A 71254-nucleotide genomic window follows, 5' to 3' on the forward strand; every position below is an offset into this window, starting at 1 on the left:
TATAGGTAACAACACGAACAGAGGAAGCAGCAGATGGTGGTGGCAACCACAGCAACAAAGAGGATGACAGCAGAGGCGATGCCTGCTATGGTCTTGGGACTTTAGACAAAAAACAGGTCCTCTTACCTTCCAACACTCATAGAGGGACTCCTCATTGTGCTGGCTCCAACTCTTGGCCAGCAGGGAGCCACAGCATGCTAAGACGTGGGGTTCCCTGTGGGATTAATTCTGCCCACCCTGTTTAGTAGCTCTAAGAGACCTCTACTTCCCAGAAGGCTATGCTGTCTGGGTAGCTAGCATGAGGCATGCTGGGATTTGTAGTGTGCCCACCTACCCCTGCTTTAATATCTACCATTTAATTGGCTAGGTTTAAAGTATGTTGGCCTCAAAGGAGCCTTTGAAATAATGTAGGGCCATTATCATCAAATGTCACAAGAACTTGCAATTCCCTTATATCAGTTTTATATGTTTGCAGCTCCCTTTAAAAACTTTGAAACTGCTGGGCATTGGTGGCGCACGTCTTTAATCCCAGCACTTGGGAGGCAGAGGCAGGTGGATTTCTGAGTTCGATGCCAGCCTGGTCTACAGAGTGAGTTTCAGAACAGCCAGGGCTACACAGAGAAACCCTGTCTCGAAAAACAAAAAAAAAACAAAAAACAAAACAAAGTCTCACTTTGTAGCCCAGACTGGTATGGAACTCCTTAGTGATGATCCTCCTGCCTCAGCCTTCTGAATGCTGGGATTACAGGTGTGAGCCACCAGGCCTGGCTAGCAACTTCCATATTATTTAAAAAGGTAACATCGAGAGCAAGTGTCTTAGCTAGATCACAGTGCTAGTAAGAAGTCAGCCTGGAAACAAAACCCACGTCTTCCTGCCCTCTCACCAGAGCGACCACCAAGACACTCTGCAGTTTGAGTGTTAACTCAGCACACTCCCGCCCAGGACCTGTCAGGATCCAGAAAGCCCCTGGAAACAGCCCAGGCAAGCCCATGGTAACTAACACCAACCACCCAGCTTTGTCACCATTTGGAGTCCTGGTGACTCCTTCAGTTAAGAATGTGGAGGTGGGCATTGGAGCCAGCAGGAGGCCTCTTGAGAGGGGGTGGAGTGGGAGTCCGCAGCCCACCTGAAGGCCAGGCAGTGTTTCTGCTGTCTCTCGGTGATGAGTAAAGTCAGGTCCCTGCAGCAGTACCGCTGGTAGCAGGTCCCGCAGCAGAAGGTGAAGAACTCGCAGTCAAATCCCGGATGCCAGGAGCCATTCCGGTCCAGATACCACAAGCAGTCTTCACTCGCCAGCGCTGCGGGCAGGGGTGGGGGTGCCCAGTGGACACCAGTCCAATTCAGTTCTGGCCACCCTCAACCCCACTGCCTTGGGAAGCTGAAAGCTCACTTTTGTTTCCATCCTAAGCTAGAAGTCCTAGAAGCCCCTCTCTCCCTGAAGCTGAACTCCGCGCCTGGGGGTCAGGTTCCCACTGCCTGACCTCTCAGCGCCCTTTCTTCTTGCTCCAGGAACAACGGCAAGCATCTGGGGCGCATGGACAGCCGGAGGATAGCCTCTGAGGACACGGCTGGTCCCTTTAACCTCTCCCTGATCCCGCCCCACCCCACCCATCTCGTGTCGCTCTCCATCCCTTACCCAGAGGAGCCCCAAGCACCAGCAGGACGACGGCAGCGAGTGGCGCGGTCCCGCTGGGCCCCGCGGGCGGCATGGCGAGAGGGGGCTGGGCGCGGCCAGGACGGCCTGGAAAAGGGGCCGCAGGACAAAGCTGGACGAAGCCGGCCGGCGGGAGCTGCAGCACCGCCCAGCCCGCGGCCAGGCTCTGGCTCCTCTCCCGCCTTCTTGGGGCGGGACTAACGCCCCGCCTGCAGTAACCCTGCCTGGGCCCCGCCCAGGGGTCTGCCCACCAGCGACGCCCACCCAGCCTCAGCATCGGCCTGGTACCCCTCACCCCAAGGCACAGCCCTGCTCTCCCTGTCCACAACAGTGCGGTGACTCCTTCAGTCTGAGTCCTTAAGGGCACAGCCAACAACTGGGCACTGCGGTCAGGAAGGTCTGGCAGTACCCTGTGCCCGCCCCTCTCCTGAGACCAGTGATTATCCCAGACCCCAGAAACACTGATCCTGGTGCCACCTCCTAATGACCAGCTCATGGGCCAATTCTGGAGGGCCAGGGCCGCACCTTCCCTTGTGGGGGACCTCCTCTGCTCTGGTGTCCAGTCTTGGACGTCCTGCAGGGGGAGGATGGGGCAGTGTCACCCTGCCCCCATTCCTAGAAACAGGCATCCATTGAGAGGAAGTTCAGAGAAGCTTTGTCCCCATCGGTGCCCACAGGCCTGGGCCCTGGCAGCTGCACTGGCTCCCTGAGATGGCCCCTTCTCCCTCTGAATAGACAGTTCCCACTATAGCCTGACTCCTCACCGGTAGGGGTGGCCCCGGCCACTTGAGACACAGCCAGCTAAACACTTTACAGTGGAAACTCTTTTTCCTCATGGAACAAGCTTGCAAAAATACCACATAAGCTAGCAGAATCAGCAGTTAGTTACAGGTGGAAAGTCTCGAGGTAGAAAGTCAACGTACCTTTACAAACTCATGTGGAGTTGATACAGGACTTGGAGTCAGAGTCTGGGCTCCAATAAGCCAGGTTTAGCCATTCCTCCTCAATAAGACAATTAAAATACCAAATTAATCGTAAAAAACCAAACAAGGAAATGTATTCAATATGGCCACATTGGAAAGAGGGGCAAGGAGATGCAGTGATTCCTTTGCGTGCCCTAGTCCAGTGTGTCTCAGCCTTCCTACTGTGGCAAGCCTTTAACACAGTTCCTCAAGCTGTGGTGATCCCCAACTGTAACATTATTTTCTTTGCTACTTCATAATTGCAGTTTTGGCACTGTTATGAATGTTATGTAAATGTTTTCCGATGGTCTTATGTGACCCTTGTGTGAAAGGGTGATTTTAACTCCAACAGGGGAGTTGGCACACAGGTCCTAGTCCATCTCAAGTAAGGGTAAGATTTAAATAGAGGGTAAGATATTTGCCTAACTAAGCAGTCCAGGCAAAATGTGATTCCCCTGCCTGTCACCGCCTTAGCTCCTAGTCTTTCCTGCAAGGTTACTAACAAACTGTAAATCTCTTACCAGGAAACAAGTTCCTCTTCTGCATGCCCTCGGGCCTTCACCAATTCCTTCCTCGCCCAGTTGAAAGTTCCTAGGGAAATTCTAATTTCTTGGGGTCCATTCTTTCAATAATCTGGCAACTAGAGAGGAAGCAAAAGTAAAGTATCTAAGCGTATGTTCACTGCTGCCAGACAGGTAAGTACAGAATACAGTGGTCATGCTCCACCCTGCATGCAATACCCTGACCGGGACTCCCAATCCACTGAGGCAGAGTAATGGCTACCTGCCATGGACACTTAAAAACAATTATTTTTTTATGTGTAAGAGTATTTGCCTTGGGCTGGAGAGATGGCTCAGTGGTGAAGAGCACTGACTGCTCTTCCAGAGGTCCTGAGTTCAATTCCCAGCAACCACATGGTGGCTCACAACCATCTGTAATGGGATCCAATGCCTTCTTCTGGTATGTCAGACACACCAGCAACAGTGTACTCATATAAAATAAATAATTTGAAAAAAAAAAAAAGAGTATTTGCCTGCATGTGCGTCTGTGTGCTGCATGCCTGCCTGGTGCCCTCGAGAGCGGCGGATACAATGGAGCTGGGCTTATGGAGAGTTGTGAGCCACCACATGGGCTCTGGGGACCAAACCTGGGGCTTCAGCAAGAGCCCCAAGTGCTCTGAACTGCTGAGTCATCTTTGAAGCCCATTCCACAAGGCATCTGCTTCCTCAGAATCTTTGCATAACTCCCCTAGCTAAGCCAGGTTGGTAAATATTTTTAATTATGATTTTACCATCACAGACTATATAACTCAAGTATTAAAGGTTTAAGGTAAAATAGTACATGGTTAAAAAAACAGGCGGGCTCCTGATTTCTAGCTAGATGGATCTTTACTTTCAGCTAAAGGTTGTGCTGATGGCAGTGCTTCTGGTGTTCAGAGTGAGGGAGGTCATGGGTGACAAAACAGAATGGCAGTGAGTTAGGGAAAGGAACTCACCGAAGGGTAGCCCTACTCTGGGTCTTGTAGGTGGTGGCACATCCTTCTAGAGAGAGAGAACAAGTGAAGCATGCTCCTGCCACTGGAAGCTGCCAGCTACAGATAGGCTGGCAGGAGTGTGTACTTCAACTGGACAGTCGTGAATACCACTGCCGAGGACTTGTCTTGACTCAATGCCTGCCCATTGCTGTCCTCCTTCCTCTATCATGAACTCCATGAAAGCAAGGCTACTGTCACCAAGCTCGGGCAATAGGTGCTCAGCAGAGGGCTGTCCTTCCTGTTCAGAGTTGTCTCTGCTCTGCTCTCTTCTATGTGTGTGCGTTAGATCTACCTCACCTCTCTCTTCGTTATTCGGTATCTTCAGTTTTTTAAAAACAAAAACTGGATGTGAGGGCGATCTGGCTGCGACATCTGTCACTCCATTGATCGCCAGGGTTGATTCGGCTGATCTGGCTGGCTAGGCGGGTGTCCTCTTCCTCCCTCACCGCTCCATGTGCGCTCGGTCGAAGAGGACCGAATAGAGGAGGACTGGTCTTCGGTCAACGGTATACGAGTAGCTGCGCTCCCCTGCTAGAACCTCCAAACAAGCTCTCACAGTCCATTAAAAACAAAAACTTCCTTACTTTTATTTGTGTGACATGAGGTAAGAGGACACATTGGTTCTCTCCTCCCATCATGTAGGTTCCAGGGATTTAACTCGGGTCTTCAGACTTGGCAATAATTGTATTTTTCAGTTGTTCCATCTCACTGACCCAATTCCCCACCCCATCCCCTTTTTTAAAAAACAGATTCTCATGTGTAGCCTTGGCTGGCCTGGAGCTTGAAGGCTGGCCTCTAACTCATAGAGATCCAGCTGCCTCTGCCTCCCGAGCGCTGGGATTAAAGGCGTGAACTACCATGCCCAGCTACATCAGTGGTTTTCTGTTTGGAAAAGGATAGAGATTAGGATTCAGTGCTAGGGTGCCCATGCAGGTTGGGATACTCATGTAGGAATGTGCATGCAGACATGGACAAAGGGTGGCCTTGCCTCAAAACTCCTAATCCTCATGCCTCAGGCTTCTGAGTGCTGGAAGAAGCACATGACCCACTACTTCCCAACTGGCACTTCTTGGCAGAGGATGCGGAAGCACAGAAATGAATAGTTAGCATGAGCTATACTTCCACGGTGGCCCCACATCCTGAGAAGGCCATGGAGCAAAGATTGACGAATGGGTGTGAAGACTTGTAAAAGATAGTGTTCTTTATATTTGTTATAGTAGGCACCTTTGAGGGGAGGTCAAAGGTATTGGCTAGTGTAGGGTAGAGGAAGGGGTACTCTTCCTCAAGAGGCTTTATGATGTCTTCTAGGACTAGCTCTCAGAATGCCAGGCTCTTATTTGTCTGCAGTGTTCTCAGAAATCTGAGCAAAGCTTCTGCAGCATGGACTCCAGGAAGAAGCATATGGATGAACTGGTGTGAGTGGAAGGAGCGGCCCACTGTCTCAGGCAGCCTCGGTCTGGCCTTAAGAGCCGGCCCAGGCAGTGGGGCGTTTGGAGAGTGCCAGGTTATCTTTAAATGGCACTTTACTCAGCCTGCAGCTCTGCCAGCTGGGCAGGGTGGGGGCAGACATGTTATTTTGAGATCTCAGAGTGAGTGGCGAAGGCTGTTTACAGCTCTCCTGTCTGTCCCCTCTCCTGGGAAGAGCTTGAGGCCAGAGCCTTGTCTCAAAACTCAGCGCTCCAGCTGGGGTTTGTTTGCAGCCATTCTAGCACAGATGGGAACTGTTGAATTCGGATGCACAGGAACTTTCTTAACACATTTAGGTGATGACAATTCCACTAGATTCGAGATCATACTAACAAGCTAAATCTAATACTGTCAGCCTCCCTTCAGAGTGCTTTGTATTGTATCAACTTTATTTAATTCTTACAGTCACCTGTGGTACAGATACCAACATACCTATTCTGTGGATTTGAAAATGTAGATAGAAAATTTTAAGTACAGCTTGCCCAAAATTAACAAGGCTGGCATGTGGACCTGCAAAGACTCAAAACCCAGCCTGGCTCCAGAGCCCACGCTGTGAACCAAACTATGTATGTGTCCTGCTCTGCCACTTCCAGACCGCCAGCTCAAAGCCACCTGAGCCCTCTGGTCTTGCTTCTCTCTTGTGGAAACTCAACCCTGTCTTTCTCTGATTTGGAGAGGGCTTAAGGTAACGCAAAGGTGTACGGTCACTGGCTTCTCTGCAGTTGCTAGCCAACCATCCAGTCAGGCACGAGGAGAGAAGCTGTCTAGGGAAATGAGAATTAAGAATCTGCAACTACACCGGGCGGTGGTGGCGCACGCCTTTAATCCCAGCACTTGGGAGGCAGAGGCAGGCGGATTTCTGAGTTTGAGGCCAGCCTGGTCTACAGAGTGAGTTCCAGGACAGCCAGGGCTACACAGAGAAACCCTGTCTCGAAAAAAACAAAACAAAAAAAACCTGCAACTACAAAGTCAGATGTAAAAAATGATTTTTTTTGTTTTTGTTTTTTTGAGACAGGGTTTCTCTGTGTAGCCCTGGCTGTCCTGGAACTCACTCTGTAGACCAGGCTGGCCTCAAACTCAGAAATCCGCCTGCCTCTGCCTCCCAAGTGCTGGGATTAAAGGCGTGCGCCACCACTGCCCAGCTTCTTTTTTCTTTTTGGGAATGAGTTTTCTTTGTACCCTTAGCTGTCCTGGAACTCACTATATAGCCTTGAAGTCAGAGGTCAGCCTACCTGCCTCTGACTCCTAAGTGCTGGGATTAAAGGTATGTACACCACCACTTGGTTGAAAAATTTTTTTTAAAAAAATTGAAATGGACACAGAGAAACCCTGTCTCGAAAAACCAAAAACCAAAACCAAAACCAAAACAAAAAATTGAAATGGATCAGACTGAGTCTATCTTACCACCTAGTGGGGGAATTTAGTGCCAAACGTTGGGGTAAGCACTCCAGGTCTGTTTGCTCTGGTTTTATCACATGCTCTATGATATGCAATAAGTTCCAGCCTGTGTACATACCCTAGGTACAGAGCTCTTCTGGTATCCCATGCAGCCTTCTCCCAAAGTCTCTCACCAGGTCCTGACTCAGGCTCCAGGACTTCCTACTGCGGGAGTCTACCTCCGCCTCCCTCCAGGCTCTGGGCTTGATTTCACTGAGCTTTCCCACCTTTGGATCTAAAAGCATAGCTGTCCTCATGCAGTGGTTTTCTACTTTTCAAAACTCACTAAGGTGATGAATTACAAAGAATTTAATTATGTTGTGAGAATGAGAGGTGGGGGGAAAAAGCGAAAGCAAACCAATACACCGATAATTTGTCAGAGATAACCACAGGGAAATTGCATAGTGGGTGGTAGGTGGGAGCTGGGGCAGGTCTACAGAGCTGTCCTCCCAAAGGCTTACTGAGCCTTGATTTAGCAGCAGCATTGACATCTGTGAGGCTCAACTGAGTCACAGTCAAATCCAACCAGGCAAGTCGAGCCAGATACAGCTATAGCTCTCGCTCTGTGGCGGGGGCTAGGATGGGACTCTTCTCAAATTCCTGTGAGCTGGGCATCAGTCCCTCATTTTACAGTCAGGGAAACCAAGGTTCACAGGATAGCATTCTGTCCCAGCCCCTTTTCCAACTATATTGCTATGCCAAGACTTGAAGGGCTTTCCTGGGCCTTCTAGTTAGGCCAGTGGCTCACTGTTTTCCTTCTCATTGCACGCTTGCCATACAGGCATGAGAGACCTTTTGTAATCATCTAAAAACAAAACGAAACCAAAAAAAATGAGATCATTAGCTGGCTGGTGCCAACTTGCATTATCCTCACAGAAAGGCAAATGGGTCACTGATTTCGTAATTTTATTAACATGTACTTTTGACTGCTTGCGACTGGAATCTTCATAAAGCACTGAGATCTAGTGTCAATCTGTGTGAGTGGGGCTTTGGTCATATGACCACCAATAGAATGTTTGACTCCTCTGATGCAGAGGACCTGCTAACACTGAGAAAATAGTGTCCTTTTGGGGAACCTCTCCCCCAGGGGTCATCAAGCCCTCATGAGGTTTCACTGATTGAACTCTTCTACCCCGGTTCTGGTCTCAGCACACGCCGCAGCAGCTCTTCCACCCAGATCTGCTGCCAGATGGCATTCCTACCTTCCATCGCCTCCCACTCAGCTCAGGCTCCAAACCACTTTTAGTTTCTCTTAGGTGGAAAGCCTTTCTCTAGAGGAAGCAGGCCTTGTTGGAGCCTTCACTATTTGGCTCAATGTATCGTTACAGCTTTATTTCTGGCCTAGACTCCAGGAACTACAATACCTTAATGTTTTTTTTTTTCTAGCCGGGTGCTGATGTGGGGAGTAGAACCCTGGGCCTTGTGGGTGCTCTACCAGTATGCTATACTTCAAGCTCCATTTTTGTTGTGGTTGTTTTTTTAAAAGACGGGCTCACTATGTAGCCCTGCTTGGCCTGAAATTTAAAGTTTTGCCCACTTCACCCTCTACTAGTATTACAGGTGTGCTGTACCACGCCAAGCTCATTCTAACATTTTTACAGTGCTTATAAAAAAAAGCTCTTCAAATGCAATTACTTCATGACAATCTTAAATAGTCACCATCCACCTCTCTAGAATATCCTACCCTACCTTTGTCTGACAAACATACAGGAGAGCTGAGAGTAACTATGCTAAGTACAGGCTTCTTGGACAGTAATCTCATACTAGCAGGCAACATTCAGTATCTGCTCTCCTCTGTAAAAGGGTTAAGGGAAAGGATCCTTTTGCAAGGTTAGCAGGTGTGAGGTCATCCACATAAACACGCTCAACAGCTTAGCATTTCAGCACTCACATTTTAGCAAGACACTTTATTGAAGGGTCACTTTTTTATGGCAGTGACTCAGCCTCAATCCCATTACTGCTAGTCCAGTCTTTGTGGGTGGAGGTGACAGTACACAGTACCCATTTTTCCTATAGCACTTGCCTCATTTGTTATTGATTTCTGATCTCATAATCAGCTTCCCCTGCCCCACCCGCAGACAACTTGTATCCTGTAGGCCAGGATAACCTTGGACTCAAGAGATTTGCCTGTCTCTTAAGTGCTGGGGTTTAAGGTGGGCACCACCAAGGAGCCCTAGACTAGCTTCTTGAGAAAAGCCTACGGCATTGGCCTTCGGTACCTGACAGAACCTTAACATTCACTGAAACTGACAGGAGCCAGAAATGCATTTTTTATTATGTACTCAGGCACAGCTGGTCTGCCTGGTGGGCTGGAGCAGGGCGGCACTGGTCAATGAACCAACCCACCACGTGCTTAAGTGCTGTCCTGAGCCCGGCCTTCCCAGCCATGTCACCGCTTCCCCTGAACAGTTCAGGCCTCAGCTGTCCTTTTACAGAGTATTGTCATCACTCAGGATCACTGAGAGGGACAGAGGTGGAGGAAAATCTGCAGTACCCTACACCATAACCTGGGCCCACGCTGGAGTTTTCCTGGACTCTTAACACTCAGTACTTTTAATGAGGTACACAGTACTCCAATCTTCCTGATAAATACTGTTGCCAATCTCCTTTCCATATGACTTGATCTACTTGGATCCTAGATGTCACCCTTCTTAGAGGTTTCCTGTCATCTAATATTTGATGGGCATTCTTTCCTTAGGTCAGTTTCTTTTGCAAATGGCTTCAAACTTCTTGGCATTAATAAACCTACTTATCGCCATAGCAAAGACCCACCCCAATTCTCCCACAAAGGGCCAGCTTGTAGCCAGGCTAGCCAGTGCTCACTTTACTTCCCGGGGGTATAACGGGTAACAGGAGCGGAAGCTTGTTTCCATTAGTTAACCGCTTTAGCTCACCATGGCCACCTCAGCCCCGGCCATTCCTTTCCCTGCTGATATCCATCTGCTTTTGAACCATTTGCTGTAGCTTCACGCTTCTTAGTGACTTGTGAAACAACTCCCTTTCTTGGCATCTTATCCATTCTTTAGCTTTCCAGTGTTTCACCCACTGGAAACCCTTCACCACGGGGAGCCCACGCCTCTCTCATGAGCTCACTGGTCTTTTCTTAGTTTTCCACAGTCCGACTCGCCCCTTTCCCAAGTGGAGTTGGTTTTCGTAGGAGACAAACTATGAGCCGGAGTTCAACTTTGTTACACCAAGTCACCAACAGAGCTTTCTCCTTGCTCCTAGGACAGTCTCTCAGCAGGATGGGGATTTCACTGTGTTGCAGACATTAAATGCTCTGAAAAAACAAGCATCTGTCCATCAAGGTGCATAAGCCCCTCCACTTCCAATCAGTTATGTATGTTGGCCAGGGTGGCTTCCTAGGAACCTGTTTCTCAAGTTTTCCTAAGGCAGGAGTTTAGCCCTCCCACCAAAAGTGAAACATGAGAACAGGACAGGCTCTCTGGACTAATTTTGGCACTACACATTGGGAACTGTTGTAAAGTACAGGCTTAGAATGGATCCACATTACTGTCGGCATATGAACTGGGGCCTCCAAGCTTCCTCAAATTCAGCAGGCCAATGCTGCTAACCTGGTACTATTCTAACGTGTCAAAACCACTGGAGGACTTCATCATGTGGAATGGTCTACTGTTTTTAGCACCAAATCCGGTTGGCTTTGAGGTCAACTATGGAACAAGGTTCCAAAGCTCCTACTGTGGTGTTCTGGTTACCACTGGGCAGTTATGTTATCATTTCTCTTTATCGGGAACTTCAACTTCAGGAAGAAAAGCAGCAAGGGCAGAGGCAATACTGGTCTCCACACTGCCAGCTAGAAGACAACTATACACACTTTCTTAGGATCTTACAAAGAAAGTGGGCACTTTAGTGCTCTGAATAAAGGTTGAACACTAAGGACATCTGGTGGTGTAGTCAATAACAAGCTGCCAAGTCCTCAGGTTCCAGGAAAGGCCTTATTCCTGCTATACAGTTACGCTTCTGCTTAAGAATGGAGCCCAATCTGTCTCGAAAAACCAAAAAAAAAAAAAAAAAGGAGCCCAAGGTACTGCTACATTCCCTTTCCTTTTTGTTAGAGCATCGCTCCAAAGAAATAGCTCTGGCTATTAAAAAGGAGCACCAGACCCGGGCACTATCGAAGGGAATTGGGCAACTACTCTGCCCTCAATCTTCATCCACTCTCAACTCGTAACACAAGGGAAACCCACTGCAGGATGCCCCTTATTTTTGTAGTACTGGGGACTGAACCTAGGGCCATCCACATGCTGTAGCACTGACTTCTTAAACATACCGGGATGAAAAATATCAGTTCTCTAAGATTTCTGAGCTGCTTGCCAAATCACAGTGGGATGCCAAAATATGCTATGCTTTCTTCTGTTTTTACTTTGCTTCTAGAGGGAAGAAACAGAAGGTAGAGGTGTTGAGACACCTTAGAGTATGCAGACTAAATTCATTTGTAAAGATTGCTTTACTGTCCTAGAAAAATACATGTTGCAAATTTGAGGGCTACAACTCACTTTAGAGGATTCCTGAGGGATAGGGACACCTTTGAATATCAGACTCTGTGGTTATGTGCAGAAGAGGCATATTAAATATAGGTAGGTCAGGCAGATTTAGAAATAAAAATCTTTTTCCTGATATTTTTTTCTAAAAAAAAAAAAAAAAAAAAAAAAAGACAAGTTGCCATCTGCCTGGCTTGCTTTGTGTGCATGTATATATAGGAACAGCCTGGGGGAGGGGCTGTGTCATGCAATGAAGCAAAGATGGGAAGATGGAGCCTTTGACAGAGGACCCTTAGTGTTGCATGAGGAAAGTATGAAGGTGAGGTTACTGGAAATGGCTTAATATGTGGCTGCTCCAGCTTGTTCTTACTGAAAACCTAGAGCGTCACTGGCTGAGGGCAGGAAGCATAATGATCTTTTAAGTGGTTCCTATCTGAACACATCAGATGTCCTATGACAGCAAACAGGTATATTTCTGAATATTAATGGTAGTGACTTCCTGTGCTCCTGAGGTGGGGCAAAATAATCAGGAACCCACATCCTAGGTATCAATGTTTCTGGTCTGCCCAACAGAGGATGCTAGGAATGAAGGGGGGCAGAGCTGGGGAGAAAGACAGTTCCAGGTTTGGGGTATCTTCACAGGACTTTGATAAATGTTCTTTGCTTTAGCTTTTAAAATGCCAGCCCTGGTAAGCAAGGGCTGAGTGTCAGTGTCACTGTTGAGGCCGAGGGCCAGAAGCCACTCCAGGTTGAGAAAAAGTGCATCTCAAGGCCGGAGAGGGCTGTAGAACTGTCTGTGGCTGGGCCAGGAGAGGGAGAACAAGCTGAAGATTTTCTTTTTTAGATGCCAATAGTCTGTAGGACCCGCCTCTCGTTGTCGTTAAGGTGGCATGAAAACATTATATAACAGGGCTGCTGAGCAAACTGGCAAAGAAAGTCTGTGAGATACGCCTGCAGGAAGAAGGAGAGAGGCATCAGCAAACATCCCCAAGACTAGCAGTATGCAGCAGGATAAGGACCACCAGCAAGTGGTACAGGAATGCTGGTTTTCAGACAAATGCCAGCTTAAGGGGTAGGTTTTCACATCTGTGGATCTGATGTACATACAACTCAGTGACAATGCCACAGGGAGCCATCTCCTATTCCACCCAGAGAATGTTCACAAAGTAGACTCACTTTTGAGTGATTATTGCTGGTACAGATGACGGGATAAAAATCCCAGCATCCTTCTCTGCCCCAGGGCCCTGAACACCCAAATAGACAGCCACCCACTCCCACTTTCTTGCAGTTCTAATGATGAACCATGAATGGACTTGAACCCATAATATTGCTTCCATGCTTTGAAAGAGTTTGTGACTTGTAAGACATCTTCTCACCTGCAGATCAATCTGATAGAGAGGATCCTTCAGGGCATCAGGGTCGTCTTCCTCATCGTCTTCATAGTAATCCTCCTCTGTTAGACACAGCCAACACAGGCGAGTCAGGACGGAGGCCTACCATCAGGCCTGAGGTGGCATTTACTGCATGGCTGAGGCAGAAGGGACAAAAGCCCCAGGAGCATCCCACATAAGCCCACATCTCCTTTTACTTAGATACTCCATTCTTGGCCCAAGTGTGCAAAGAAACGGTATTTACCGTGTTCTGTCTTTTCTCAAATGGCTTACCATATTTACTTGTAGCAAGAATGTCAGATAAAAGCTGGCCAGCTAAACCATCTTCCTCCTCCTCTTCCTCTTCCTCCTGGTCCTCCCACATATCATTGGAATCATCTATTTGAAGATGAAAAGCAGCTGAAACAGTCATGCATCTTCCCTCCCCAGATCTTACTAGGTCAGAACAGATGGGCCCTGAGGTCTTCTGCAATGTGGTCCCCAGTCCCCAGTGTGACAGCACCAAAACCCTCCCAGGTATTTGAATGGAAAAACCAAAGCTTTTATGAAGGAATAAGGCAGCTGGCTTCCAGCTGCCCTCTCCTTCAACCTTGAGATTTGAGTAGACCTGATAGTGTCAGCCAGGGCACAGCTTTTCAGCAACACTCCACACCACACACTTTAAATCTGTGCCCGAATAAACCTACTGACATCTGACAATATGGAACTTGATTCTCCAAGTTAAAAGTCTCCTGGGAGTAAGGATCTGGGGCACCTTGGTTCCACTCAGCAGGAGTAGCCTGGCGAGCAGCGTTGGCCTCCATGACGTTGGAAAGCTCATTGATAATCAGCTTTAGGATCTTGACCAACAAAGGAATGTTTGTCCAGCGCTCTGGGTCTAGGAAGGAAGCAAAAGGCCTCAAGTTAGACTGTCAGTGAGCTCCATGCGGCAGCACTCCACCCTTCTGAACAGCTCTATAGCAGAGTTCACATCCCTAAAGTGCTTTCCGCCACCCTGACTATATCCAGCAAAGACTGATTTAAATTTAACTCTGCTGGGTACAGAAATAAGGAGAAGTAAGAGAGTTCTGGGACTAGAGATCAGCTCCTACTAGAACAAAGCTGTGAAGCCAGCACAGGATGCCAGAACTTAACTTCTGATACAGCAATCGTGGGCAGCAATCCCACAGACAGTCCATGGAGCCACAGGCCAAAGGTCATTGAGAACCAAGACATGCCGAGCGTCTGTCAGGGCCCCAGAATGAATCTGGAAGCTGGGGAGTATTGTCCCAAGATTATTTTTGTCGATTTTCAACAAGAAGGAGCCACACATTCTGATTTATTGTTTGCTTAGTTTTCTGATTCTTCTTTATGAAGCCCGCAATAAAACCACAGAGCATAGCGTCGCCCTTCCCCCATCCCAGGTATCTGCAGCCCCTAGAGACTGGAAGCATGACTCACTTTTGGCTGACTTAGAGCGGGTGCGGATGCCCTCGTCCATGCTGTAGATCTCTTCTCCCTTCACACGAATATCTTGTAGCCGCTTGTCATCTGCATTGATGCCATGCTGAAGCAGTTTACATAGTGCCACAGAGCTGGCAAGAGCCAGAAAATGCCAGTCAGCTCCCATCTAGAGCTTTTGGCAAGTAGATTAACTCACCCTCAGAAATGAAGACCCTCTCTTTGATGGAGTAACTTCTTTTTCTACTAACTAGAAGAGGTAGCAGAGTCCAGCTAAGAAAGGGACTTAGTATACATGAGGTGGTTACTGATATCTGCTCATCTTGAACAAAGTTAGGGTGAGCAAGCTGCATGATGATTATCCACACTGGTCAGTGTATTTGGGTGATGAGACCTAGTAGAATAAGCCTAGGCTAGAGAAGTTGGGGATTTAGCCCAGGGGTAGAAGGCTTGCCTACCAAACTCAAGGCCCTGGGTTTGGTTCCTAGCACCAGAAGAATAAAAGACAGAAGTCTAGGCTATGGAGATGCAAAGCAAAGGTTATCTATCTATCTATCTATCTATCTATCTATCTATCTACTATCCATCCATCCATCTATCATCCATCTGTTTTTCAAGAAGGGTTTCTTTGTGTAGCCCTGGCTGCTTTGGAACAAGCTCTGTAGACCAGATTGGCCCTGAACTCACGGAGATCCACCTGCCTCTGCCTCCTGAGTGCTGAGATTAAAGGTGAACGCTACCAATACCAGGCTTAAGCTTGGGTTTATAAAGAAGGGTAAGACACTATCTGTACTTAACCAGGCAAAGTCTGTTCAAGAGGAGGTTCTTAGCAGAAATCAGAAATACACCTTGTACTCTACTGATTGTCTTATTGGGAATTTCAACATGGAGATATTAAATCATATGGTTATCAAGAAAGAACAGAGACTACGGGGACAGCTAGGTATGTTAAACAAAAATCAGTGGTGTAAATCAGGGATGAAAGATTTAAATGTGAGTAGAAGTAGAAAGCTCTGAGAAAATATATGGGGCCTCACCTAACTTTGCCTTCATACTGTCCATAGAACAGGTGCTGCCGACTTGTCCACTCAGCCATCACAAACTCTAGGGCAGGCTTCCCAGTTGGTCCTGGGAGGCTACATAGGAACTCCAACAGAGGTTCCAGCTGAGTGTGCACCAGATGAGCAAACACCATGATGAGTGACTAGAAGAGAACAAAAGGTACCCTTTTCAGGAAAAGATCTCTTCTCTTCTTTCTCCTCTCCTCTCCTCTCCTCTCCTCTCCCCTCCCCTCCCCTCCCCTTCCCTCCCCCCCCTCTCTCCACGCAGACACCCCATCTTTCTCTCTTAAAAATTTATTTTATATACATGAGTACACTATTGCTGTCTTCAGACACTCCAGAAGAGGGCATCAGATTCCATTACAGATGCTTGTGAGTCACCATGTGGTTGCTGGGAAATGAACTCAGGACTTCTGGAAGAGCTGTCAGTGCTCTTAACCTCTGAGCCATCTCTCCAGCCCCAAAACAGATTTCATAGACATAGAAGAGGGAATGGGCCAGTCAGTCAAGAAACAGACTCTGAGGCTGGGCATGGTGGCACATACCTTTAATCTCAATACTTAGGAAGTAGAGGCAGGCAGATCACTGAGTTTGAGGCTAGCCTGGTCTATATAGAGAATTCCAGGCTAGCCAGAGCTATACACTGAGACTTCCTCAAATAAAACCAAAACCAAAACCAAACTAGAAACAGAGTCTGGGCTGGAGAAATAGCTCAGTGGTTAAGGGTACTGTTGTTCTTGCTGAGGAGCTGGGCAAAGTTCCTCGTATCCACATCAGTGGCTCCCAACCATTTCTAACTATAGCTCTAAGAGACTAGACTCCATGTATGTGGTGCATATATATGCATGCAAGCAAAACATTCATACATGTAAAATAAATCTGTCTATATACAGCAGAGTCCACTCATAGGTTAGAATATGGAGCTTTCCATGTTCATGTCTCTTGCACCAAAACATTCATACATGTAAAATAAATCTGTCTATATACAGCAGAGTCCACTCATAGGTTAGAATATGGAGCTTTCCATGTTCATGTCTCTTGCACCAGAACAGACCCAATTTTACTTAGTTGTTCTACAAGGATAGTGAGAGAATAAAACAACTCAGGACCCACACACTCATTTGATTCCCATGCAGCAAAATCCTAGTACTCCACTGTCCTTACCTGCATGACACTAAGTGTCTCTGCCTGCTGCATCTTACTGAGGATGGCACGAAGAATCTGATCCAGATTCTCCCCGAGCTCCCGCCCTGCCTTGGAGATGAGGGTGGAGACCAGGCGGCCCACAAAGGCTGCAGTGAACTCTGAGGTTCGTGGGTCAAGGAGCTGGCTCACTACTTGCATCACGTACCATAGTCCATTGTGGCCTTGCTCGTCATGCCACTGGGCTACCTGTTCCAGTGTCACTGACACATAGGCCCGCAAGCATTCACCACCATTCTACAGGGTCAGAAATGACAAGCAAGATTAGCCATTGGAGAACAGATGCAAGGAGATCCTCCAAGTGTTACCGACAGAAGTCTATACCTCATGGGAGCAACAAGACTATAGGGTTCATGTGGCTCCTAACACCAGACAGGAATTTATTGTTTATAGATAAAGACAGGCACTAACATATCCCTCTTTTACCCAATTATCTATCTCAAAACTGCCTACTTCTCATTATAATGACCAATGACCAAGAACACTGAGGTCTACCAGTAAAGATTTACCTTTGGTATTGAAAAACCCTCTTAGATGCAGCCATAATTAGGAATATTAAAGGTCTTCATGGGATGGAGATGGACCTCACACAAATCACTGTCTGCCTAGGGATCTCTACTGTGACCAGGATCTACTATCATTTTCCTACAGCCTTTACAAACAGCCCCAGTAATAAAGACCTGAGACTACCCAACACCCTTCACTTCTCCAGGTCTGTTGACTCTATCAACAAAATATTTAGAAGGTCTCAAATCTAGACCTTTACAGAGGCCATCTATAGGCTCCTCTAGAGCATCAATAAGAAATACAGATAGTCAGATGTCTAGTATTCACACTTTCTAAGATGGTTAACAGACTTTAAAGCACAACCCCACTGGGTCTCTCTGGGTAAATTTGGAGTTGACAGACTTATCACGTCAGATTCCCTATCCTACTATATGGCTATGGTGGGGAAACTCTTTCCAGTCTTCAAGTCTCAGATACCTGCATGGTGGCATTATCATCTGTGTGAAGGGTGCACTGTGCCACAGCAGGGAAAGCTTGACAGATGAGGAGCTGGGAAAGGGGAGGCTTTGTATTTCGAACTACTGTAGTCAAGATATCAATGGCTGTCTGAAAAAAGAAAGAAAAGTCAGAATTACTTCTGGGGAGGGAGGTATCCAAACAAGATGCTTGTCAGGTACATGGAGCTCTCAGCTCCACTAGAGTGCTATAATTTCATTAGCCGTGGGGGTGGGTGTGTTTATAATTGACAGGCAGGATGGTATGTGCGTTTATAATCCTGGTGCTGAGGAGGCAGAGAAAGGAAGTTTCCTGGGGCTTACTGGCTGGTCAGCATACCTTACTTGGCAAGACTCAAATCAATGAGAGGTCTTGTTTTAAAGGAGATAGACTGTGTTGCTGAGGATGACACCAGAGGTTGTCCTCCTGTTCCCAACATGTATACATAGACACAGATTGGTAGTAGTGGGGGAAAATGCCAGCAGGCATGGTGGCACATGCCTATAATTCCAGCGTTGGGGAGACAGAGGCAGACAGGTTTCTGTGAGTCCAAGGTCAGCCTATATAGCTAGTCTATATAGTAAGACTATACCTCACAACACATACACATTCACTCTTACTACCCAGGCCAAAACTTCCCGCTTCTTTCCAATGGTTTCTCTGTGTAGTCCTGGCTGTCATGGAACTCACTCTATAGACCAGGCTAGCCTCAAACTTAGAGAGCTACCTGCTTCTGCCTCCCAAGTGCTAGGATTAAAGGGGTATGCTGCCAATCCCCCCCACCCCTTAAAAAAAAATGTTAGGCAGTCAATCACTGTCCTCATGGACAGAGTAGCTCAGTATACTAATCTCCAAGCTCTGACTGTTGTCCTGTCCACAGGTGGGATCTGTGGGCAGTACCTGTTCTTTCCTTCTCTCACTCACTCATAGCCCTTAACTTACCGCACAGAGCCCTGCAGGGATCTTGTCCGCCGGGGCCTGCATTATGCTGACCAGAGTGGGAATCAGCCTCATCTGCATTGGACCTTGACAGGCTTCAATCTGGGACAGTTCCTTGAAGATGTCCTGAGCCAGCGAGGCGACAACAGGATCTGAGGTGGATAAGGCAACATGGAGCCCTGTCTTCTTCTGGTCTAATGATGCTTGTTTCTTGCTCTAAATCTAACAGGAGTCAAACACTTCTGCATAGATTAAATCTCACACAGCTGGGAAATGGGAAGTAGAACAGCCAGCCACAAGAATCCCCCGAAGAGCAAGGGGATGCTAAGTCTTCAAAACATACAATAGATGTTTTCTTTGGGTCATGGACTTTTTAAAAGCCATTTTTTAAAAGCTACTCCTAAAGTTAAAGTAGGCTTTTCTTCTGGGGCAAATTTTAAGGTCTTTGTTTTCTTGAAACCTGGAATGATAATAAAACCAATGATAAAAGCCTCCAAACCAAAAAGCAAACAAACCCTCCTGATACTTTAAGAACATAAGAAAGGGCTGGAGAGATGGCTCAGCAGTTAAGAACACTGACTGCTCTTCTAGAAGTCCTGAGTTCAATTCCCAGCAACCACATGGTGGCTCACAACCGTCTGTAGTGGTATCTGATGCCCTCTTCTGCTGTGTCTGAAGATAGCGACAGTGTACTCATACATACATAAATAAATCTTTAAAAAGAAAAAAGAATGTATAATTGAAGAAGGAGAAGGAGGAAGAAGAGGAGGAGGAAGAGGAAGAGGAGGAAGAGAAAGAGGAGGAGGAAGAGAAAGAAGAGAAGGAAGAAGAGGAAGAGGAGGAGGAAGAAGAGGAGGAAGAGAAGGAGAAGGAGAAGGAGAAGGAGAAGGAGAAGGAGAAGGAGAAGGAGAAGGAGAAGGAGAAGGAGAAGGAGAAGGAGAAGGAGAAGAAGAAGAAGAAGAAGAAGAAGAAAAGCTGGGGTGTGACTCATGCCTTTAATTCTAGCACTTGTGAGGCAGAGGCAGAGGATCTATATGAGTTTGAAGCCATCCTGGTCTACAGAGTGAATTTTAGGACAGCCAGGGCTACATAAAGAGACCCTGTTTCAAAACAAACAAAAAGAATAAAAAGATATAAAATTTAAAACACTGTTGTCCTGGGCTGGAGAGATGGCTCAGTGGTTAAGAGCACTGGCTGCTCTTCCAGAGGTCCTGAGTTCAATTCCCAGCAACCACATGGTGGTTCACAACCATCTGTAATGGAATCTGATGCCCTCTTCTGGTATGTTTGAAGACACCTACTGTACTCATATAAATAAAATAAATCTTAAAAAACAAAACAAAAAACAAACAAGCAAAAACACCATTCACCATTGTCCCCAGACTCATATATTGAAAAAAAAATAGATTTATTTATTTTTATTTTGTATGTGGGTAATCTACCTGCATACATGTCTGTGTACCCACGTGTGTAGTGCCCAAGGAGACCAGAGTGGGGTGTCCTTTAGAACTGGAGTTTCAGAAGAGTGTGGGCTACCATGTAGGTAACTGGGTCCTCTGGAAGAGCAGCCAATGCTCGCCCTTCTCCTGCCCTTCTCACACCTTTTCAAGGAGAAGTCACACATAGTTCTTAGGGAGTAGTCATGTCGGACTGGAGAGACTCCCAGGGCCCTACCTGTAGCAAAAGGCCCAGCCCTCAGAAAGCAGAGCTTTATAAAGAGATGGAGCTTCTTTCTGGTGTCTGTTTTAAGAAAAGGTCTCACTACATAGCCTTGAATCTGTAATCCTCCAGCCTTAGCTCCAAGGGCTAGGATCATAGGTATGTATACCTAGCTGAGGCTGAGAGATGGAACTTCATGTTAATCTCCCTTACCCACTTAATAAAAGTACTTTTGCCATGTAGTATGAAAAGATACACGCAGTGCACACTAAGGTATATGCTATAAGTAATTATAGCACTGTTTGTAATATAAAAAAAAAAGAACACTTTAGCTCTACATTAACGGAATGGGTAAATAAAACTATAAACAGCCATTTCCATTTCGGATAATTAATGAAGCCTGAGAAGAATGAGGGAGCAGCAGGCACGCTCTTCAGAACATGTTTGTCAAAAAATAAACCCCCAAAAAACCAAACCCCAAACAAATGAAATAACATGTTTAGTATGATATCATATTAGTAACTACCATTCCTCTATGTCTTTTAGCTTCAATTTTTTTTTTTTTTTTTGGTTTTTTTGAGACAGGGTTTCTCTGTGTAGCCCTGGCTGTCCTGGAACTCACTCTGTAGACCGGGCTGGCCTTGAACTCAGAAATCCACCTGCCTCTGCCTCCCAAGTGCTGGGATTAAAGGCGTGCGCCACCACTGCCCGGCTGTTAGCTTCAATTTTTAAAACAAATATCCTTAACATTTTTTTCTGGTATTCAGCATAAATATGTTTACTATAAAAACTTAAAATGCTTAAAAGTATTAAAGGAAAGAAAAGTCTGTAATTGTTCCACCTAGAGATAATACCTTTGATATTTTCAATCATTTTCTTCTGGCATTTTTTCTTCCCAGTATACATAGCTACATGCATATCCTCTTTTAAAACTAAAACTAAAACTTTGTACATTTTTTATGTACATTCTGGGAAAATCTGTCTTTTTGCTTACTTTTAATATTATAAAGAATCTGTGCTGGGTTTGAAAGCCCGTGACTACAACCCAGCACTTGGAAGGATCGGGAGGAGCAGGGATGGCAGGGTCAAGGACAGGCTGGGCTACACAAAGGCTCTAAACTCAAGGGCTGGGGATGCCGCTCGGCAGCAAAGCACTTGCCTCATGTGAACAAGGTTCTTGGCATGCTTCTGTCTTCAGTATTTTCTTCCCCAGTATTGGGGATCAAACCCAGGGCCTCATACACGCTAGGCAAGGGCTCTATCACTGAGCCATACCCCGAGTCTCAGCATCTCCTTTTCCAATCTGTTCTTAGGAAGTTACTTACTTTCCTACTCCATCGGAAGAGCTTTAAATGAGGTCGTTTTTGCATTAGTCTTTTATGTACTATCTTTCCTAGTCCTTAAATGAATAAAATCACAGGAACTGGCATTCAACTTTGTAATGCTGCCAAGTCTATAGGAGAACCGTTTCCTTTGTTAACTAGGGTAGTTCCTAACCCACCAGTTACCACTTCTTTGAGTGCTTCTCATCAATACTTCTTTCCAGATGGCATACCATTACTGTACTTTAGGAAAATGGCGATGGTGAAGGGGCAGATTTTGTTTTCCACGCTTGCTGTGAATTCTGGGTCCACAGTACAAACGATGCACAGGGTCTCCATCACCAGGTTGAGGACCTCTGAGCTGAACTGGGCTGCCAGGTGAATGAGGCCATCAAGGATGCTGGGGAGGAAGGGCTGAAGCACATGTGTACTCTCTGAGACTTTCAGTTGATCACAATAACTAGAGACAGAGATACATAATTAAGAATTACTCGTAAGCAGACCCTTCAAGCTTTAGCCTTTCCAATCTTATATGACAATGTATCCATACATAGCTTTATAAAGCTACTTCTGTAGTTAGCTAGTCTTCATATCTTTCTGTAACATATTATATACCTATCCAGTGCCTCTACTTTCTTCAAAATTTCCTTTTTGCTGGGGATCAAACCCAGCGTCTCATCTCTCATACATGTTTAAGCAGGTGCTCTAATACTAAGCCACCCTGCTATCCTATTTGCTATTTTCTTTAAAATTTCATACAGCCACATCATCACATCCAAATTATGAAGATACTAGGTTAAATGTCTTTTGAGTTCTCAGACTATAATGTTAAATCGCATTACCAAGATTTGGACATAAAAAGCTTGCAAGATGGCCCAGCCAGTAAAGGTACTTGTTTTGCTCCCAAACCTGATGAACTGAGCTGGGTCCCCAGACACTACACAGTGGAAGTTATCCTCCAGCTTCTACATGCTGTAGTTCATGACTAACCTGGTCTACAAAGCAAGCCCAGGTAGCAGAGGTTCCATAGTAAGACCCTGTCTCAAAACCAAAACACAACAACCCACCAAAAGCAAAACAAATGTAGTCTTAAAACATCTTCTCGTTACAATTGTATAATGGGAAACTATTTTTTAATTTCCATGTTACAAACTTTGTTTTGAGTGCCAAAATGAGTTCAATTTTATTCTTATGCATACTTACAAAGTTAGTACTTTACATGTGGGATTTAAACTTCTCTATGCAGTCCTAACCACCTTTTTTTTTTTCTTCAAAAGATTTATTTATTTTATGTAGATGACACTGTCACTGTCTTCAGACACACCAGAAGAGGGCATAAGATCCCATTACAGATGGTTGTGAGCCACCATGTGGTTGCTGGGAATTGAACGCAGGACCTTGGAAGAGCAGTGTTGTTCTTAACCACTGAGCCATCTCTCCAGTCCCTCTAACCACTTCTTAATCAACAAGTATTTACTGAATGTTGCTCTCTGTCTCTTACAGGATACAAATGCTATAAACACACCATTTAAACCTGCACTTTCCTTCTTTTCTGATGGGGATGGAATCCTAGGCTTTGCCTGTACTGGGCGAATGCTCTAGCACTGAAGACACCTCCAGTCCCATGAGTCTTTCCTCTCATCACTGTAGTTAGAAACAGGTGATGAGACAGCTGGTAAGATGGCTCAGTGATAAAGGTATCTTCGGAAAAACCTGATGCTCTCAGTTTGATCCCCAGGACCCTCGTCAAAGGAGAGAACTGAATGCCACAAATTGTTCTTTGTGTGCCACAGCAGACTTATATGCCCACATGCCCTCCTATCATATCCACATAAATGTAATTAATTACAAAATTACAATAGAATTGTTGGGGTTGGTCTGGAGCTGCTATCTATTCAAATGCTAAATATTGGCCTCCAAGATCTGGTTGCCCCCCCCAACCTCAAGGAGATCCTCACATACATCAAGTGATGCTACATAAACCTTTCCCCCAAATTTAAAGCTACTGGTTAAATAAAAGTGGAAGTGGCTATAGCCAATTACTGGGGAAGAACAGTGGTAGCTGGCTGCTCCTAGGGAGGGAGGGAGGGAGGGAGGGAGGGAGAGAGAGAGAGAAGAGGAAGGAAGAAGAGGAGAAAGAAGAGGAAGAGGAGGAGGAGGAGGAAGGGAGGGGGAGAGGAAGAAGGAGGAGAGAGAAGACAGAGAGCACAGGAGGTCTTCATTAGACTAAATGAGCTAGGAGCATGTGGCCAAGTGAAATGTCCCCTTAGGATGAATTGATGGAGTAGAAATAACGAGCCAGACTCAAACAGCAAGTACTTGGGGGAACACAGCTGGAGAATTAATAGTTTAGCATATAGAAAAATAGATAAGGAGTAATTTACCCAATAATTGTGCTAAAGCTGATTTTAAAAATTCATAGAACTCTGCCTTGATTATTTGGGGTCTGGTCTGGTCATATGCATAACTAATAACATTATTAAATAATATTTTAAAGTGCCATTTATATAGAATGGCATTAATGAATATAAATAAAAGCATGGCTTCTCTAAACAACACCCTGTTAACAGGTACGCAGCAATTCTTTTTTAAAGACAGGGTCTCAATATGACTGGTCTGGAATTTGCTATGCAGACAAAGCTGGACTTGAACTTACAGAGATCCTCCTGCCTCTGCTTCCACAGCTCAGAGCCAGGCTTAGGGGTGTGCCACCTCACCCCACTCTTGTTAGTTTTACATAAGGCGCGCTGACTGTGAAGCCCCACAGTGACCAGTGGGATCTTGGTTTATGGACAGGCTTGGCTTTGCCATGGACTGCTTTCCACTCAGTCCTAACTTTTTTCTTTTTAAACTTATTTTTGGATTCACTTATTTCATTTTTTGTTTGTTTGTTTTTTTCAGACAGGGTGTCTCAGGGTAGCCCTGGCAATCCTAGAACTCACAGAGATCCACCTGCCTCTGTCTCTGTTCTGGGATTAAAGGTGTGCGCCACCACCTACCTTGCTAGATTTATTTTTCTATGTATATAAAGCATACAAGTGCCTGGTGCCTGAAGAGGCCAGAGTGTGAGGTATCCTGAAAACGGAGTTATGGGTAGCCATAAGCTACCACATAGTCACTGCTTATTGGCTCTACCAATATGTGTGTGTGTGTGTGTGTGTGTGTGTGTGTGTGTATAAAACCTTACAAATAACTGAACGTCAAAACACTGACCACTAAGCTTACTATTTATTGCCAAGTCTACAAGATTCTTTGCTTTAGTAATGGTAAAAATGTTGTACCCTTAGATCTTGCCCTTTCCGGTTTTAGGCCTTGGCTCCTTCCTTACTACTTCCTCTTCACCGTCTACTAGTCACACCAGACTGCAGTAGACCCTCCTCCTCCTCCTCAGTCACTACAGCAACTCATCCATCATGTCTCAACTTCTCACCATATGTTGTGATAGTTATCTGAGCTGAGAAGCAGACCTTTTAGAATAGAAAAACAATACTGTTGTCCTTATAATTAGAAGAAGGTAATAAAACAACAACAGAAAAGAGTTCAGAGCTGAGCAGAGCCAGGTGCCACCTTACAGTGTTCACAAGTTAGGTCTGGGGTTGGGGCTGGAGGGCTGGAGCGGTGGCTCAGGAGTTTAGAACTCAGGGGTTTGGAGCTCAGAGGTTGCTCTTGCAGAGGACCCAGGTTCAATTCCCAACACTCACAGCACGCTCACAGTTTCAGGGGGATCTGATGTCTTCTGCTGAACTTCCCAGTGCACAGACAAAACACCCATACACAGGAAACAAATATACAAACAATAAAAAATAAGTCAGTTGTAAATATGACTAGAGAAATCTGACACAAGTATAATTAAGAAATCTGACACAAGTATAATTATACATCAATAAATATCTTATATTGTTTCAGAAATCATTTAAGGTAGTTTATACTGAAATATAAGCCACTGAATGGAGGAATAAATTAAAGCTGGTACAAAACAAAAGAGTCAAGATGCTTTGTAACTAAAATGTTACAGTATTAGAAATTTCAGGGGCTGGATTGGTCTGAATGGTTAGGAGCACAGACTGCTCTTCCAGATGACCTGTATTTTTTCCCCTGGCATCCATGCTGGGCAGCTCACAACCACCTGCAAGTCCAGGCCTCCAGAGGTATTCACACTTCCTTGCACATACCCACATACACATTAATTAAATACAATTAAACTTGGAAACAAAAAACTCCATAGTTTTAACAATGTGATAAGGACATAGAGACTAGAAAACCAAAGAGGAAATGACTAAGTTGGAATTTTTGGCCGAGAAGAAAAGATAGCAGGGCTGGAGAGATGACTCAGCGGTTAAGAGCACTGACTGCTCTTCCAGAGGTCCTGAGTTCAATTCCCAGCACCCACATGGTAGCTCACAATCATCTGTAATGGGATCTGATGCCCTCTTCTGGTGTGTCTGAAGAGAGCAACACTTGTCTCTCTTCTGAACTTGTAAGAGAGCAACACTTGTCTCAACTTGTCTGAAGATGAACACACTGTATTCATTTACATAAATCTTTAAAAAGATTAATAAATAATAATATTATTTAATAATAATTATTAATAATTTATTAATAAATAAATCTTTAAAAAAGAAAATATGGCTAAGAATTCTTCATAAGGTTGCTCTTAAACATTTGATATTTTAATTTTGTGTGTGCATGTGTGCATGTGTATGTGATATACATATTTGCACATGTGTTCAGAAGCCTATGGAGGCCAGAAAAGGATACTGGGTTCCCTGGAGCTGGAGTAACAGGAGGTTATGAACTTGGGGCTGGGAATTAAATCCAGGTCCTCTGCAAGCTCATCTCAGCAAGTACTCTTAACCACTGAGCTATCTCTCCAACCCAAAGATTTGTTTTTATTAATTGTTATTTAAAATATTTTAAATAGCATATTAATAACAAAATAAAATAACATATTAATAACAAAATATTTTAAAATATTTAAAATATGTGTGTGGGTATGTGTAAGAATACAGGTGCTTATGGAGACCAGAAGTGTTGAGGCACGGTCTCTCCCTGAACTTGGGGCTTGTTTTCTCTGGTAGGCTGGATGTCAGCAAGCCCCAGTGAGTCTCCCATCTCTCTCCAACTCCTTGGAGCTGGGATTACAGAAGTGTCAGGGCGGTCAGCTTGTTGTACAGGGGCTAGGATCTTAATGCAGGTCCTCACGACTTACACCAATGCTCTCAACTGCTGAGCCAGCTCTCCAGCCTCTCAATGTTCTTTTCTGACTATAAAATTTAAGCTTACTATAAACAAACACATTTATAACAATAATGAAAGTTTCTTTTAAAATCCTAATCTTTTCTGTGAGAATTAATGTAAATAAGTTCTGCTTGACAGGTACTATTGTCTAAAATGTCCCAGAAGACAAGAGGCATTTACCTGAGTATTTAGACACTTACATCAAACTCTTCTCAGTTTGTAACTTTGAACATTTCTGTAAAATCACAGCACAAAGAAGACACAGCTCTTTTTACCAATAATCTGTTTTTAAATTTATTATTTTACTCCTGGCTCATTTTAAAAAAAAGTTTTAAGATATATATATAGGTTTTAATGGTTTTGTACTAGTTGGCAAAGGCTTTAAACTTTTTTCTTTAAACTGTTGTTGTTGTTATTTATTTCTTTATTTCTTTATTTAATGTGTACATGCCCATGTATGAAGACGTCTGGGTGTTTCAGATCTCCAGGAGCTGGAGTTAGTGGTAGCTGTGAACTGCCTGATGTGGGTACTAGGAATCAAACTAGGGTCCTCTTCAAGAACAGTTTGTTCTCTTATCTGCAGAGCCACCTTTCCAGCTCCTGCTTTTAATCTTATACTGACATTTGATATAAGGGATGTTTAATGCCTCAGGGACTAATTAAAGCATGTAGATAAAATCAAATTTCACAAAGGTCAGAGCAATAAAGGCAAGTGGTTAACCAGGTTAGGCCTCCCTCCTTAGTCATTGAAGAGTGGTTTCAGAGTTTTCTAAAAAGCTGTACTTGGTTTCTCTTAGCACAATGAGATTTTAAATTCATTCAGAACCAAAGACAGGCTTTACTAAGATGGCACAGGAAAAGATGGGTTCATGGTTGTAGCACTTATTCAATACACACAGGCAGAATAGGTGATTCCTGAATGTTCCCAAAGGATCTCTCTTCCATTCCATTCTCCCTCTCAATGCATGGATTCTCAATCACTGTCTCAAATGGTAAGATAGGATAGGAACATAAATTTTGTAATTCTCATGCATAGAATTCAATTGAGATGCTTAAATTTGGATCTTAAAATATCCTTCAAAATAACAATGCTCAGGCCTAGAGAGAGGGCTCAGCAGTTAAGAGTACTTGTTCCTACTGAGGACCTGGGTTCAATTCCTTATACTCACAAGGTGGCTTATAACTGTCTACAACTCCAATTCCAGGGGATGCAATGTTCTCTTCTGACCTCTGTAAGTACCAAACATGCACATAGAACAAAGACATGTGCAAGGAAAAAAAAAACACTCATACACATCAAATAAAACTATGAATTGAAAAGAAAATATTTTTCAAATATCAGTGTGTCCTCTGGTCTGAATAGGAACATAAGTAATGCCTATGAAACCTCTAGTCTTTACCTATGAAAAACAAATGAAGCTGGGGAAATGAGCTTGCTTCTATGCCACATTTGCCCACATTTGGACTCTAATACACAGACTACCAACACAATCATGTGGCTGCTAATCAGAGTTATGTCCTTCACAAACATGATGCAAATTATTCAGAGCCTTGGGTTAAGTGCCTTCACTGAAGACAGGAAGAAGCTCTTTGAATTTAAAGGGAATAAGGAACAAAAGGCAACACCTTCTGAAGTCACCTGCAGAGCTTCTTTTCCATTCTCTCCAGTATTCTTCCAGAAGAGGTCTTCCGGAGAAAATTCTAGGCACCATAATGCACGGGACAGCTGTGATGTTCTCTACCTGAGCCATTTTCTCTTCAAGTAGTTCTTAGCATTCTAGTGTAGCGTACTTACCCCCAGATGGCTCTCACAGCAGAGATGCGAACTGATGGGGGTTGTGTCTCATGAAGACCACTAACTGTTGCCTGTAGGAACTGCTGAATCAGTTCAGGGGACATAGCAACAGTGAAGCGACTGGCAGCCCACAGTGCCCGGCCCAAGAGGAAAGGAGACGCTAGGAGGAAGAGCAATTACAGGCTGCATGATGAAAAGTTCCTCTTCCCCTGCTCTTGCCCAACTCCATTTCTCAAATGTTAACAAATATACAACATAGATGACTTATATGAAAGAAAAAACACAATTTCACATGGTAAAAGCATAGGTGCAATAAACGGCACAGAATCTATTTCTCAATTCTACCTCTGACTATTCTGAGACTGAAGTCCTCACTACTGCTTACCCACACTAGTCCATCTTCTAAATCCTTCCCACTGCCTCTTCCTTCCTATTACTGTCTCAACACTAGAACATAAATTACAGCTCTATGTTATCCCTCTATTAATAACCTGACAAATAATTTTACAGTCTACCAAATACACATGATACTAATGCTGCCATTCAAGGCTCCCTTGATGGCTATTAAGCTACAGCACACACCCGGACTCAGAACTCACATCTGCTTTCTCAACTCTAAGCTTTGTTTAAATCACAAGTCAACTCGTTTCTGTCACACGTCTCTATGATTTCTCAGTCTGTAGTAATCTCAATGATCTCCGAGCCACTGTAATTCTACATGTTCAGTTTTCTCATATGCTGTATTTTGTTTGACACTCCAATCTACTGGTGTAAGAACTACTATCTCCGGCTAAGCATAAACTGTTTAAGAATACTGAATTTATTCTGCTTGTCAAAGAGCTTAGCCAGTTGCTCACACTAAAATATCAAATTGAGGAATTATTGAGTAGTAGTTCTTAACAAACCAGAAAAGAATTACTAACACTTTAGATACAGAGGTAGTAACTGCCAAAGTATGGCTTAGGTATTTCTGGAAGTCCTTAAAGCTAAAACTATCACCTTTTAATTTAAACATTTTATAATTTTATGTGTATGGGAATTTTATTTGCATGTATTTATATGCACTACATGTGTGTCTGGTACCCAGAAGAGGACATGGGACCTCTCTGAAACTGGAGCTACAAACAGCTGTGGGCTACCATATGGGTGCTGGGAACCAAACCCAGATTCTCTGAAGAAAAACCAGCATTCTAAACCACTGAGCCATCTCTCCAGCCCCTAAAATCATTCTTAAAGGAATACCAAGACATGAACTTTTTTATTCTCATTCCTTCCCAAATGATCAACAGCACTTTCCAGAGGTTTTATGATACATATACGACATCATAGCTATTATAACTAACAGAATAGATACAAGCCACACTTCTTGTGGTGTTTTTGTTTAAAGATTTTAATCTCATTTATGAATATATACATATGTGATGTGTGCACATCACATACAGTGCCAGTAGTTGCCATTAGAGGGCATCAGATCCCTTGGACCTTGAGTTACAACCACTTGTGACTTACATCTCTTGGAGTATTAAGAACTAAACTCAGATCTTTACACACACACACACACACACACACACACACACGCACGCACAACTGAGAAAGACAGAGACAGACAGACAGACAAAACACATACATAGGGGAAGAGAAAGAAGGGGTAAGAGGAAGAGAGGGGGAGGAAGGAAGAGGGAGGAAGGGAGGAAGGAAAGGAGGCTAAGAGAAGAGATGGCTCAGGGATTAAGAATGCTTAATTTCTCTGTAATCACAAGGCTAGGAGTTTGAATCATAGCACCCATGCAACAAGCCAGAAGGCCCCGCAAATGCCTGTGATCCCAGCTCTGGACAGCGGTGGAGACAGTAGGTCCGATGGGGTTTGCTGGATTCTGTCTAGGCAAGATGTGAACCCCAACTCCAAGGAGAGACCTCGCCTCATAGGACTAGGCAGAGGGTGATATAGGATAATCAACAACCTCTTCTGGTCTATGATGTGCAAAAATCATACACACACAGACACACAATGAAACAAATATTAAAAAGTACCTAAGTGAGTTAACATCAGGTCCCAAGATCTCCTAGAATCCTGGCATGTATTCAAACATACCTGACAGGTTGAGGTCTGCAAGGATGACATTGGTCAAGAACCCATGCATATCAAAATGGATCCTGCCATTTTTCACACTGTCAGTGATGATAGACTTCACAGAGCCTAGAGCAAGCATACAGGCCTCGTGGATCTTCCACCTGTAACAGGGATACTGCAGTTGGTAAAGCAAACTACACTTCCAAAATAAGGCCATTCAGAGTACTCCAAAGTAATTTGATCCCAAAATCATTTGTCAGTATTTCTAATTAATTTATTTAAAAGTATGTTTCTACACTTATCAATCCATCCATCCGTCCTTCCGTCTGCCTATCAATCACGTGGGAACACCAGCAATGGCATGGGTGGAGTCAGAGGACACCTTTCTAAAGTTCCTCACTTCTATGCCCTGGTTCTAGAGATTGAACTCTGTTTGCCAGGCTGACATCAAGCATCCTTACCTGCTGAGCCATCTCATCCGCTCCTGTTTTTTAAAAAGATTTATTTATTTATTTATTTATTTATTTATTTATTTATTTATTTATTTAATGTATATGAGAACACTGTCGCTGCCTTCAGACACACCAGAAGAGGGCATCTGATCTCATTACAGATGGTTGTGAGCCACCATGTAGTTTTGTTGGGAATTGAACTCAGGACCTCTTAATTGCTCTTAACTGCTGAGCCATCTATCCAGCCCCAGCCCTTATTTTTTTGAGATAGGGTCTCACATAGGCCAGGCTCGCCTCAAACTTGCTATGTATCGACAAGGATGGCCTTGGACTTCTAAATCTCTTGCTTCTACCTTCCAAGTGTTTGGAGAGCAGTCGTGTACTACATATAGTCTCATTCTTTCAGTTTAAACACTATTAAATGTTACAGAAAACACCGAAGTATAATAGTCAAGTCTTCTAATTAAAAACAGAAGTCCCCCCTTTCAAAGCTATTTAAAAAGGGATAGAATGGGCTCGTTTTCCCTCAGATGTAGTAATGCTTCAAACAAGACTAAGCAGAGCTTCTGCTCACCCTTACCAGTGCTCGGTGCCACTGGTTTTTGTCTGCTCTGCTTCTTGTAAATGCCGAGTGGCTGCAGTAGCCAGGGCCACTGCACTCTCATTCTGGAAATCTGTGGCCACAGCCTAGGAGAGAAGATTGAAAAATAAATCTATGTAATGTCTATGGTTCAAACTCTGACATACCCATACTAAAGCCTCATCAGGTGTTATTAAAAGTGACCCCATTAGTTCAGGGTCTCTGATGAAATTAAGGTAACACCCGAAACTGTGTGGTATTCAGGCACTGTAAGGCTCTAAATTAGCTCTAAATAGCTGATCATTCTGGCTCTATTAGCATAAATGAAAAAATGATAGTTAGCTTTAGACAACAATGGACAAGATATTCTCTTTGAAACTGATTGATAATGAGAATATGAGGCTGCTCTAAGAGTGTATAATTTTTTTCTGTCCTACTTTTATTTTTTGGAGCTGGCAATTCAACCAAGCTCACTTTGCATGCTGAACTACACACCCAGCTCCTCCTGTAACCTGTGACAGGTTCCTTAGAAGCACTAAATACAAAGACATGGTTTACCAACGAATCCAAGAAAAACTAGCAGTTTCTTCACAGCATTCAACCTAGAGACAACCCTATGCCCGAGTTGGAGAAGCCAGAGAACTTGCGAGCTGATGTTGCACACTTACTTCCCAACAATCTTTTTAAGTTTGTCACTTTCTGATTTGTGCTATGGAGGCCTGTTGAAGGCAGATTAAACTGAAATGTTCCAGACTCAATGAGCCAGGTGCAAAAACCTTTGGAATTTCTCAGTCTCAAATTTCATGAGCAACTTTCTTATATCCTTAAAAAGGTCTGTGGTAAAGCTGTCCCACAGTACCGCTTACCATGGGTTAGATGTCTAGGAAGAAACTTCCAGTTACTGAAGGGTTATCTGGTTGAAGTAGCAAGGTAACTTACCAGGAGCAAGTCTTGAGCTGCGATTCTAACAGTGTAGGAGAATGTGTCATCATCCTCGTCTTCGACAAACTGTTGTGGGTTAGCTGTCCACACTTTAATCTGTGAAGGGGAGGAAGTCAGCTCATTCTAGTCAATCTTCTCCTGATCAAAACTCCATAGTCTTTTTCTTTTTGAGGCAGGGTCTCACTATGTAGCTATGGCTGGTCTTAAACTAGAGTGATCCACCTATACCTCCCACTACTTTAAAGTTTTTTTGTTGTTGTTGAGAAACAAATGATTATCCAAAAATGTAGGACTGGCTATTTATCTGTAACAATCTTTTTTAGAATATGACAAATTGCTGCCATCAGCTTGCTACTCTGATAAACAGATTTTCTGAATATATCAGGTATTTACTATAAAATTACACCAATTTTTGTGTTGATATGTGTGAAAGACAGTCATATTTTTTTCTTTTTCTGTTGGTTTTTTTGAGACAGGATTTCTCTGTGTAGCTCTGGCTATTGTGGAACACTCTGTAAACCAGGCTAGCCTCGAATTCAGATCTGCCTGTTCCTGCCTTCCCAGGGCTGTAATTAAAGGAATGTTCTACCACCTGGCATTATTATTATTATTTAATTATTATTATTATATTACTTAAAAAATTACATTTATGCTTAAGAGGAGGACAGAGAGCAATTATCAGGAGTCAGTTCAGTTCCACTACATGGATCAGAGGATTGAACCCAGGTCATTAGGCTTGGTAGCAAATGTCTTTACCTGCTGAGCCATCTCAATGGTTTAAGCTGATGCATTCTTTTTTGTTAGTACTTTAAAAAATACAGTGTTTTTATTAATTCGCTGAGAACTTCCTACAATGTGTTCTGAGTACTTTCACCACTTTGCTCTTTCTCCAACTGTTTCCAGATCTGGGGAAATTAATTTATTTTCATTCCTTTTTTTTCAAACAGGGTTTTTCTCTGTAGCCCTGACTGTCCTGGCTTCCCTCTGTAGATCATGCTGGCTTCATCCTCAGAAATCAGCCTGCCTCTGCCTCTTGAGTGCTGGGATTAAAGGTATGTGCCACCATGCCTGGCTGGGGAAAGAAGTTTTAAAAACCTAGTTGTTACTTTATTTTGTTCCTCTTTTAAGTGAAGATCAGAGATGCCATGGAGGCTTCAACATGGCAAAGAACAGATGCTGATCAAACAATACTAACAGGTGTGGAGGCAGGAACAGGAGCAAGCTGAAATAAAAGCCTATTAATATACTGTCTGGCCGGGCAGTGGTGGTGCATGCCTTTAATCCCAGCACTTGGGAGGCAGAGGCAGGCAGATTTTTGAGTTCGAGGGCAGCCTGGTCTACAGAGTGAGTTCCAGGACAGCCAGGACTACACAGAGAAACCCTGTATCGAAAAACCAAAAAACAAACAAAAAAGACCAAAACAAACAAACAAACAAACAAACAAAAAAACTGTCTGCATTCCAGATTAGGCTAAGAAAATGTGACTCAGATTCAAACTCTAAATTTGATGATATGGTTTACTTAGTAGGGGGCTTTGTAGATGTGGCTAAATCATGGGAACTCCCAGGACTTCTTACACATCCTTACTAAGATCTCAGGGGTCCCTAGTCTGAGCTGCTGCTTTCTTGATGGCTGGCAGTAGATAAAGACTAACCTCACTGTTTAGAGGAAGTGCTGAATAGGTTCTCCTACAAACTATGATCTTTGCTCAGTGGTTTCACAGAGATTTTCCTGATGAAAAAAATGTTTTGAAAGTCTAATATTAGGATTGATAAAATAATACCATAACTTCTCTAGGATTTCACATAAAGTTAGTCACTCCGTGTCTGTTTTATAGAAATGAGATGTTTACTTGACCAAGATGTCACATTCTCCAAGTTTCCAGTGCAACTTAGTAACCGTCTCCCAAATACCACTTACCTGCTCCTCAGTGATCTGCATGTACAGGATGATGTAGTAGATGAGCTCAGGCAAGGCTTTCTTAACCGTGCTTTTGAATTTGCTGTTTTCCAATAGGGCATGGACAAATTCAAAAATGCTAAAGACAAGGTTTTCAAAGCCCAGGACTTCTCCTAAGGGGATACATGACAGTAGAAATCAATGCCATGAAAACAAAAGGATTCATTCCAGAAATAAACTACACTATCTTTGTAAATTAATGAACGTGTAAAGCACTTGCTAATTTTTCCTGAAGGATTGGTAGAAGAGGCTGGAGAGTCAGAGAAAGGAAGTTTGAGGATATTAAATACTTTTAGGAGTAAAAGAATTATAAACACTGAACATGTTTCCCAGCATGTCTATTTTTGATCTGAAGTACTTAAAAATACTGAGATAGAAATGAAGGCTATCATCATGTGAAACTTTGAAATTACATGAGATAAAATGACACAGGTAGCTAGCTAGCTGTATCAGACACCTGTTACATTCAAATGTCACAATTTTCAGCGGGCTTTGCAAACTTCCCTAAGGATGACACGGAAGATGATGAGTTCTCAATGGCTCATACCTAATACATTGAAAAGATACTTTTACCACTTTTCTATTTTCTGCTTTGACTTGTCTGTGTCAATATCCCTTTCCCTAAGAATTGGTATTTCTGTTAGGATCAGATAGACTACGTACCATCAGAATCCACAGGATCTTCCACTTCCTCTGTGTAATTCACTTCTGTCCTCACATAAGTATGATACAGAGTAAAGAAAGAGAATCTGGAGTCTGCTTTACATAGTCTATAAGGGAGTGCTATATACCCCAACACCAAGAACAGACATAACACTTAGACATAGGAGCACATTACTGAGACCCAAGGCTAGATCCCCAGTGTTAGGCAGTGGCGAGTCCTCTGGGTCTTCAGGAAAGGATATAAGGCAGCACTTTCAGTTAGAGTGTTCCAAACAATGGGCAGGATCTGTTGCATGGAGGACACCATGTGCTTTGGGAAGTTTTTCACCAAGGCTGTCACTGCCTGAGAAGAGAAAATACTACTAAGTAACACAGGAGCAACCAGTGATTTCCAACTCTTTCTCAGCTCTAAGCTTACTGATAGTATAGCTTTACCTTCAGAACCTCCATCTTAAAACCACTGTCAGATGTGGGACCATCCGGCATCTGGAGCGCCTGAACAAAGGCCTCCGTGAACTGCTGCACCACGGGGAAGATCAGGACTTTGGCTGCACCCTGACAACAGAAACCAAAGTCAATGCTGGACAAACCCTCAACCCAGAGCTCAGCACACACAATAAATTCTCGGTTTTGAAGCATCTTTTAGGGACAAGTCCTAATGAAAGGGCAGAGCTATAGTCACTGCAAGAGTTTCTCAAGCCTTCTGACCTCAGCTCCTACCTGCAATCCTTCACTATAGTCTTCTGAAACCTAGCCCATGCGATCACTCTCAGAAAAGCACCTGGATCTCAGGAACCAGAATTTCCAGCTAGCTTTCCTTCACACAAGAGGGCCAGAAGAAAAGAAAGGCTTGAGATGTCCAATGTAAAAGGAAACAGGAACACTTGGAATATAGCTCAGTGGCAGAGTGCTTGCTTGGAATATGTGAGGTCCTAGGTTTAATTCCCAGCATGGAGAAACCCAAACCAAAGCAATACCCCCAATGCTCCAAACAAAAACAACAACACCCCAACACAAAACAAAATAAACAAAACAAAAACATCAAAACAGAAAGAAATAAAAAAAGAATACAGAAAAGGTGTTTGAAGAAACATAAAGCTAAAATATAGGATATATATATATATCTATAAATGTTAATGAAAATGCTAACTCTATAAGACTGGCTAGTGTGCTTTCTGGTAGTTATGAAATGGGTCTTTGGCAATGTAAAGTATTAATAAAGACTTTGAAGCACAAATTTTGTCATTCATTAACCAAAGGTTCACTTACCTTTTCCAGTTCCTCCATGTTACAGATCATATGAGCACAGGTAGTAAAAATCTCCACTGCTCGGGAACGAGTTCGAATACCATACACCTGAGAAAAAGATCATGGCATAATCATGAGATTGGAGCATATGCATATGTTGTACATGTGACTAGAAGTAAAACTAGGACTAACCAATCACTCCTCACAGTTAATTCCCTAAAGAGACACAGATGCAATCCTCTTACGTAAAAAATTGGGTTTCTGTAATTAAGAGAGCATAAGGTGGCTGGCAGTATATACCTTTAATCCCATACTGGGGAAGTAGCAGCAGGCAGATTTCTGTGAGTTCAAGGCTAGCCTGGTCTACAAAGTGAGTTACAGGATAGCCAGGGGCACACACAGAGAGACTATATCTGTGTACTTGAAATACAAATAAAACAGAAACACAAACACAAAAAAGAGAGAGGGAGAGCATAAAGCAGTAGAAGGCTAAACTTACTAGAATCAGCCTTTAATATACATAGGCCTCCGTGACTTTAAAAAACAGGTCCTGTAATACTTGAAATCCTAACATAGCTAATTTTTTTTTTTTTAAGACAAGATCTTATTCTGCAGCCCTCACTGGCCTACAAGTCACAGAAATTAGCTTTCCTTTGCCTGCTGAGTGCTGGGTTTAGAGACACCCTCCACCATGTCCGCCTTGGTTAATAGATGCTTTTCCTTTTTTGGAGATGGGGTTACGACATGCCCAGCTGCTGCTCTGTCTCTATTGTGTGATGACAGAAGATGAACCCAGGGCCTTGAAAGCACATGGTCTATACTGAGCTGATCCCCACTTCTCAATGTATTTCCTTTACAATGTGGAGTATTCACTGGGGGCAAGGCATTACGGAGGCTGGATGAGTATTAAGTATTCACATATTACTGGGTACAGATCACTATTTATGTACGTACTAACACATATACACATAATACATTAAGATTCTATTCCTGCAATGAAGTAACAGATGATTTCTAAATCCTTGGCTGAGTGGGTCAGGTCAAGAAAGGCACTGCGAACTCAAGGATAGGGTGCAAAGCTGGGTGGTGCTGAGACATTTTGGTTACTTCATCAAGTGCTTTTCCTTGTAGTCATGAGTTCAAAGACTATGGTCAATTCAATTTCTGATCTAGATCACTGTCAGTTCCATTTTCTTGGCATGGGCACCAGTGACAACAACCATCACCATACATCTGAGAGGTGGTGCTGACCAGAGCCAAGCAGGTCCTTTTGCTGCACCTACTGGGCTGAGATTCCATACCTCGGCCATGGTGAATATCTTATACATCTCTGGGAGAATGACAGGAGCAACAAGTGGCATCTGTGTGTCTGTCACTTCTCGAGTAAACTCTGCAAAGACAAAAAGTAAAAGATGCTTCATAAAGACATAGTGTCAAAACTTGCAAGCCATCTTAGGTAGCAGTTCCCAGTCAGCACATAGGAGTGACCTCTGAGGGAGAAAAAGGAGCCAGAAGTATTATTCATCAGAAGGGGAGAGAAAATAGGAACACAAAAGAAGATATAAGAAATTAAAAGGAAAAGCACACAGATTGAAGCCATCTCAACACAACTGCATACAAGTAAGACAAACAGGGACCCTTCTGAGCTTGAGTCATGACAGCATTACAGGAAATAGAGGCACACACCTTTAATCCCAGCACTTGGAAGGCAGAGGTTGGCGGATCTCTGAGTTCAAGGTCAGCCTGGTCTACAGATCCAGCCAGGACTACATGGTGAGACACCGGTCTAGAGAAAAACCAACCAACCACCCACCCACCCACCCATCCAAAAATGTATTAAGCATCAGCTCCATTTATCAGTGTGTAATTCTAGGGTTGCTGTTAACTGGACAGGAAGAGAATTCCTAAGTGAAAGTGTTTAACCCATGTGCAAATTTGAAAAAGGTGAGAAAAGACAGGTCACATCTTCTCGTGCCTGGAAAAAATAAAATAAGAAAATGATATGCAAAGCACATAAAGACCCTGTATCATCCCCACGGGTCAAATATAGATCAAATTCTGTAGACCAGCTGTTTTTAGGAATGTAGCTTCCTTTTGAAAGATAAATTCCGAGCTTTATCTTAATAAAGGAGTATCAAATTCCATTGACAGATTGAAGTCAGCCCAAATACATACACTGGATAGCTAGCATATTACCACCTCTTGGCCTTTGGCCCAAGATCAAGCATTTATTGATAAAAGCTTTATGAAAAAAATATAGCATAGAGCTTGGGTGTAGCTTAGCATGTACAAGGGTCTGGCCAAATCCCCAGTGTTATCACCACCATCACCACCACTATAAAGAAAAGACAGATTAAAGGAGTCAGTATTGAAGTGGCTAACTGTACTTTTTTTTTTTTTTTTTTTTTTTTGTGACTTTGACTTTTATTCTCACAGGCAAGGATTCACGGGACCGACATGGGGGTCTGCCCTGGGACTGAGCTCAGTGCCGAGGTGACTCTCGTCCCAAAGACGGCTGTGGCAGCCTGAACTTGGAGAGTTCCATGTTCAGGTCTAGGAAGGTGTATGTGTTGTAGTTATGATGCTGCAGGTTCTTGTAGGTGGTGGTGTCAGTCGGCTCCGGTTCTTTGAGCACACTTTGTGCCGTGGGATGTGGTCCTGTCACCTTTTCACTCTTCTCTGACTCAGTAGACGGGGCACCGTAGATGCCAGTTCTCCTCGGAACACCCTTGCCTCCAGGAGCACACCCTTCAGTGCCCGGACTCGTCCTCCCCGCAGCAGGAGAGAGAACACCATGGCACAGACGCCAATCGCCGAGGTCACACCCAGGTACGTAACCTGCGTGTGCACACACACCACCCTAACTGCACTTTTTAACTTTCCTACAATCATTGCGAGTAGTCTCAATTTGTTCATACTTTATAGGTTTAAATTCAAAGTGAGTTTTTTGAGGTCATTATTACCAAGCCAGAAAGTTTGGGATATTAACACCTAAATTTACAAAACTATAAGACAGAAGTAAAAGATTTATCTATTAGCTCAAATATTTAAATTCTTAGCATATTTCCTTCATATGAGACCAAGTTATCTTTTATTCTTTTTTTTTTTTTTTTTTTTTTTGGTTTTTCGAGACAGGGTTTCTCTGTATAGCCCTGGCTGTCTGTCCTGGAACTCACTCTGTAGACCAGGCTGGCCTCGAACTCAGAAATCCGCCTGCCTCTGCCCAAGTTCTCTTTTATAAACAGAAAAATAACTCGAAAATCAAGAACAGTATCTTCCCCCCAAAAGTCTCAAAGACATTGGGCACAGTTGGACATGCCTTTCCCCAGCTATTCAGGAAGCTGGGGCAGGATTACAGGAGCCTAGGAGTTAGAAGCCAGCCTGGACAACACAGAGTGACCTCCATCTCAAAATAAAAAAGAAATCCCTATAGAGAACCAGTCCCATGCTTCTCCTGAGTTCTTATGTATATACTAATACTTTTCTGTCCTCATGCATACTTCAGTTCCTGTGGTGTTAAGTTGAAAGTCTGCCCTCTTTTGAAATCAACTGGCGTAGCTATTTGTGAATGGAGGTTGGCTGTTGTCCACTTCATGCCTGATGACTCATTACAAAGGATACAGATTTCTTCACCAGTTCCTTCTTTTGGCCGACAGAAAAGTGACCTCACTGTATAGTAATTTCCTTAGTCAAGTACAAAGACTCTTCTGCATTTCAATCAGAGTAACTGTATAGCCATCCTTTCTTTCCAGGTCTGTCAGAAAGAAGCTGAACTCTGTACAGGAAGATTAGGATTTCCTCTTTGCTGTGCGGTGGTGGTGCACGCCTTTAATCCCAGCACTTGGGAGGCAGAGGCAGGCGGATTTCTGAGTTCGAGGCCAGCCTGGTCTACAGAGTGAGTTCCAGGACAGCTAGGACTACACAGAGAAACCCTTTCTCGAAAAACCAAAAAAAAAAAACCAAAAACAAAACAAAACAAAAAAAACCTTTCCATCAGCTTTAACAATCTCTAAAATCTGCAGACCCCAAAGGGGGTCTCAACTTTCCCCTACTAGCTATGTTTTACTAACCTCAATGTTATTCCTTTCCACCATGATCTACACTAACTCCTCTTTCTTACCCACCCTACTTCCTCTCTATTTCTATCTTACCAACAAACATCTGAGTCTACTCTACACTATTTAAACCTGCTTATCTTCCAATAGTTCTTGACAATCGCTTAGTGGTGATGTCAAGCAGCTGTGGTTGCTCTCACAGCTAATATGGAACTTAGGGAATAAGACAGCCTGTACACCAGGTCCCTAAGCTGCTCCTGGTCTAAGGAATGATTTTCTGAACTACACATTCAACATCGCCACATTCAGGTCCCATTTGACCATTTCAAATATGTCTGTCATCTGAAAACTATAACTAACAAAAAATAAACCTAGCAAAGAAAAAACACCAGATGTGCAAATCCCAATGCAGCAACGTAAAAAAAACCAAAGTAGCTCCTCCAAAATCGATAGCAATGATCTCTAGTGAGAGTCAGATGAAGTCCCTGAGAGAGAACCTAGCATAACAAGCACATTTCAAGATACAAATAAACACCTGAATGAAAAAAGGAAGGCTAGGATGATATGAAAGAATTCAAAAGAAACCGAAATACTAAAGAAAAGCCAAGCAGAAATGCTGGAATTAAAAGACACAGTTAAATAAATTCTGTGGACAGTCTCAGCACAGAATTAATAAAGGAGAGGACAGAGTGTCTGCCCCTGAAAACAAGATGGAGGAACTGGAACAGTCCAACAAGGACAAAGATAAAACATTAAGAGGGTACAGAAGAGAATTCCAAGATAGATAAGACACTCTGAAAAGACTAAGTTGATGGGGAGCAGGCACAGGAAAATCTCATGGTAAAGGCATAGAGAATATTTCCTTTTATTTTGTTGTTGGTTTTTCAAGACAGGGTTACTATGCATAGCCCTGGCTGTCCTAGAACTTCAACTGTAGACCAGGCTGGCCTCAATTCAACAAGATCTGCTTGCCTCTACCTCCAGAGCGCTGGGATTGAAGGTGTGCACCATCACTGCCTGGTTAGAAAATATTTTGAAAAGAATCATAACAGAAAAAATTTCCCAAGTTAGAAAAAGAAATATCGCCGGGAAGTGGTGGCGCACACCTTTAATCCCAGCACTTGGGAGGCAGAGGCAGGTGGATTTCTGAGTTCGAGGCCAGCCTGGTCTACAGATCGAGTTCTAGGACAGTCCGGGCTATAAAGAGAAAAACCCTGTCTAGAAGAAAAAAACAAAAAACAAAAAAACCAAACAAACAGAAAAAGAAATATCAACCCAGATACAGAAGAAAACACCAAGACAAGACCAGAAAAGAATCTTCCTTTGTTAGAATTTAACTAAAACCCTTTTTCTAGTTTGCTTTCTGATGCTGTGTGTTAAAACACTGACCAAAAACAACTTGGGCAGGAAACTGCTTATTTTGGCTTACAGGTTATAGTCAGTTTATCAAGGGAAGCTGAAGCAGGAAACAAAACCGGCGCCACAGAGGAATGCTGCTTACCTGGTTTGCTCAGCTACCTTTCTTACATATAGCCCAGGTCTACTAGCCTAGGGATGGCACCACCCACAGTGGGCTGGGCCCTCCTACATCAATTAGCAGTTAAGAAAATGCCTCAAAGACTTGCCCACAGGCCAATCTCATGGAAGAAACTCCTCAGTTGAGGGTCTCTTCCCTGGTGTGTTGGCAACACTAAAATACACAGAAGAAAAAACAGTGAAAGAGGCAAGAGAGAAACACTGAGTCACACAACAGACAAGCCCATGGCATAACTCCAGATCATTCAACTGAAGTTTTAGAAGCCAGCAGGGCTTGGAGTGATGTATTTCAAGTTCTGAAGGAAAAGAACTACTGCCAATCCAGAGCACTGTGCCAGCAAAGCTACTTGTCATAACTAAAGGGAAGATAAAAGCTTTCCATGACAAAAATAGACTAAAGGAATCCCTCATAGTGAAGAGAAAAACAAACCCATGAATGAACCACAGAAAATGAATCATGTTAGAAAAATACTAGGCAAGAGAGGAAGAGAGGGAAAAGAAGAAAAAAAAATCAATAAAATGTCAGCAATCAATGCATGGTTTTCAATAAAAAACAAATATTAATATAATATCAAGCCCACAATCAAAAGATACAGCAAGACAGAAACTGGAATATATTAAGTGAGGTAACCCAGGCTCAGAAGGACAAGCACATATTCCTTCTCATATGTGGAGACTAGCTTTGAAATCTTAGATTTGTGTGCTTAATTTGGAGTATCTGAGGACAGAAGAGGTCAAAAAGAGTGAGGGACCAGAAGCCACCTGATGTGACCATAAGAGAGTGCAGGAAGTTAAAGATGAGAGGCAGGGGGTTTGGGGGAGAGAGAGGGAATGAGGGCAGCCAGAATCTAAAGATACAGGAAAACCACGACATTATAAGCTCATTACAAATATAATTGGCCAGGAGCTGGAAAGATAGCTGAGCAGTGAAGAGAGCTTACTGCTCTTGAGGAGGACCAGGATTCAGTTCCCAGATTTTAGGTCTTCTCAAAGGGGGGAATTCATGTTTGTCCTGTCCTGTAAAAGACCACGGTTTGGGAGGTCCTAAATCTTGGGGAAATATTACTTTTGTTAAGCAACTTCTCAAACTGCCTTCTAAATACTTATACTTAAACCCATGGACTAGTACTGCCCCCAACCTTGGCTAGAGAAGCCTTTCTTTGCAGGCCAGCAGACACTCACTTCTGTTAAAGTGCTGAGAATAAGCTGAGTGTTTATTGAGAGTTTATCCCTAAAAGGAACATCTGTATCAAGCCCCCACCCCACCCACAGAAGATGGGGCAGAAAGACTGTAAGAGCAGCAGGGTGGAGAGGTGTGCTGTGTGTGCAGTGAGCAGTATAACAATACTGCAGCGAGCAATGATGAGACTCCGTGGGCTAAACAAAAAGGTGGGTGGCGGGGGTAAGGAGGAATGGAGGGGGAATGAGGACATGTTGGGGGCACTGGAAAGAGTGGAGTGGGGACTTGGGGTAGTGACATTTTTTACATGTTTGAAACTGTCAAATGATACATAGGAGTTGTTCTGTTAGAAAAGAGAAAAGCCAGGGGGGCAATAGCACACACTTTTAATCCCAGCAGAGGCAAGGGATCTCTGAGTTCAAGGCCAGTCTGGCTTACACGGTGTTCCAGAACAGAGAGGGAGAGAGAGAAGTACACTTCATGATTTCATGTAAACTGGCAGGTCTCATAAGATATCTGTGTGTGATTTTCATAAACCTACAAGAACAGAGGGGAAAGATGATTTTGAAAAGATCAGCACAAGATGGCTTGTCCAGCAGTACTATTACTATTATTATTATCTTAATTTAACATTCTTTGTTTGATATCCACTTAAAATTATTTTTATTATTTTTAATTACCCATATGTATGTGCATGGGGGTATGCTCTCATGTAACCATTCTCTCTGAGATTAGAACATTCCACCCTACAAGGAAGCTCCTTAAGTAGGAAGGTAAGAAACAGCTCAAAACAGAGTCTCTGAAACTTACCGGATTCACTAGGCCCCTCCCTTCCAGAGTAAGCTATAAAAGCCAAGAATCCCCGTCACATTCAGTACAGCAAAGGTGCAAAGAAGAGTCTCAGAACAGATTGGCTGCCTGGAAGAAGCAGAAACCAGGCAAGCTTCCACAAAGAGATTTAGAGCAACTGAGGCACCTGGAAAGGACAGGCTCCAACCTGCTGAGAGGCCTGTGCAGTGTGCTCCAGGTTCCCATCTTTGGGAGCTGTCACCTATGCTGGGGTGGGCTTTGGTGATGCAGCTGTCTTTGAGTCATTTCTGTTCCTATAAGTAACCCCTCACCCATATTCCTGTAAGTAGCCACAATAAAATTCTGCTGAATTCACCACGTTGGACTTGGGTGGTGGTGTCCATTCTTTGGTCTGTTGTAGGCTCCCAATCTGGTGTGTGTTGCATTCCCTCAGGAAAGGTTTTGTCACATACCATATGTATATGTGACACATGCTCATAGAAGCCAGAGTGTCAGAAGCCTGCAGCTAGAGTTACATTAACTGTGAGTTGCCCAACATTGGTGCTGGGAGTTAAACTTGCATCCTATGTAAGAGCAGTATGTGTTCATAATTGCTGAGTCATTTCTTCATCCTCCGATCAGTATTGTTTTTTGTTTTTTTTTTTTTTTTTCGGATCAGTATTGTTTAAAGACTTATTTTTATTTTATATGTATGAGTGCCTGTCTGCATATACATCTGTGCACCATGTGTGTCCAATATCCACATAAGTCAGAAGAGGGAATCAAATCCCTTGGAACTGGAATTACAACTGTGAGCTACCTTGTGGATGCTGGGAACTGAACCCAGGTCTTCTGCAAGACCAATAAGTACTCCTAACCACTGAGGTATCTTTCCAGCAGCTCCAGATCAGTATTTGTGGAAGGATTTCCTACTGACTTTCTCTAGGGGAATGAATATATGACAGAACTTACAAGGACCAGAAAACTCAGGCCAGACCTACGGATATATGAAAGTAAATTCTGGAAGGACTGATAAGTCAATCAGTCTTATAAGAGATATCTATCAAAACTCCTTGAACTAAAAGTTAAAATTTTCTCATGAGAGAGAAAATAAGGAAAAAGGTAGCAAAGAATATGCCATCTCTGAGCTGATTGTATTATGGTCAGGATTGTATAGATTCTTTTAATTCTTATTTAATTATTTAATTCTTATTTCTACAAAAACTTTATCTGACTATTTTTGTTATTTTATTATTTTTGTTTTGGTTGTTTTCAGTGCAGAAGACTGTACCCAGGTCTTCATACATGCTAGACATGTGCTTCTAGAACTCAGACACATCCCTAGCCCTATCTCACTAGGCTTACTTTTTTTTTTTTTTAATTAAAGACTTGTTTTTAAGTATGTGTATTTGCATGCTACATATGTGCTGGTTCCTTCAGAGGGTGGAAGATGGCACAAGATTCCCAGGAGCTGGAGTCACTGACAACTGTGAGTCACCTGATTTGGGTTCTGGGAATTGAGCTCAGGTCCTCTGGAAGAGCAGCCAGAGCAGCCAGTGTTCTTTTTTTTTCTTCTTCTTCTTTTCTTTATGCAGCCAGTGTCCTTAACCAAAGCTATCTTTCCAGTCCCTTAATTGAAAAAAATTTTTTACATTTATTTGCATGTGTGAGGTCAGGAAGCACATGCATATGAGTGAAGGAGCCTGCTGAGAGGTAACTGGGTCTGGAGCTGGAGTTACAGACAGAAAACTGCTGCAGTGTTAGAGGCAGCTAACAGCACAGAAGTGCTGGGAACCTAACTTGAGTCTTATGGAAGAGCAGCAAGCATTCTTAACCAGTCAGTTATCTTTAGCCCTGACTATTCTTTTGTTCTATCTTTAAGACAGGGTTTTACTGTATGGCTCTGGCTGGCCTGAAACTCACAGAGATCTCTGCCTTCTGAGTGCTGAGTTTAAAGGCGTGTACTACCACACTCAGCTGAACATTGACTACTCTTAATTTCTCCCTGGCTGAACTAAGCAGTGGAGTACAAGTCTTTGAATTTAATCACTTTCACTTCATTTCATGTGTTTATATATTATTATTTAAAGATGAAACTACTGAGGCATTTTCAAGAGGATATAGAGTCAGCTAAATAGGAAACAATACCCAAGAATTATATTAAGCCTGATAACTAAAGGTTACTCGGTCTACTACTACATGTCAACTATTATGCTCAACATTTTACATAGATTAGCATAGGTAAACTACCAAAAACTCCTCTGTGGTGGTTTGAATGAGAATGGCCCTCATAGGCTCATATATTTAGAAGCTTAGTCACCAGGGAATGGAACTGTTTGAGGAAGTATAGCTTTGCTGGAGTAGGTGTGGCCTTGTTGGAAGGAGTGTGTCACTGGGGATGGGCTTTGAGGTTCCAAAGGCTTATGCCAAGTCCAGTGTCTGCTTCTGCTGGCAGAATAAGATATAAAGCTCTCAGCTACTGCTCTAGCACCATACTTGTCTGCTTCCCGCCATAATGATCCTGAGCTCACCCTCTAAAACTGTAGCAAGCCTCAACTTTACCAGAGTTGTGTTGGTTATGGTGTCTCTTCATAGCAACAGAACAGAAATTAAGATAGCATCTTAGAAACTAAGGCTCAAAGAGACAAAGCAAAGTGCCAAGGTGGAGTCAGAATAACAAACTAAAAATCTAAGTATTTATTTGCTATGGCATTCCTGTATATTCCTGTGTATTTGTATGTGTGTGGTTTTGGGGCTTGAACTCAGGGACTTGTGCATGCTCTGCCACTGAATCATACACTCAGCCTACGGTATCACTCTATAAAGATTTGGAAGTATAAGTAGTACTATGCTAACTCAATCCCTGGGAAAGAATCAATAGCACTTCTGTTGGCTATAGAGATAAAAACTAGAAGAAAAACATTTACAAAAACCTAAAAGAGAGGAGAAACACTTAAAAGATCCTTGGTCTAGGCCACATTATCACATAGCTTCTAATTGTTCCCCTCTCACTTAAGGTCCAAGTACAACACCAAAGGAAAGGCTTCTGGTACCTGTCAACACACGCATGGCTCCATGGACGGCATTTAAGTCTCCGCTCACCAACATCTCCATAAGCAGGTTGAAGAGTTGGGGCCAGGCTTCAGGCCAATCCCAGTGGGCAATGGCAGATACAGCATAGGCCACACTAGAGCGCACTTTGCTTATTGATTCTCTCAACCCATTGGGTAATAGCTCCCGGATAACAATTTTTGCCTGAGGAGAAGGAAAGGACACTTGTCATTGATCAGACGGTAAGTAGCAGGCTTTGGGACAATCTTCATTGCTCAGTCACAGTAGCCACATTTAAGAGTTCTCTGCCACAATGATGCTCTCATTGGACATCATACATACAAAACATTCCCAGAGTTGTACAAGGTTCTAACCCACTAGAACTTATATCTCATGCTTTCTTGGATACTCAGAGTGGTTGCTTAGCAATTGTACTAAGAAGCATTTTATTTAATTATTAAGCCCTTCGAAGTTGGTAATTTTAATTCTAACTTTGTAAACTTAAGTGACTGAGTGTTTATAGCTAAGTATGTCCAATGCTCTCGTGGCCTGCAGAAGGGCAGAACGGGATTTGAACACAGCCCATCCTGTGCACACTTGTAGCACAGCACTCATAATGCCACCCAATCTACTTTCTTCCTAGTCTTGTTTTCTGGTGTCAGGAAGAAGTGTCGTATTAGTGCTGAGTGTCTTAAGACTATCTCTCAAATCTTTGTAGGTAGATTAGCCACACGTAACCGTTAGCCTTTACCCTTTCTGTAGTTTCCGGAGGTCTGAACTTCTCTGATTGGGCACACCAGTGAGTTTCCACATACTGTTTCAAGATGACTGATGCCAGCTGTGAAGACAATAAGCCATCATGTGCAACAAGAGGTAGGACTTATTTTTACATATAAAACTACATTTATGGTTTGATATATTTGAATCATCTAAGTCTGTACAAAAATCATGTTTTATACATTGTTCTTATTCCTTCTCCTTCCCCTAAGAAAGTTTCTAAGTTACTGAGTGAAGGGAAAATACTTATCAATGGGTCACCCTGGACTTACCTGACGGATTGCCAGTGCCCCCTGAGGATCTACAGTCAGCTCTGCCAGGTGAACACCAAATTCTGAAAGAGAAACATTTCCTGTGAGTCTAAGGATACTCACGAAAGCCATAGCAAACCACTGAGCTCTAACCTTGAAGCCATAAGGAAAGAGCTCAAGAAAGCTGATCCACTGCTCCTACAGTGCAGCAATTTCAGGACCTGTGACATTAGACTTGAGTAAAGCTGGCTCAACAGGCTTACCCTAAAAAACCAAAAACTAAGGATTGCAGAGAACAGTTTATAATGTGCAATGTAAATTTTAGAAAAACAAAACAAACACCAGAATTTTGCCTAGGTTAGTTCTGAACAGGATATTCCTGCCCCAGCTTTCCAAGTGCTGGAGTCATAGGTATAAGTCAAACATCTGATTAACAGTCTTGAAGTGCTTATTGAAAGTATGTTATAAACTCTCACTATCAAAAATAGACCCATTTATATTTGCAAAGTAATCAGCATTTTATCAAGAATGTAAGGTCAGGACTGGAGAGATGGCTCAGCGGTTATGAGCTCTGACTGCTCTTCCAGTGGTCCTGAGTTCAATTCCCAGCAACTACATGGTGGCTTACAACCAACCATCTGTAATGTAATGCCCTCTTTTGGTGTGTCTGAAGACAGCTACAGAGCACTCATACACATAAAATAAAAAAATAATTCTTAAAAAATGTAAGATCATAATTTTATATCTCCCAATCTAGGATTGTATAAGACATATAGTTGCCATCAGCCACAAACACTGAGATGGTTGTAAATGTGAACAATACCTTACAATTCAAATTTAGCATGAAAAACAAGTATCTTAATAATGTTTTTCTTGGCAACAAGAGTTTCACGACATAGCCTTGGCTATACTCTTATAGAGCTCCTAACCTCCTTCCTGGAATGCCAGAATTAAAGGCATGTACAACCCTACCAGCCTTAACAAAACAAAACGAAACCAAAAATTGATTATACATGGGAATATTTGACATATGCCAGGCTAAATGAGTACAGTACTTAATTCATTAACTAATTTTTAATTAATTAAGTCTTTTTTATTAATTCATTTTCTAGACAAGGTCTCACCATGTAGCTCTAGCTGGCCTGGAACTCATTAAGTAAATCAGGCTAACCTCTGTGTCCAGAGTGCTGGGTCTAAAGGTGTGTGCCACCATGACCAGCCAGTATTAAAGTTATTACTTAGATTTATCTCTATGCGTATTAATCTGAATGAACGTATGTGGCCACATATATTCAAGTACCAGTGGGAGTCAGAAGAAGGCATCAGATCATAAGATCCCCGAAGCTAGAGTTACAGGCAATTGTGAGTTTCCCCACATGGAGCTGGGAACCAAACTCAGATGTGGTTCTGGAAGGGCAGTAAGCATTCTTAACCACTGTGCTATCTCTAGCCCTAAGCATTAAAATTATCTTTACCCATTTCTTTTTTTAAAACCTCTTTAATATGGCTGGTAGGAAATTTAAAATTTTATGTCACTCAAATCACACATCTACACACGCTACTGCCCCTGGCCCTCTAAACAAAGCAAACAACCTAGCAAGGTCTCTAGATTTAGGCAAGTTTCAGTTTAAATCGTGAAGCCACCACACCTGTCCTTAGTACGTTATTTATCCTTTAAATCCACAAAGAAAGAATGGTGGTGTCATTATAACAATCAATCCTATGGAAATGGGTCTAACGAAGGGATGTGGTTAGCCCAAGCCTCTCACATTGCAAAAACTGTACCATTTTGTTACTTATTTTTATTGCTCATTATTCTGTAGGGCTAAAGGGTTTCTTCTAGTAGTTCTAGGGCTTTGTTTTCTTACATTTAGGCTCGTAAGTAATCAGGGCTTGTTTATGCAGTTGTCTCAGCCCCATTTAAAAAGTTCATTTAGCCAGGTGTGGTGGCTCACACCTTTAACCCCAGCAAGGAGGCAGAGGCAAGTGGGTCTCTGAGGCAAGTCTGGTCTACAGAGGGAGTTCCAGGACAGCCAGGCTACACAAAGAGACTATCTTTATTTCCTCTTCTTTTCACATACTGCATTTAGTGAGATAGGATCTTACCATAGTCAAGGCTCGCCTTGAATTGGCAACATATCTCCTGCCTTGACCTCTTAAGAGCTGGGATCACAAGCCACCAAGCCCAGACCACTTGTTTTTCTTTTGGACAGTATTTAACTGTAGTTCACGGTGGCCTTTGCTTCAAGCGTCTTACCAGCTATGACTACAAGTGTGGAGCAGCAGCCAGCAGTGTTCTTGCATTTTGACTCTGACCTCTCACATAATGCCAGATGCAACCTTCTACTTGCAGATTCATGCCAGTATACAAACTGTACCAGATTTTGAAGTATATCAGATTTGCAGAGCAGGGGTGCTCGTTTTACTTGGTTTCCATAGGTACTTGTGTAGGATTTTTAGACTTTCTGTCCTATAACTGCCTTTGTAGTTATGTGTCTGTGCCACAGTGTTAATTATAGAAACTTTATGCAACGTTTAAATGTCCGGTAGAGCTTGTCCCTTCTGGGAGTTTTTCTTTTCAATGTTATTAGTTACTCTTCACTCCCTGTTTTTCTATACAACCCTTAGAATCAACCTGTCTAGTTTATCCATGATGTCCTTTTGATTGAGCTAATTATGGTATCTTTCTAGTTTGATCATATGTAATACAGACTGGAGAGATGGCTCAGCAGTTAAGAGGACTTAAGTGTTCTTCCAGAGGACCCAGCTTTGATTCCCAGCACCCACATGGCAGCTCACAATCTGCTTTAACCCTGATCTTAGGGATCCAGTGCCCTTTTCTGGCTTCTGAGGACACTGCATGCACATGGTGCACAGACATACATGCAAGCAAAACATCCCCCAACACACAACAGAGAAAACCCAGAGTATCATCTAGAGAGGAATGACGCACTCACATTATCCTGTAGCAGATTCTTACAGTTCCTGTTTGTTTTATTCCAAATTACATCTTTTTGTTTGGTTGGAGTTTTTTTGTTTTTGGTTTTGTTTTTTTTAAGTTTTCAAGACAGGGTTTCTCTGTGTAACAAGCCCCTGGCTGTCCTTAACACTCCATTTATAGACCAGGCTAGCCTCAAACTCACAGAGATCTACATGCCTCTGCCTTTTATGTGCTGGGATTAAAGGTGTGCACCACCACCACCTGACTCAATGCCTTTATTTTTAAATGACATTTTAAATTAATTTATTTCTTGCAACAGGAGGGATGGAAGCTGAGGCTTCTTGCTCATCAAGTATTCTGCTGCTGAGCTAGCCTGCAGCCTCTCTAAGTTGCAGTTCTTGGTCCTTTTCTATGGCTCCCAACCTGTCACTCATGAAGAATAAGACTGTCTATAAAACCATGATAAAATGGGGTTTCCTTTTAATACATGTATTAAATGCTTAAATCACAAACATTTAAAACCTTCAGAAGCATCTCTATGGATACTGAAATTCACCCTGATTCATAAGATTATTTTAGTTAGTTCAGATTCTGGGTAAATATAAAAAGCCCTCTTCTTGCAATAGAAGAAACAGGTGTGTAAACCCAACCATGTATGAGTCAGCTTTTAGAATGGGCTCTATCAAACACACATACTATCTAAGAAGACCCTTGTTTTGTTTTTGAGATGGGAGTCTCACTATTTCTCACTCTGTAGACTAGGCTGGCCTCCAACTCAGAGATCCACCTGCCTTTGCCTCCTGTAGTACTGGGATTGAAGGTATGTACCACTAAGCCCAGATGTATTAAGACATCTTAAATGCTAACGTTTAGGTTTAATTTAATGGGAGTCATCTCACCAGAACAAGGTAAAATCCACTGTTTTTAAAAGAACAGGTAGCCCAATAAGATAGTTCAGCCAGCTAAGGGAACTACCATTAAATCTGATGCCTGAACCTGATCTCTGGAACTCACATGGTTAGAAGGAGAGAACCAACCCCAGTAAGTTCCTTCTGATCTCCATATACATGCCATGGCACAAGCCCCATCTCCATAAACAAACAAACAAACAAACAAACAAACAAACAAGAAGGAGACGGAATACTTCTAGTAAAGGCACCCACACTTGCAATTCAGATACTTAGTGTGATAACGGACATTAACCTCATGCCTGCCTTGAACCTAAACGGTCTTGGTCTCCCTGGTTCTTGGTCTTCCTGAATGGGTTCTAATGTGTCTCATGCAACTTCCTCCAGAGTGACCTACAAACATAAGCTTCTTGGAACACACAGAACTTTCTTTTAAGGTGCTATTTAAATAACATTTATGTGGGTTTTAAAAGTTCTTGGCAAGAGCTTAATTTTTGGATCATTCCCATAGGGACAAACTAGAATGAGGCCAAAATAAGCAAAATATTCACTCAGACAGCATGAAAAGACACTGAGGAATAAGACTTTTTGAGAAGGTTTTGAAATTTGAGTTTAAACTCTAAAGCTTGAATAAATTTGAATAATCACCTTTGCAACAAGAACACCGATGTTCACGGTTCTAGGGTGATAACGAGGATGAAGGAAGGGAAAGGAGTCACATACGTGTCTCTCATCACCAGTCCACGCAGGCGCCAAGCAGAAGACCCAGCAGATACTCAGGAACACTGCACACAGGTCTGGGACAGCTGAGGTCCTGTGTCATTGACTAGAGATTGTCAAGACTACTTTCCAGAGAGAAGCTTCCATGAAAAGTTTTTTGGTGTCTGTGCCAGGAGGAAGCAGCCCTCTAGTGAGGATCACACCGCTGGGAGCTTCTCTGCCACAGTCCTAAGGAAACTGTGTCTGGTAACCTAGCAAAGACACACCTCATACTCCACTCAGCAGCTAGGCAGTAGAGGAGGTCGAGAACTGAGATTAACTTAAGGTTAAGATCTACATGGAGGGCCTAAGAGCAAGTCAGCCAAGGGTCTCCCTCCACCTACACAGATTTTAACATGAATTTTCTATAAAAGTTTATTCCTTCACCTAAGAGAGAAGGTTGAAAGTTTAACTAATATGAATGCCTGTTTAAGAATTTCCTGGGAAAGACGACTTGCAGACTAACTTAGCTAATTAAGCAAGATTTAAAACAGAACGGACAGAAGACATTCTCTTCTCTAAGTTCCCAGAGTTTCTAAACCGTTAAGCTTCACATTTTAAAGACAACAAAACAAAACAAAACAAAAGCCCACCCAAAACCTAATTTGCAGAAGGCGATAGTGGGATATAAGAAAGGAAATTTCTGCCTACATTGCATAGCTCTGAGAAAAGTATCATACTAAACCTGTAACTTACACAAAAGTTGATGAAGAACTGTTTCCAACGACAGTGGTACTGATAATGAAGTCTGCTATAAGGCTAAGGCAGAGAATGAAAGACAGTTTGTTTGAAGTTGAGAGTGTAATCAGAGGAGCAAACAAACAGCTGTTGAGTTCACTGCTTGGCAGAACCACGATCAACACAGGTGCTTTGTCACAGAGTGGATTTCTGTCCAAGGGCAGAGAACCCCAACTAAGGTAGTATGGAATCTCATTTGAAGACTTGTACTGACAGAATCTATACAGTAACTTTTGAAAAAACAAAAACAAAACAAAGCAAAACAAAACAACTAAGTATGTCTGTTAAAAAAAAACAACCAAAATTTTAATGAAAGCAGAGAAAACACAAGAGACACATCCACTGGACTTTGCTTGAAAGAGACTAATTCAGATTAAACTAAGATTCAATCTAAGACACTGAACCAAAGAACACTAGGAACTCTAGGATTCCTAGAGCCATTTCGTCAGGAAATACATTTTCCTTAGCTCCCTCTTCCAAGGTGAAACAGGGACAGCCTTCTTTGGTTAGTGGAGATTTTTTTTTTTTCACCTGACTACCGGGTGCCTCCACTTCAGGCAGACATCCCCTGAGCTTTCTAAGGAACCCTTCTCTGACTTTCTAGTCTCATTTTCAATATTAGACTCATTTTCTAGTCTTTTGGGTGTTTGTTCTCCCTCTCTGGTGATCTTGGCCCTACTTTCTCTTACTCTATTTGGCAACAAATATCTGTGTAAACTTTGGCTTAAAAGGAAAAATGTAAAAGAGGGCAGGGAGGATAAAGGAGAAGTTAAGAAATGCACACTACTGCTCTTAACGGTCTCTGAGAGAGACTTAAGATTTGCCAGTGCCTTGACAGCCAACCTTGGCGAGAACTGTGAACAGAGAACATCTGTAGGAAAGAGTTTTAAGCAGCACTCTGGAGAGCCCCCTATCCTTTCATGAGGATAGGTAACCACCACAAAACCATAGCTTAAAGGGGGGAAAAAAAATTCTACCACTGGCCTTTTTCCGAGCGTGGCCGCCTTCCGCTCGGTTCAGTGCCCGCCACATGCCCAGGAGTGCGTCTGGATCCTTGCGGGGTGCCCTTCGCAGGTGGACAGTGCTTATGCTATACTGTAAGAAAGCCAGAAAAGTGCCCATGAGAACCAGAAAGGATTTCCAGCCAGTAGGATCATCTCTCTAGGCGTCTAAGATGGGAAAAATCATCACACATGACTGAGCAGCATCTGTATGCCAGGGAATCATCCGTATCCTCTGGTTAATGCAATGGTGGGAGATGGGAAGAAATCATGTATTCTCTGGGGAGCAAGGCAGAAAAGACTGGGCTGGGACTATAGCTCAGTGGTAGAATGCATGCCTGGCTAGAATGCATAAGGCCCTGGGTTCAACCCTAAGCACAGAAGGAAAAAGAAAAGAAAAAGAAAAAAGACAAAAAACGTATTAAGAGCAAATGGTGTGTGTGAGTGGGGGGTGCGTATGTATTCATTTCTAACAGACAAAATAAGTAACAAGAGAGAAGAAGACTTAGGTCTAAATCTAGTTATTCTTACAAAAATCTCAGCTATGTTAGCTAGAGAACATAGGACTGGACATAGAAGTTACTCATTCCAACACTCAGGATGCTCGTCTTAAAGTAGGAAAGTAAACGAGGAAAGAATTCCATTATGGGATATAAGAAGTAATGCATTAATATGCCAGAAACAAAGCGGTGACATTCTGAAAGTAGTCTTACCATAAGCTGAATTAAAAAAGAAGAGGAGGAGGAAGGAGAAGGAGAAGAAGTAGTGGTAGTTGTAGCTGTTGACAGAATATTAAGATTCAGAGTCAAGAGACCTTTGGTAATCTATGACATCTCTTGTCTAAAGCCCATGTTAGTGAATGCTTGATATGTCCCTGTAAGTACTAGTGAAAGAATTACAACAACATGCTGATAAATAAAAAACCTCTTACTCTCTGAGAGTACAACTAAATTTTCACAAACTCTGCTAATCGAGCTCACACTCACAATCCTCTTAAGAAAGGGGACAATTATCTGCTGAATACCAAAGGAATGCCAGACTTTCTACTGTCCCCCTCAGCTCAGGGCTGTAGACCTGGCGAGGTCGTAAATCGCATCATCTCTGTGGTGTACTGGTGGCATTTCCTCCTCTGTGAGTGACAACAAGGGTCTAACTATAGACCCTTGAGAGTCTATAGTCTGCAGGCTCCCCAAGATCCCAGTGTTTAGTGAAAAGGGCAAGAGCAGGAGTTCAAGAAAACCATCCAGGACATCAGGGCAATCCAGCAGGAACTGGGTGGATCTCTGACACACAGTTCCTTAGCTTCTAAGAATATGTGTTCACTTTGGATGTGAAAATTGATAGTGAAAATACAAGCTGGAAGATAAAGAGAATGATCTGGATGTAACTTTTGCTCTATTTCTTAAGAGGAGTGTCTATTTGAATCTCATCTATAGGACTGGGGATGTAGCTAGGTGGCAGAATACTTGCCTAGCATACACAAGGTCCTAAATTCAACCTTCAACACTAGAGGGAAAATTCTATTTCTGATATAATTTGGCCAGAACACCAGCCTTTCTTGCCCTTCCCTCTATGAGGTAACAACTGATGTGCCTTTCCCCTACAAGTTAGAGATCCTTGCAAGTAATGTTCAAGAGCAGAGCTCATCAGCTGGCAGTCAAGAAAGGTACGCACCTTTCTGGCAAAAATAACAAGTCACACAGCTGGCAGTGGTGGTGTACGCCTTTAGTCCCAGATTCAGGAGGCAGAGGCAGAGGCAGGTGGATATCTGAGTTCAAGGCCAGCCTAGTCTACAGAGTTCAAGGATAGCCAGGACCAAAACTGACTCTAGAAAATATAAAACCCTAAGATTTTATAATCCACGTGGGTCCAGTGTCCTATGTCTATGTGAGGCAACAGCAAATGGCTCATGGTGTGGCTTTTTGAGAGGGCACAGGAACTAGATCATCTGATAAGTTACTTGACCTTGTGCTCTACTGACACAGAAAATTATCAAAACACAAAAATAAGACATCAACTCTCATTAACTTCAGGTTTTAAGGAAGATGTTTTAAATGACCAGAAAGCAAGGCTCATCCTTCTGGAATAAACCTAGGACTGAAAAGAAGTTCCAAGGGCGCGAATCATTTACTCACTTGTTTGTAAGAAAAGCTCCTTATTTTGGCCCACGGGAGCTTCTCATCACAGGAGCAATTTCCTGACAATCCAAGGCTAAGGAGCTCGTGAGCTCTCCTAGGAGACCAGGTGCTGTCATCTCATGTAAGGACGGGCCACAGCTAAAGAAGCTGTTAGCTTACCTTTAGAAAGTATCTCAGAGAGTTTTAGCCAATATGTAAAATTGGAGATGCTCAGGACCCAATGGGAAGAGATTACTCTTAAAGACCACTCCCTGGAAAGACTCCTAAGGAATGAACCACTCTCTTCTAACTAAAAACAGGTACAGAAGGGGACAAGACTATTTTAAAGCCATTGAAGAGTCCACTATACTATATTCAACTCCAGGCTTGATCCAACTCTGTAACCACATTCTACACTTGAGTATGTGCCTCCCTACCAGGCCACCATTCCTGTCAGAGCTTGCCCCTCCCTCTCAGCATGCCACTCAGCACGTTATCAGTAGGTTACAAGGACAGGAGGGAGAACTGAGGTGGCCTTTATCAATTTATTCATCAGCGACTAGATGGAAATTCTGTACTTTTGATTTCAAGACTCCAAAGGATGCGCACCAAGAGTAGGCGACAAGAACTTCAAAACGATCCCAAGAACTTTATAATTGGTTTTGCCCTAGATGAGGCCATAGCATCTGGCTGGAGCTGAAGAAGAAATCAGAGCAAGACTAGAGCTATTGTACAGTTTAAACATAAGCCCGCCTTTCACAGAAAGGTGTCAGCCATACATTTGAGGGTTAGCTTGAACACTGGGTGTCATTCATGGGAGGTTTAACTAAGGATCGGTTTGCATCAGACCAGCAACTAAATGTAAGTAACAAGTTAAATTTAGTAAGGTTTCTGCCTATCAGCTTTCTTTATACTGAGGGAGGCAGAGGCGTGAAATGTAAATTCAAGGAATTTGACCTAGAAACCTCAGGTCAAGTTATGCACTGCTTTCCAATAGCTTTCTCCCACCCATGCTTCCCTCTCTTAACAGAATCTGGTACATTATAAAACTACACCTGGCCTTTTAGTCTCTAACCTTTTAGATCCCGAATCCCAATAGTCCCAACATAAGGAAACTTTCCTTCAACAGTTGGTCATATAAGAGAATATAAAAATTAAATTCAAGGGAGGTTCCCCTCACCATTCCTTTTCAATAAAAATAAGTCCCGCAGGAGCATTAATTCAAGGCTTTGAGGGTGGTTGGTCAAATATGGAAACAATCTTCCATATTTTTGAAGATGCCTAAGTTTAAGGAGCAGTGAAAATATTCCCTTGAGCTTGGGGATTCCGAGGATCTGGAATTCCGAATCAGATATGTTTCTTACATAAAGACTAAGGAAATTTTATCCTTCTTTCTATTCTTTGTAAAATAGGCCTGCTGAAAGGCCACTAAACAGGAAATTAAAAGAAAACGTCAAACTAATAGTTTCTTCTCTAACACTTTAAAGAACATAATGGGAAGATGAGAACAAAGAATCTAAAACAAAGGAAGATCGGTTCCTGTACATGGAAATGTACAGTATTTAATAACTGCCAATAAGTCTTTAAAAGAAAAAAAAAACTGGGAAGCATGGTCGGGAAAGTGAAGCGTCGTATGCATCGAATTGAGTTGATTTCTAGAAAAACATGAGGTGTCTGAACAACCAGCCAGATTTAAAACTCTGATGCAGAAACTTGTTTAATGGTGGCCGCCTTCTTAAGGGCCTTACCTCTCGCTAGTCTCTAGCTCCCTTCCCAGATCCCACTACAATCGAGCTGGTGAAGAAAACGGCAAAAGACCTCGTCTTGGGCTCAAATATCATCCAGATTGCGCGACACCGACAGCACCACGTCGAACTCCATTTCTGTCCTCTGTAGAATCCAGCCACTATCTATCTTTTCAAGTCTTCCCCCACCTCATCCCCGCTAAGGCTCCACCTCCCCCGACCCTTTCCTTTCAGACGCGACACCCTTCTTCTAGGACTTTCACAGCCACCAGCGGCACCCCCACCCCCACGTTTCCTAATCCACTCCTGACGCCCACCTCTCCTCTGGCTCAGGATCCCCAAATCCCTGCGGTCAGCGGACTGTGCGGCCGGCCCTGGTCCGAGCCATCCTCGTGAAGGTCCCGCCTCACTCACCCTCTGTCACCTCCAGCACCTTAATCTGCTCCTCTGCAGCCGCCCGCACCTCCTGCACGGGGGACAGGATCCCAGTGAGGGTATCCACCAAAGCCTCTTTCAATCCCTGTGCCACTGGACCCGGCAGCCCAGAAGCCGCACCAGCTGCCGCCGCTGCCGCCATCTTTCCTCCCCTCAGCCCGCCAGCCCCGCGGCCGAGACCCGCCACCGAATGACGGCTCCCGCGTACGGCCAATCCGCGAAGCCGCGCCTGCGCATCGATGTACGCGGGAGCGGGAGGGGGGCGGGGATAGATCACAACCTCCGGAGACAGCGCCTTCTGCTGCCGGAACCGAACCGCGCTTTGCCCGCAAGGAACGCTTTGGACCTGTATGCATACAGAATTCCCATAACGGTTTGTATTAGTCCTGAAGTCGCACGCGCTGTTAGAAAACGCGCCTGGAATAAAGGCGTGTAACTTTTATTCCAACTGGGACGCTCAATAGAGCTGACACTGATGGCAAGGGAGCGGGTGAGCTAGCCGTGAGGGTGTGAGCACAGAAAGCCCTGCACCTTGACTGCTGTGGATTGTAGTGGGCACGGAAGAGATGTCCTTCCCCTCCCCCTCACTCCCATCACCCCTCTCTACCTGCATGATTCTAGGCTTAGATTTAAGACATGTTAGGACAGAGGTCGGGCTTTAAGGAAAGGGGTCAGAATAGCATCTTCTTTAAACTAACACCCCTCATCTCAACTAAAAACAACAGGGATTCAATTGGGTCCGTTTAGCTTTAGAGATCCTAAGATGCTGAGGACAGGGAAAAGGAGACATGCAGGAAAACTGAAGTGAAATTGGCGATGGGGAGTGATCACTTTAGAAAAAATCCAGTTTTCTAGCTTTTTAGCTTACATGATCCCAAGATCAAAAAGGGCTGTCCAGGGGAGAATACCTACAGGTGAAGGAGAATTTCTCTAGAATGATTTTTTTAAAAATATTATCCCTATTTGTCATTATTTTGTTTTGAGACAAGGTCACATGTGGCTCTGACTGACCTTAGACTTGCTCTGTAGCTAACACTGGTCTTGATCTCCCTGATCTTGGTCTTCCTGTTTTTATCACCCCCCACTGCTGAGATTACAGGTATATGTGCCACCACACATGGCTCTAGACTGACTCTTTATGTGACTACTAAGAATGACTCCCTCAAATATATAACATTACTTAATTTTAAAGAAGTGTTGGGGGAGGCCCAAGCACCTGCCGTGGGTGCCATGATGGATGAATGTGTGATGGAGAGATGAGAAAGATGGAGAGTGTGGTGGGGATGGAGAAAACCAAGAAAACCTTTCTCTGAGGAGAAAGGTGGAACTGGAGACTTGAAGGTGGTGAGGAATAGGGGGATATGAGGAGACCATCCTGAGGTCCTGGCCCCGGCTACCCGCAAGGGGCATGTCTGGGTTCCTGGTCCTGGTGCAGCTGTGGTCTGTGTCAATGTCTGTGGCCTGAATTAACATCAAAGGCAAAGCAGATGTCAGTGGTCTGGGCTGCCACCAGAGACCATGTGGATATCTGAGGAGGGTACTGCCAGGGGGAAGGGAGACATGCTAATCTGAATGGCTGTACTGACACTTGATGCCATGGGGACATCTGGACCCATGCTGCTGCTGGGGTCCACATGTCTGGGTCTGAGGTCCTATGGCAGCCAGGTCTATGTTGATATCCCAGGCCTGTGTTACCACCAAAGGCCATGCAGATGTCTCCAGTCTGGCCTGCTGCCTGAGGCACTGTGCTGAGCCAACTCTGACCCTTGTCTGGGCAGCATAGTAAAGCTGACCCTGATGGCAAGGGGTAAGCTAGCCGCGAGGGTGTGAGCACAGAAGGCCCTGCACTGTGTCTGCTGTGGATTGTAGTGGGCACGGAAGCGATGCCCTTCCCTCACCCCCTCCCCTCTCTACCTGCTGCAGGTGGGAGAGCTGGCCCTGCTCCTCACCAGCTGTAGCACTTAGGAGAGTGAGCCCTGCATTTTGCGTGGGCAGCACAGTAGAGCTGGTGCTGATGGCGAAGGCACAGGTGAGTCTTCCTTGAGGACATGAGAGGAGAGTTGAGCCTACCTCTTGTTGGCCGTGGCTTTGTGGGAGCTACCTGAGGCAGTGCTGGAGAGCTTACCCTGATGGTGGTGCAGGGACAGGAGAGCTGGCAGGCTGAACAACTCAGCTACTTCCCAGGCCCAGATCCAGGGCTTTGAGTTGGCCTACCCTAACATCTACCCCATTTATGATCGCTGGAGCATGTGACAGGGCCAGTCCTACAGATCCAAAGCTCCAGGATCTCCATGACACAGTGCAACAATGGGATATCTGAGAGGAGTCCCAGTGAGGATCCAGTAGTCAGAGTGTAGCAGAAGCCAGAGGCCCAGAAACAGACCAATGACTCACTGCAGTGGACATTGGCAAGTAAAGATGTATGGACAAAAGGGTGTACTGTGTGACATACTGTGACACACTACAGCTTCCACAACTAGATGTTTGGATTTTCTTGTTTTTCTGTTTTATTCAATTTTATTTGGGGGGGGGGTTTGCAAGGATGGAGGGAAGATATGAAGGGGTGGGGAGAAGAGTAGGATTGGGGTGCATGATTTGAAATTCACAAAGAAATCAATACTTTTTTTTTTAAAAGAATGTGTCTTGTGTGTGTGTGTGTGCACGCATGTGTGCATGTGCTGTGCACTTGTGCATGGGCATATGCCTTGGGATACCTGTAGAGGTCAGAGGACAACTTAGTGTGGAGTTTATCTTTAGCCCCCTTTATGTAAGAGTGAACTCAGGCTGTCAGGTGTGGCAAGTACTTTACCACCCCCTGAGCCATCCAGTTAGCCCAGCATTCTTCCCACCACCACCCCTCAGGGAAAGCATGACTGGAGGGCTAAGAGAGTAAGAGTACCTTAATATGGCTAACAAAGGTAGTCACAGGAAATGGCCACAACATAGACTGGACCCGACAGAGCAAGTGGAGGCTAGAGCATGGGATTAAAATGCAAGCCACACATGGTGGCAGAAGGGATGGAGTGGCTTATGCTCTTGGAACTCAGAGGAGGTATTTCTTGGTAAGCTGCTAAGATTTAGTGCCTCAGATGAGAATGCTTTCTAGGAACACTTCTCTTATTCACAAGTGGTGAAGGAAACTAGCAATTCCAAAAACAGCCCGAGACTGGTTCCTAAACTGATAACGATTCTTTGAAAATAACATTCTTGAGGAGTGCTCTAAACCCATCTGTCACCTCCCGTGTCAAAGAGGGCCAAGGCGGCCGGCCTGCCTGTGTTACCACGGTGCTTTCAGAGGAAAAGGGAGTGCCTCTTGATTCTGCAGCTTCATAGTGGAGAACAGTAAGGCTTATTTCCTGTCTTACGGTGGCCAGGAGAAACTGGCCTCCATTAGAATAGCTGTCCTTTTAGGTAAGTTCACTTTTGCCCCCAAAGAAAATGTGTTTCTCAAATGCTGTGACCCTTTAATAGTTACCTTGTGGTGATCCCCAGCTATATTTTTGTTGCTTCTTCATAACTGTAATTTCACTACTGTTATGAATTATAATGTAAATATCTGATATGCAGGATATCTAATATGTGACACTTGTGAAAGGGTTATTCAACTCCCAAGGGGGTCTCGGCCCACAGATTGAGAACCATTGGTTTAGAGGATGGTGCATTTTCAAACTGCAGTGGACAGAGGACTCAAGAGCCCCCCACCCCCAAACTGGAAGCCTTGATTTCTGGTGAGGGAAACTGTCATAGTTAGCTTCAACTATTAACTTGACACAAACTAGAATTACCTGTGAAGAAAGAACCTCCACTGAAGAATTAACTACATCAGATTGACCTGTAGCCAAGTTTGGGAACCATGTCTTAGGTGCTAATTGACATAGTGGGAGCCAGCCCACTGTAGTTAGTACCATCCCCAGGCAGGTGGGCCTAGGCTATGTAAGACCAAAGGGAGCAATCCAGTAAGTTGCTCTCCTAAGTGGCTTCAAGCCTCTTCCTAGCGTCCTGCCTTGGCTTCCCTTTATAACTATGACCTGTAATAGGAAATAAAACCCCTTTCCTCCCCACATTGCTTTTGTTCATGTTATCTGCAGCTGAAATAAAGTAGGACAGAAACTGTCCAAGACGTACAAGGTGGGATCTCTCCTACCCACAAACCAGAAGTAAAAAGACTCCTGCTTAGCATTTGGTCAGGCGGGGTTTGCTTCCGAGTTAGGCAAATGACCACAAGCTATCTATCATTGCATACCAAGCATTGAGATAGATGAGACACAGAAACCAAGCAGAGTGGGCTAGAAAACCCGAGGACAATACAGGAGATAACTTTATTGAAACGCAAATGGCAGCGAACAGATGAATTTTGCTGGATAGAGACATGCCTGGTAGACAGAGGACCCAGGGAAGGGTAGCCTCTGTGGCGATGGAGGAAGGCCATTTCGGCTGGCCAAGGCATGGATTTAATTTTCAACCAATTCTTTTTTTTTTTCATTTAAAAAGAATTACTGAGGGGACAGCCCAGCTCTCTTCATGATTGTTACCGCAACTATATACAACAATTTGCTTTCCGGATTCAGTTCTGCCTTTTCTACATCAGGTATAAAAGGGGACAGATTGGAATAGGCAAGGGTCAAATGAGAAGAAAATAAGACAAACACGCAGACACACACATATCCTGGTTTGGGATTTTCTACCCAGTAAGTTTGAAAAAGTGAACATTCTTGCCCATCCTCCACCTGAGGAATGCCATGCATTTGAGAAACAGACTCTTACATGAGCAGTGCTGTGTAAAACAGGATAGGGAGGGGGAGGAAAGGAAGCCAGCAGGGCCTGGAACTCGCTATAAATTTGTTTTGTTAAAAGCAATAAACTGAACATTAGGAAGTGGGGGGATGGGGTGCAGCAGAGCATTATCAGAAACTGGCTGCTGGTGGGAATTTGCTCCTTTTATCTTCCTTCTTAGAGAAATGCCAGGGAAGCAGGATGATGCTACAGGAGCTGGGATGCAGGGAAGCAGGATGATGCCACAGGAGCTGGGATGCAGGGAAGCAGGATGATGCCACAGGAGCTGGGATGCAGGGAAGCAGGATGATGCCACAGGAGCTGGGATGCAGGGAAGCAGGATGATGCCACAGAAGCTGGGATGCAGGGACAAAGGATGATGCTATAGGAGCTGGCTGGATGGTAAGGAGGGTGATTTTAGTATAAATGTTTTACTTTTGCTTTCCTTGGACTTTAGTCCTTCCTTCCAGTGCATAGTCCCTGAGCTCAGGAGACCCAGTACTAGTGATTTTTCATACTCTACACAAAAGTGCTTTTATAGAAGGGAAACCAACAAATTTGAAACAAAACCGCCTCTAAAAGTCTCAGCTCTTCCATGGCCATAGCAGCTAATTTATGAGTTTGGAAATCTATGAAGCTCTTTTTGAAAAAAGAAAAAAAAATTAAAGAGAGGATTTTATTTTGTTCTGTTTTCGGAGTACTATATTTAGGTCCTGGTGTGGGAAAATGTAAGGTTGAACTTAAGGATGTAGAAACATTATTTTCACTGTGTAGAACTCTCTCCTGTGGGCAGAGTAGAGACATGGCCTTTCTGGCATAACTGGAGCCCCATGGCTGTCCGTTGCCCTGGAGAAGGAGGGTCTGGTTAGGCTCTCTGGCTAGGCCCTCAAACTCATCAGTACTCTTAACCACTTAAAGGAGGGAGAGGGTTGTTGTCAGGAGAATAGTTTATCATAGAAATGCAACTTAGATTTTATTTTACTTTTCTTACATTATTATCAGAAAAAGAATACTTCAGAACAGCAATTCGGAGGAGACTCTAACACAATTCTTCCATTGAAGCCCCATAGTTTGCCAGGTAGACATTTCAGAGGCAGGAAGCTTCCTACTAGAAGCTGCAGTCAGATAGGAAAGATGCAGAGATTCCCTGACTTCCACCCCAAAGCACATGTTTTCACTGTTAAATCCCAGAAACCTAAGTATGAGAAAAGTGACTTTGAAAATGTCAACATTGGAATTAGACCGGAGATGCTTCTTATTTGGGGTCTTCAAACATCAAACATTTTGGAACTCTCACGCACTGGATTCACTAGAGAAACTGTTAATAGCATTGCTGGGCACCGCCACAAAGATTTGACTTGGTAAATCTGGGTTAGAGCCTGGGAATTTTATTCCTAACACATCCTTACAAGCTGCCGTTGTTCATCTGAAAACATCCTTCTAGTGCCACTGCTGTATGGAACGAAAGGTTGAACCAAGAACCAGGGATTCCCTTTTCAGGATCACATATCAGAGAATGTTCCCTGTGACATAATTGTTAAGGAAAATGGCCACAACATCAAACCAGAATGAACTAATACAAATAGGTGAACTTTTTAACTGTCGTTTTCTCCCTGCGGTTTCCAAAGTTCAGCTGCTCCCTTGCCTTCAAGACTCTGCTGCTTTCCAGTTTACTCTATCTTCCCTGCAACAGCACATGCTTCCAGGGCTAGAGTGTGTACCAGTGTATCCTGGGCAGTGGGGAGAGCCAAGCTGGTGGCCCTGTTATCCCTGAGCAGGTTGAGGATTGATAAGGCTGATTCAGTGAAGAAGAACAGTGTCTTCGGGCTTTGGCCATTTGGAACACATTTTTGGGCCTCCTTGTTGGGAACTCTCATGGATAGTTCTTATTACAGAGTGATGCAGACTGAAGTCCCAATTACTTGAGAGGCATGTGTGTGTGTATGTGCTGGATCATCAGATTCAAGACTTGCCTGGAATATTTAGCGAATGTAGAGCCATTATGGAGAACTTAGTGAAACTCTGTCTTTAAAGCCAAAGTGAAGGCTAGCGATAGAACTCAGTGATGGGGTACTTGCTTAGTATATGAGAAACCCTGGATTCAATACCCAAAAGTAGAAGGAAAAAAAAGGGGGTACCAACACCTGCTGGTACATTCATCTTATCCACCTCTATTAGCCAGCCTGCTGTTACAGCCATTTCACTTCTTACCACAGGGGTTGTTGGCTCATGAAGTCAGTTTACCAGCTTCAATTTAGCTAATGCACAGGACTATGGGAAGAAAGGATACAGAATGATAAGGAGCTTTAATTACCCATCTGAGTCACTTCAACCCTGGATTAGATCTGTGATCAACACAACTTCCTCTCCCAAACCTCTTTGCCATAAAAAGATCATTAATATCATTTGGATCACCTGATCAGGCATGTGTTCTCCGTGCACATGCTGGCTGCTGGGAATGGGTTCCATCTGGGGTGATGGGAGGTGGTGTGAGAACCTACTACTTTTCTGGAATAGGACCGGAAACAGAGTTCATCATCAGAGTCCTGGAAGAGTGTGGCACTTCTCTGAATAGCGTGACTTATCTTTGAGAGCCATCAGGAACGAGATGGGTACATGAAGTCCATATAGACTCTTGTAAACTAGAAAAGCCACACAGCACAAAATGAAACGGGAAGGAAAAAATCATTATTTTGTCTTCTGTCCATTAGTATGGACAGATTAGAAGGTTGGTAATTCAAGACCCAAATGTTTACCAACCTAGAAAGGTTTTCTTGTGGGCTCTCAACTTGGTCTGTTACCCCATTCTCCTTTCTTGCCAGCCTCTACCTTCCAAATGATTAGACTACATGAAAGACACTGGAATAAGGATTTACAGAGACAGAAATAAGCACCAACGAGTTACCAGAAAGCAGGTATCAAAAATAATAATGTTCCACAAAGCCCCAGAAGATAACAACAAACTGCTCCTGTGTTCGAGAGAGAAGGACAGAGACAGAAAGATGCACAGACATCAGGTCCCATAGCAGCCTCCAATACCTAGTATTTTATTTTAGTGCTTAGGCAGGGACTGAGAAACAAACACATTGAACACAACTTATTGGTCTTCATCCCCAAGTGCAAGGGGCTCTGGTGAGCCTCTCCTGGAGCTGAGGCCTTCCAAAGGTTGATGTTCTTCACCAGCCAACTTTGGTAAGGGATGGAATCAGGAGTTGGAAAGAAAGGGAATAGCAAAAGTTGAATTAGATAGGTTGGATTCTTCTGAAGGTGCCTGGAGATTGAGAATTTGGCGGTGGGACCCAGTTTTTCCTTTCTGAGGAGTCCTAGAAGTCTCAACCAAGAAGCATGTAGGTTGGGAGGAATGCTGCGGATTTGCTCTTTGCCATGAATTCTTAGGCAGTGAGGGGGAGCTCAGGCTTTTTGCTTCTTAGAAGTCTGGATGAGCATCCCGAGGGGTTATAGCACCAGGAGGAGGCTCAACCCTCTGCAGTTGCCAGAGAACCATGATCCCTTTTTTGAGATGGTTGATCCTGCTGTGAGGGGCCCAGATGTGCAACTGTAAACAGGGTCCCAGGCTCCAGAAGGAAAGTGGAGGCGTCAAGAGCACTTCACTAGATGGGAACACTTCCTGGAGGACAGCTATTTGAGGCCTGAACTAAATGCAGCAGTCAACTGAGAGAAGAGGGTGGTGGATCCCAGGAATAGAAATGAAGTTATAGTATGAGAGGCCTCCAGAATCAACTTGCTGCAGACCCAAATAAAATTCTCGATGGTATCCATGGTTACCACAGAGACAATCCCTCTGTAGTCTGAGGCAGTTGGAATGGAAGAAGGCATTTCCTACTTTCCTTCTTCTTAAGTAGCCAGTAACATCGTGTGAGAAGGCACTGGCTGGGCAGCACCAGAAAAGAGAGAGAAAGGCTCAAGCATTATGATGTTAGTGAAAGTCTGAGCCTTGCCATGGTACTGGAGCTTTGGATAGGGTTCAGAAGAGACCTATGTCCAAAGTAGGCCTATCCAGTCTTCCCTTCTTTCTAAGTTGGAACACCCAGCTCTTGGGGCCTTCTCATTCTGCACAGCAGAGACCTTAAGGCAGTGATTTCAGCACCATCCTTGGACAGCCAGCCTCTTCTTCCTACCACAGAATTGCATATTTTGCAGCTGAGTTGGGGATCTTCACAGCTCATGGAATTAGCAGCAGTAGCAATAATAGTCTCCAGAATAGAGGACCCTGTCATCCCTGGGCCTACCAGGTGAATATAGAAGCTTTTGCTGGGGGTGGAAGGGCACAAGAGGGACAAGCTAGACCTCCTTGAGAATCTAAATGAAAAGAGACTGTTAAGAGTCAGATGTATGTAACTCCTTGGTTGGGTGGAACAATGGCCCAGGTTAGTTTGCCTACAGAATCTTGGTATAGATTCTGGTACCTATACCAGAAGTCTGAAGAGCATACTCCTAGGTCCAGGCTTACTGTATGTATCTCTGAACTGCAGTGCTGACACATTAGCCCATGAGGCATTTCAACCTGGAATCTGGTTCCACCGGTTTCCAGAAGTGACAGAAGTAGTTTTCCCACTCAAGACAAGCAAGACTCCATAGTTCTTCAGGCTTCATTTAAACTGATCCCCAATCTTCTGCCCATAACATACTGGAGATCTAATCAAAGGCTTCTTTTAATTGACTCCTTGGGCTTCACCTGCATTTCTCAGATGATTTTCAAGGTCCAGATAATAAGGGGGTGGTTATTTAAAGGAGATTAATATTGCCTCCTAGACCTTGAATTTAAGGACCAAGTCTTGTCTTTTTTTTTTTTTTTTAAAGAAAAAAAAAACCATAGTGACTGGTACTCGGTTGAATACTAAGTACTTGTCAAATGAAGGAGTGTGGGTTAGGAAGAGGGTGACTTCTGCAAGATGTAGATCTCTTTGGAAGGCAAATATTGGCCACCAAGTCAAACTCCTCGAGCCTTTTTTATTCTGATCTGAAGCAGCTCACATGGCTGCTCCATCTCTTATATGTGACTGTTCACCTGTCAAAAACAAATAATAAGGGCTAGCTAGGGAATCTTGATTCAGTCAGGCAAAGTGGCTACCATCCAAATAGTGCAGTGAGGGCCCTAACAGGCATAAGACAGGCGTGTGTTTCCAGTATTTTGGTTTTCCTCCCAGTCCACGATGAAGCTCCGGGTAGGTCTGTCATGCCGGAGGACGGCAGTCGAGCTTCCAGGTAGAACATGTGCTTTCTCAAAAGAAATGAAAGAGACTGAGTTCTTTTTCTCTTACTATTATGAGCCAATGTTTCTTGTCCCATATAAGCCCCAAGGATGCCAGAGACAGTGGCATGGCAGGTGTCTTAACTTGTACCAATAGTATGGAATTAAATTCTCCAAAAAAAACCCACTTAGAAAGCAAAACTATCCCCTGGAAGGAAACCCAAGTATCTCATTGACGTGAGGAAACTGGAGAGAGGGGGCAAATAAATAGGTAAATGGAAGAAAAAAAATAGAAATAAAATTTAAAAATTAAAAATTAAAAATAGGGTTTATTGACTTTCATGCATGTTCAATTAGAGGGCAGAAAGACAGCTCGTGGTCTTTCTCCGAAGGCTGTGATGTTACTCTTGTGGTTTGGTGACATTTTAGATTGGCAGCCATCTTGCAATGTCCCCTATTGTCATTGTCATCCAGAAGGCAAGATCTGGCAGCTCTTTCCGTCTTGGCAACTGGGTCCCCTCCTTCCAGCTTCATCTTTTCCATTGCCGTTTTACCTTCTACAGGTTGATTTACACATATATTTTTTGTTTTGTTTTGTTTTTTGTTAAACCACATGCTTCTTTTTTTCTGGGCTCTGGCCAGATCTCTGGGGGAAGGTTGTTGGCAGTGTTGATAGAATTGGGAAGGTTTTGCAAGAAAGTCTGTAGAGCTTCCTCCCTTAGATTTCCCCACGTGTGACTGTCTCAGAGGTGTTCACGAGAACCAGCCTGGAACTGATGTAGTTGGTTTTTTTGTTTGTTTATGTCTTCCGAATCCCTCCCCAGAAAGCCCAGGAGTTTGTAGGTGAAACAAAACTTGAAGAAAAGACACAGAATCGTCTTTTCTCCTAAGTCATAAGAGGAGGCCAGCAACTGTATTTAAGGGGTACGAGTTCCCAAACTCCACCCCTCCAATTCCTACTAGGAAGTTCTCAAAGGTTCAGCACCGAGAACCTGTCCCTCCTCCTGCCCTCTTCTTCTCTCCTGTTCTCTTGGCGAGGCTACTGAGCCAGAGCTATGAAAGAAGAGGGCAGAGGAGAGCTAGTGACGCTGAAGCCAGCCTTCTGCCATCCAGGGTGACAGTGACTGCTGGGCCCTCAGAGTGTCGCCTGGAGGTTGGGGTCCAGGATAGTCTCTCGATCTGGTGACTCAATGTAGTTGGCAGCTTCTTGAAGTTTCAGCAGCATGGCCATCTAAAAAGAGGCAGACATGGGTGAATGCAAGAGGGGGATGCTGAGTTCTATCTACAGGGAAATCCAACCCAACCCAGTCAGCCACACCCTACAAGCCTGTATCATGGGTCTGATCCTTGGTGTGTTTAAGAACATGGAGTTTAGAGATGGTTTACAAAAAAGTGACAACTGCTTCAATCCTGACTGTAACCCATGCACATGAACCATCACCTGGGACACCTTTGCTACATGAGCTGGCATGGGTGCAGAGGATACCAAAGAACAATACTTCCCATGTTTCAAGATGCACTGTAGGGCATGACAGAGGCCCAGAAGTACCAGCTTATACAGGGAGTAATAAGAGAAGTGTTATAATTGGCCCTGGACTCTTGGAATTCCCTTGCAGTAGATTATACCCCAACAGCTAGGCTCTGTGCTATCCCCAGACACTGTGTCAAGTCTACCACCTCAGCATACTCTTCCACTCCTCCATTTTATAGTTCAGGCTTCAGCTAAGTGAGCCTGGTTGGTGTGCTACTCACGCAGCTGCCAGCCTCTTCTATCTATGCTATTAATCAGTCTTCCAATTAAAAAGTGTCTTGACATAGAGAACAGCCGTTTTCAACAAAGTCAAAATTTAAGTAAAAATATATTATGACTCAATTGGAATCACTCCCTACTGGGAAGGTGCAATGGCAAGATCATTTGATTTTTGTGTGTTAAGTTTCATTGCATTCTGCTAACTTACCCTCTAACATGGTTCTTAGTAACGAATATCCCCACAGCGGAGTATGAAAATCTACGCTTCAGACACTGTGCCTATTACCAACGTAACAGAGTAGCTCCTTGACTTGCAATTCCTCACTGTTAGACAGGTTGAGGATCTTATGTCCTTATGTCATTTCCTCTAGTCAAATGCCTCTTGAATTTTTCACTCGATCTTTGGTTTATAAGCTTATTTTTTTATGTAATTTATTTTTATTTATTTCTTTTTTATTGCTCTCTCTCTCTCTCTCTCTCTCTCTCTCTCTCTCTCTCTCTCTCTCCCTCCCTCCCTCCCTCCCTCTCTCCCTCCCTCCCTCCCTCTCTCTCCGTGTGTGTGTGTGTGTGTGTGTGTGTGTGTGTGTGTGTGAGATGCAGGTGAACGCAGGTGCACACGTGCAATGGCATTCATGTGGAGTTCAGTGGACAACTTTTGGGAGTCAGTTCTCTCCTGAAACTGGTTGTCAGCTTTGTGTAACAAATTCTTTTTAC

At 43.6% G+C, this 71254-nt stretch overlaps 3 protein-coding genes and 1 pseudogene across 5 annotated transcripts in view; all 4 read right to left on the reverse strand.

Moving 5' to 3' along the window:
* The window catches only part of Shisa4 (shisa family member 4), a 3504-nt gene extending 1698 nt beyond the window's left edge, over nt 1-1806 (reverse strand). Inside the window, exons 1-3 of the mRNA XM_028764766.1 lie at nt 1638-1806; nt 1128-1299; nt 1-99 (exon numbers count right to left, since the gene is read on the reverse strand). The exon at nt 1-99 is cut by the window's left edge and continues 35 nt beyond it. Of these exons, the coding sequence (XP_028620599.1) occupies nt 1-99; nt 1128-1299; nt 1638-1710 (344 nt within the window). The 5' untranslated portion in view covers nt 1711-1806. The remainder of the gene's footprint in view (nt 100-1127; nt 1300-1637) is intronic.
* A 10200-nt stretch (nt 1807-12006) lies between these two features.
* Nucleotides 12007-58989, reverse strand: Ipo9 (importin 9). Of its 2 annotated transcripts, none has more exons than XM_028764654.1 (24): nt 58785-58989; nt 48183-48244; nt 47885-47971; nt 47136-47337; nt 37824-37912; nt 36544-36630; nt 35710-35829; nt 35517-35617; nt 35275-35333; nt 34573-34724; nt 32650-32748; nt 31711-31817; nt 30700-30839; nt 28608-28767; nt 21808-22034; nt 18597-18745; nt 17637-17765; nt 16614-16889; nt 15426-15592; nt 14389-14522; nt 13703-13825; nt 13222-13326; nt 12934-13010; nt 12007-12508 (listed from the first exon to the last, which is right to left on the reverse strand). In XM_028764654.1, exons 1-24 carry the CDS (start codon nt 58945-58947, stop codon nt 12398-12400), a joined length of 3126 nt encoding a protein of 1041 aa, XP_028620487.1. In that variant the 5' UTR covers nt 58948-58989; the 3' UTR covers nt 12007-12397. The 2 variants fall into 2 exon arrangements, with proteins under 2 accessions (XP_028620487.1, XP_028620488.1); XM_028764655.1 differs by lacking the exon at nt 58785-58989 and adding an exon at nt 54492-54592.
* Nucleotides 38986-39318, reverse strand: LOC114618852 (annotated as a pseudogene).
* Nucleotides 58990-66433: 7444 nt separating the features above from the next.
* The window catches only part of Nav1 (neuron navigator 1), a 144799-nt gene continuing 139978 nt past the window's right edge, over nt 66434-71254 (reverse strand). For both annotated transcript variants that reach the window (XM_028764664.1, XM_028764665.1), the window contains one exon: nt 66434-70021. In XM_028764664.1, coding sequence (XP_028620497.1) covers nt 69926-70021 — 96 coding nt within the window. In that variant the 3' untranslated portion in view covers nt 66434-69925. The remainder of the gene's footprint in view (nt 70022-71254) is intronic.

This window comes from Grammomys surdaster, unplaced genomic scaffold, assembly GCF_004785775.1.
Source record: "Grammomys surdaster isolate TR1022 unplaced genomic scaffold, NIH_TR_1.0 145, whole genome shotgun sequence".
Taxonomy (NCBI): Eukaryota; Metazoa; Chordata; class Mammalia; order Rodentia; family Muridae; genus Grammomys; species Grammomys surdaster.

Bases quoted from the DNA above. Each gene is read 5' to 3' on its own strand.
- Ipo9 (XM_028764654.1), bottom strand. From the start codon at position 58,947: ATGGCGGCAGCGGCGGCAGCTGGTGCGGCTTCTGGGCTGCCGGGTCCA. The intron at 30,840-31,710 runs GTAAGGGTGAGC...TCCCTGTTACAG, and splicing joins ACCAGTGGCACCGAGCACTG to GTGGAAGATCCACGAGGCCT. The intron at 12,509-12,933 runs GTGAGAAGATGT...TTCTTCCTGCAG, and splicing joins TCTATCAGATTGATCTGCAG to GCGTATCTCACAGACTTTCT.